The sequence below is a fragment of the Amblyraja radiata genome, chromosome 38 (genome assembly GCF_010909765.2).
Source record: "Amblyraja radiata isolate CabotCenter1 chromosome 38, sAmbRad1.1.pri, whole genome shotgun sequence".
NCBI lineage: Eukaryota > Metazoa > Chordata > Chondrichthyes > Rajiformes > Rajidae > Amblyraja > Amblyraja radiata.
In genome coordinates, this window is record NC_045993.1 from 17,288,636 (window position 1) to 17,352,735 (window position 64,100).

The window sequence follows — 64,100 nt, forward strand, 5'->3', positions numbered from 1 at the left end:
AATCGATCGATTGAGTGGCTCTGAAATCCAGCTTGACGTATTTTTTTAAAGCGATTTTCACCCCACGTGGGGTGGGGTGGGGGGAGCAGCATCAGATGGGACCTGGACTAATCTGGCCTCGAGCAGGATGTCGGAGCCTATCAATCAGCCCCACGTGGGTGGGGGGGGGGTTCGGCGTTGCTCCCAACCTCCCTCTTCCTGGCCCTATCTTCCATTCCCCTCATCCCTCAGCACTCCCTCCTACTCCTCTTCACCCTCCCTCTTCTTTCCCCTCTCCTCACCTTTCCATTCCCCTACTCTCAGTCACTGCCTCCCTCCCTCCATAACTCCTCTACCCTCCCTACCCCTCTCCTCTCCTTCTATCCCCCTGCTCCCCCCACTCCACACCTCCCAGCTATCCCACCCCCCACAATGAAAATTGTGATTTTTTTTTTGTAAATGAATATTATGAAGTCATTGTGAATGAAAACGGAAGAATTTGAAAAAGCGGATTTTATTTAAATGGCAATTTTTTATGTAAATGAGATTCGGGATCCTATTGTGACATCATACGCTGCCAACGGCCAGTGCAAGTGGAAGTGATTTATGGTTTTTGTAAAGTTTAAAATGTGAATAACTTGTAAAATATCCCATCAATCTGAACAAAACTTGCCACAGGACATCACAGGACAATGGTGAGTAAGGTGGGCCAAACATGTAGCTCAATCGTGTACCGTTTTAGCGTAGTTTCGGGATCAAACACTCACACATTTAAACAAACAAGATGGAAGTTTTACTAATATATATAGATGATTGTAAGATGAAATCATGACAGCATCTATCTATATCACTAAAACTCTCATCTTGTTTGTTTGCGAGTGAGTGAGTGCTGGAAACGGCGCCAAAACGGTACACGATAGCGCTACAATTTTTGGCTCACCTTACTCACCATTACTCCTGGGGTGTGCAATAACCACGTTTCGTTCAGATTGTTGTTATATTTTATAAGTTATTGACATTTTAAACTTTATAAAAATCACTTTTGCACTTGCTCTGCCCATCAGCCATGTTACAATGACGTCACAATGGGATCCTGAATCTCATTTACATTAAAAAATCGCGATTTTCAAAATAAAATCCGTTTTAAACAAAATCTTCCATTTTCATTAACAGCTGATATTTTTCATTGTGGGCGGTTGGGATAGGGGGGAGGTTTCATTTTTAAAAAACATCGTGCTTTCCATTGTGGGGGTTGGGTTAGGGGGGAAATTTCATTTGGAAAAAAAAGGCGATTTTCATTATGGGGGATGAGATAGGGGGGAGGTGAAGAGTGGGGGAGCAGGGGGATAGAGGGAGAGGAAGGGGAGAGGAGTTATGGAGGTGAATGAGTGAGTGAGGGTAGGGGAAGGAGGGAGAGGTGAGGGAGAGAGTTGGGGAAGGGAGGAGGAGAGGGGAAAGGAGGGAGGGGGGCGGGGAAGTGCTGGGGATGAGGGGGAATGGAGGAGGATAGGGGTAGGAAGAGGGATGGGGAGGGTTGCCGTAACTTGCGTCATAATGGAGATCTCTGGCACCACAACAGGAACCCCTCAGCCGCACCTGAGCAGTTGGGGGCTATGGGTCAATGGTGGAATATTACTTTGGGGGATGGGCCCAACAGGTTCGACCTGGTCTAGTTGAAAATAAGTGTGATAAATTTGAATAAAAGCAAAGTGATGGGTGTTAAATCAAAAAAATATATACTGCCTTTGTGTGGTGTACTGGCAAACTTGCATGATATTCTTGCTGGAGATCTGAGGTGGGGACAATTCATGTTCAGCACAGCAGTTTATTCCTGACAGATACAATGCCCGCATTGATCTAGTTTGAAATGTGGTTGGATGTGAAGCTTCAGATGCAGAGAAAGTAAAAATTGGCAAGATATGTAGGGTAGGGTTGTAGAGCGCGGGGTAGAGTTTGGTCGGGTTGTAGTAGATAGCTGTGTTGAGTAGGCTTTTGTTGTTAGCAGTGTTGAGGATTGTGCAATAAAGTGACAAAACAGTGAATACAGTGAAAATCCAGAATCATACTTTGAACGCCAGTCTGAGCACGGGGTAGCCGACTTCCAGAATTACATCGCTGGATCTCCGTGGACACGGAACCGGTAGAGGCATGTGTATTCTGGATGGCCCCAGTTCTTATGCACCCGCAGTTCGATGACTTTGTATGCGGGAGCATCTTTATTCTACAAAGCAAAAGAACATGATGACAGATCAGGGAACCTGTGCTTCAATATGAACGTACTGTAGGCAGGAGAGAAGATGGATTATCCACAAACCAGACTTGAAACATCCTGCTGATCATGGATTTCAGGACATTCTATTCAATTACATACAGCATTGATAACAAGCATTTTGTCATGGAAAAGGTAGATGTTTTACAGAGGTATGAGAAGAACATGGATCTCAAATTACAGCAGGAAATACTAGGAGCAACAGCTTTATTCCATGTAGCATTGTGGATGGGGAGAGAACATGCTTACTTACACAGGCTTGCTTTGTGGCAACTGACAAATTGTGAATAAAGTGGCCAAGAAAAATAAACTTCTATCCTGGAAAGATAAAATGCTGGAGAAACTCAGTGGGTCAGGCAGCATCCCTGGACCTGCCTGACCTGCTGAGTTACTCCAGCATTTTGCGTCTTTCTTTGGTAAACCAGCATCTGCAGGTTCTTGTTTCTACAATCTGTAATCTGGTTTCATTATTGGTTTAGCAAATTTGAAACATGTAGATGCTTCAAGTAGATCAGCCACTGATCCAGCTCTCCTCGGTTTTCCCTATCTTTGCACCTGAAAACATGTTTATTCTAGACCAGATTGCATGAATGGTCAATTAAAAAAGGTGTCTCTGCACACCTGCTGCCTGACCCGAGTATTTCTGGCATTGTGTTTCAGTCCTCCATCACCAGATTTGCAATTTTCTATTTTTAACTTGTCATTTGTTCCAGTCAATACGATATTTGCGATAATACGAGCCTGAAGAAGGGTCTCGACCCAAAACGCCTCCCATTCCTTTTCTCCAAAGATGCTGCCTGTCCCACTGAGTTACTCCTGCATTTTGGGTTCATCTTCGGTGCAAAGCATCTACAGTATCAGCATTTCTTTCTTACACAATGCGCTATTTGCAAATCACAAACTCCTGACATACTTGCCAAACATATTTAATCTTTAGCAAAAGACACATGTGAGAGAACTTACTGACAGTCCATCTGATCCCTTGGGTCAGATCTTACAGCCTAGACCCATGAGCATTACTGAAGGGGGCTGCAAATCTGTTCAGTTGAGAAGGGATCAGCTGCAAGCAAGATTGGGGAAAGGGGGTTGGACAGGAATCTACAATTGTAAGTCTTAGCTGATCAGTGGCACAGGACCAAGAATGATTGGGGTTAGATCTTGGGGATCAAGAGGCCAGTACAGGGCTGACCTTAGGTTCCAACCAGTGTTGCATTGTTAAGGTAGAAATAAATTGTGGAGAACAATACATTCAGAATGAAGGAGCTCGGGTAAATTAGCATTAGTAAAACAAAAAAGTAACTAAAGATGATAAATTTCCATGGCTGGACAAACTGCATCTTAATGTTTTGAAGATGGCAATAGCAACAGTGTCATTTTTCAAAATTCCATAAAAGGTGAAGGTAGCAAATTTCAGAAAGGAGGGAGATTAAAAAAATGGAAAGTTACAGATCAATCTGCCTTTGAGTTATGGAAAATAATGCAATCTATTAATACAGAAGTAGTAACATGATGCTTAAAATAAATAGGCTGAGTAGGGTCAAGTTTGATTTTCAATGACAAATGTTTGACAAATACATTCAAGTTTTTTTTTATGGTTTAACTAGCAGGAGTAAGATGGTGTGTATTTAGACTTTCAGAAATTGTCCAACTAAGTCCCATTTATAATTTGGACAAAGGGATGAAAATGTATGGAAGTTTGCTAACCAAAGCAGGGTGGCTGTGTGAGCTGAACAGGATTAGGAGAGGCTTCTTTGGATAATGATAGGTTAAATGAATGAGCAGGGACATGCAGATGAAATATCATGCAGAAAAATGGTTGGAAGAAACATAAAAAAGTATGTTCTTTATCCTGGGTATGATCAACTTGGTTGAACGTCTGTGACAATGCCCCAAAAGAAGAAAGAACGACAACACCCTGCAAAGACCAATGCGGAGACCACATCAGATGCACAATGGGGACAATCACAGTAAATGCTGCAGTTTCCAGAGTTAAAGGGATTTCAAGACACTGCATAAAAACAGCACCGTGCCAGAATTTCAAGCTTTAGTTGCCTTCACTGGAGTTCATCCCCTTTCACTCACTAGTGGCTCCTGGATCATGTGATTGATCTTTGCCACCTTGATCTCCATTAATGGAATGAATCAGCTTGGCATTCTATCAAGCCTTTGCCTAAAGCAAATATGGTTTAAGTGAGAAAAAGGTGGCATGGAGGCGCAGCGATAGAGTTGCTGCCTTACAACTCCGGGTTCCAGAGTTTACATTCTCCCCGGAGGTTTTCTTCGAGATCTTCGGTTTCCTTCCACACCAAATACAGGTTTGTAGGTTAATTGTGTTGTTATAAATGTAAATTGTCCCTCGTGTGGGTCTTGTGAGTCTGGAATTCTCTGCCTCAGGGGACAGTGGAGGGAGGTTCTCTGGAAGCTAGATAGGGCTCTTGAAGATAGGGGATATGGGGAAAAGGCAGGAATGGGATACTGAATGTGTATGATCAGCCATGATCACATTGAATGACGGTGCTGGCTTGAAGGGCCATATGGCCTCCTCCTGCACCTATTGTCTATTGATAGTGTGAGTGTGCGGGGATCGCTGGTTGGTGCGGACTAAGGGCCTGTTTCAGCACTGCATCTCTAAGCTCTTCCTGAGGAGACTGAAGAAGGTCCATCTGTCTCCTCAGATCCTGGTGAACTTCTACCGCTGCACCATCGAGAGCATCCTTACCAACTGCATCACAGTATGGTATGGCAACTGCTCTGTCTCCGACCGGAAGGCATTGCAGAGGGTGGTGAAAATTGCCCAACGCATCACCGGTTCCTCGCTCCCCTCCATTGAGTCTGTCCAAAGCAAGTGTTGTCTGCGGAGGGCGCTCAGCATCGCCAAGGACTGCTCTCACCCCAACCATGGACTGTTTACCCTCCTACCATCCGGGAGGCGCTACAGGTCTCTCCGTTGCCGAACCAGCAGGTCCAGGAACAGCTTCTTCCCGGCGGCTGTCACTCTACTCAACAACGTACCTCGGTGACTGCCAATCACCCCCCCACCCCCCGGACACTTATTATCACTTATTATTATTTATTCAAATCATTTGCTATGTCGCTCTTCCAGGGAGATGCTAAATGCATTTCGTTGTCTCTGTACTGTACACTGACAATGACAATTAAAATTGAATCTGATCTGAAGCTAAACTAAAACATGGGTGAAGTCAGCACCAAAACTCAGAATCTCAGTTCAAACACCAGTGTCAAACTGGTGTCAAACCTGACATCAAACTGTCAAATATTGGCACATGCCAGATTTTGATTAATAGCATTGTAAAAGATAGATAAATATTTGAGGCAAAGGAAAATTAAAGCTTACAGGAAAAGGCCAAGGTTATAGGATTGTTCCAGCAAATAATCAATGATCAATGATCCTTTATGCACTTCCATACCTGCACCTCAAACGTCTGGATGGAATCCCCTTCCTCGTTATACGTGTATTTTCCCAAAAGGACCCCTTCGGCTTGATTTTCATCATCCAAGCCCTGTGAACAAGTAGAAATTAGCAAGCTTTGCACACAGTCACCTACTCTCCAGTCACCCCAACAATTATACAAGCTGGTGAAAGTAGGACTTTCACCCTTGCCTGGAAGAAAGCTTGGTTGAACATATAAAGTAATTTCATTTCAAACATAACTAGTAGTTCCCTAAAAGTCAATTGGAAAAATGTCATCACCTCATTTAGCACATGAAGTGAATCTGTACACAATCAAACAATGAAACGGTGGTAGAATCAGTGTGTCCCACCACAGGGGCCTCATCAGGCACCTCTATACCCCACAGAACTAAAGTGGAAGCAAGTCATCCTCAATCCTGAGAGAATACCAGTGAAGAATTGTTCACTCCCTCTCAGGAAAGCACTTGCCATAAAAATTGTCCCTAGTATGTGTAGGGTGTGTTAACTTTAATCTCATCTATTGGTTGTAAAGTTGCTTAATCACTGTATGAAGCTTTTGTGGTTAACAGTGTTGAGGATTCAAGTTCAAGTTCAAGTGAGTTTATTGTCATGTGTCCCTGTATAGGACAATGAAATTCTTGCTTTGCTTAAGCACACAGAAAATAGTAGGCATTTACTACAAAACAGATAAATGTGTCCATATACCATGATATAAATATATACACACATGAATAAATAAACTGGTAGTGCAAATAACAGAAAGTGGTTGCTAATAATCAGAGTTTTGTCCGAGCCAGGTTTAATAGCCTGATCGCTGAGGGGAAGTAGCTATTCCTGAACCTGGTTGTTGCAGTCTTCAGGCTCCTGTACCTTCTACCTGACGGTAGCAGGGAAATGAGGGTGTGGCCAGGATGGTGTGGGTCTTTGATGATACTGCCAGCCTTTTTGAGGCAGCGACTGCGATAAATCCCCTCGATGGAAGGAAGGTCAGAGCCGATGATGGACTGGGCAGTGTTTACTACTTTTTGTAGTCTTTTCCTCTCCAGGGCGCTCAAATTTCCAAACCAAGCCACGATGCAACCTGTAGAAGTTAGAGAGAGTCTTCCTTGACAATCCGACTCTCCGTAATCTTCTCAGGAAGTAGAGGCGCTGATGAGCTTTTTTGATAATTGCGTTAGTGTTCTCGGACCAGGAAAGATCTTCAGAGATGTGCACCCCCAGGAATTTGAAGTTCTTGACCCTTTCAACCATCGACCCGTTGATATAAATGGGGCTGTGGGTCCCCCTCCTACTCCTTCCAAAGTCCACAATCAGTTCCTTGGTTTTGCTGGTGTTCAGGGCCAGGTTATTGCGCTGGCACCATATGGACAGTTGCTCGATCTCTCTTCTGTACTCTGACTCATCCCCATCAGTGATACGCCCCACAATAGTGGTGTCGTCAGCGAACTTGATGATGGAGTTCGCACTGTGGTTCGCTACGCAGTCATGGGTATAGAGTGAGTACAGCAGGGGGCTGAGCACGCAGCCTTGAGGTGCTCCCGTGCTGATTGTTATTGAGGCTGACACATTTCCACCAATACGAACAGACTGTGGTCTGTGGACGAGGAAGTCAAGGATCCAGTTGCAGAGGGATGCGCAGAGACCCAGTTCTGTGAGTTTGGTAACCAGTTTGGAGGGGATGATTGTGTTAAATGCCGAGCTGTAATCAATGAATAACAGCCTGACATATGAGTTTTTGTTGTCCAAGTGGTCCAGTGCGGAGTGGAGGGCCAGCGAGATCGCATCCACCGTTGATCTGTTGTGGCAGTACGCGAACTGCAGTGGGTCCAGGTTTTTGTCGATGTAGGAGTTGATTTGCTCCATGATCAACCTCTCAAAGCACTTCATCACCACCGGCGTTAGTGCCACTGGTCGATAGTCATTGAGGCAGGTCACCTTACTCTTCTTGGGCACCGGTATAATTGATGCCCTTTTAAAGCAGGTGGGGACCTCAGACCTCAGAAGTGAGAGGTTGAAAATGTTCGTAAAAACTCCCGCCAGTTGGTCCGCACTGAGATTGTGCAATAAAGTGACAAAACTCAGTGAAGACAGTGAAAACCCAGAATCACAGTTCAAATACCAGTATGAGCAACTTGTGTAGCATGGAAGATTGAAGATTATATTAGTGGGCCTTCTATTTGAGGGGTTATTGTTCTGGACTGTGAAATGGAATTTGCTCATTTTTAACAGAACTTGTTAATCCTATTGACGTGGATTGTGAGACCACTCGGGACCCTGAACATGGAATCCAATGTCCAAGAAAGCCTTGCCATGTTCAGCAGCATGCTCCAGACAAACACCAAGGTTCCCAAACACACACTCATATTCTATAGGTTTCACTCACATGAACAGAGAAGTCTTGAGGGGCACTGCTAATTGATCCACCCAGAGAAATTGATCTGGGAATGTGCTCTAGGGTAAAGGCTGTAGGCCAGATCCATTCAGCAAGCTCGATGACAACAAAGCCTTGGGAGCCTTTAAATGGCCAACAGTTCCCAGGATGAACCTCCGGCTGCAAGAGAGAACAAGTACAAAAAAATTAGGAAAGAATCTCAGTTTCATTTAGATATTCAGCGCGGAAACAGGAAATATTAACACTGGTGGCCGATTAGGAAAAGGGGAGATGCAACGAGACCTGGGTGTCATGGTACACCAGTCATTGAAAGTAGGAATGCAGGTGCAGCAGGCAGTGAAGAAAGCAAATGGTATGTTAGCATTCATAGCAAAAGGATTTGAGTATAAGAGCAGGGAGGTTCTACTGCAGTTGTACAGGGTCTTGGTGAGACCACACCTGGAGTATTGCGTACAGTTTTGGTCTCCTAATCTGAGGAAAGGCATTCTTGCCATAGAGGGAGTACAGAGAACGTTCACCAGACTGATTCCTGGGATGGCAGGACTTTCATATGAGGAAAGACTGGATAGACTCGGCTTGCACACGTTGGAATTCAGAAGACTGAGGGGGGATCTTATGGAAACTTACAAAATTCTTGAGGGGTTGAACAGGCTAGATGCAGGAAGATTATTCCAGATGTTGGGGAAGTCCAGAACTAGGGGTCACAGTTTAAGGATAAGAGGGAAGACTTTTCGGACCGAGATGAGGAAATCATTTTTTACACAGAGAGTGGTGAATCTGTGGAATTCTCTGCCACAGAAGGTAGTTGAGGCCAGTTCATTGGCTATATTTAAGAGGGAGTTAGATGTGGCCCTTGTGGCTAAAGGGATCAGGGGGTATGGAGAGAAGGCAGGGATGGGATACTGAGTTGGATGATCAGCCATGATCATATCAAATGGCGGTGCAGGCTCGAAGGGCCGAATGGCCTACTCCTGCACCTATTTTCTATGTTCATCCTACACACACTCGGGACAATTTTGTTTTACATTTACCAAGCCAATTAACCTACAAACCTGTCCGTCTTTGGAGAGTTGGAGGAAAAAACTCACGGGGAGAACATACAAACTCCGTACAGGCAGCACCCAGGGTTGGGATCGAACCGCTGTAAGGCAACAACTCTACTACTGTGCTGCCCACAATTATCCCCTTTGCTTTCAACAGAACACTGATTCTTCCGAAAGGGACAGGAGATGGATTTTTGGACACGATCCACGTGAGGATACGAGGATACTTACACAGTAATGAAAGACATAGAGTGGATGTGGAAAGGATGTTACCACTGGTAGGAGGAGTCTAGGACCAGAGGTCATAGTCTCAGAATTAAAGGGTGCGCTTTTAGAAAGGAGGAGGAACTTCATTGTCACAGAGGGTTGTGGAGGCCAAGTCAGTGGATATTTTTAAGGCAGAGATAGACAAATTCTTGATTAGAACGGGTGTCAAGTGCTATTTTGGTAACAGGGATGGGTTGTTGGGATGGGGGTTACTATGGCAGGAATCTGCAGTATCGACCCCTCAATGTTTTCTGCCAATTTACCTCAACCCTGCACAATGAGAAAACGTGATACAATTTTCCAGCAGAGCCCATTGTGCTTTTGGTTCATGGTGTGTCAATTATGAAGTTAATGCAGAAAAAAGGATTTACTGAGACATTTTTAACACACTGCCCCCAAGACAGATACTCTCACACCATTTACAAAGTACAGGGTATCAAGACAAGTACCTGAACCAGCAGGACCTCTGTCTCGGGCAGTGTGATCAAATGCAACCCAAAATATGCTTTCTCCGATTTCCTCTAAATCTTTCTTTGCTTTAAAATCTCAACCCTCTGGACTCAGGCACCTCTGTAAGCTACAGGCAAATGCTGGCAAATGGGATTAGTTGATGGTTGACGTGGACGTGTTGGGCACAAAGGGCCTGTTTCTGTGCTATATGACTCCATAAGTGGATATAAAAAATCGGAACTCAATTGAAGATTTGACAAACACACTGGCAATCTACATCCAGGTGAGAGGAATGGGGACCATAAAGCGTCGTAGTTTGGTTAAAGCAGATGGAAGGAGCCCACATTTCCTTAAGGAAGGATATTTTTGCTATGGAGGGAACAAAGCAAAAGTGCAGCAGATTAACTGTAGGAATAGCAGGGCTGACGTATGAAGAGCAATCTGGTCAATATTCACTGGAGTTTGGAAGGAATGATCATTTTATAGAACTGGACTGGAAGATTCGAGGTAAGATGTTCCTGATGCTGGGGAGTTTCAGGACCAGGATCACCGTGCGAGGATAAGGTGAGGTCATGTAGAACTCAGATGGGGAGAAATCTCTTCATCCAGAGTGATGAACCAGAGGAATTCTCTATCATGGAATGCAATTGAAATCAGATCGTTGAATATACTCATGAGTTAAATATTGTTCTTGTCGCTAGAGGGACCAAGAGGTATGGGGAGAAAGGTATGGGAAGTCCCCCAACTGGGGACTCAATTTGGATGATCAGCCATGATCATACTGAGGGGTTGAGTGGGCTTGACGGGCCACATTGCTTACTCCTGTTTATAATTTCCATGTTTCTATTCCATATCCCACAACTGTGGTACTGAACAAGCACGCATGGTGGGCCAGTGCATGATTTTTTTCGACATATATATCAATACCTTACATTCTTCTGACAGGGAAGAACTGTTATGCAGACAGAGTATGTTTCACATAAACCTTGATAAAGTAGAAGACACACATTAGTTGTGGTGCCCCCAACAGCAAATCTTGAAGTTGTGGACCTATAGCGTCCCTGTATTTTGCTGCCTCTAGGAGAGTATTCAACTTTCAAGACAGAAGGGAGCAGCAGTACAAGGATTATATACCTGAATGACAGCTCTGGGTGACCGAGATTGGTACCACAGTGGAAAGCCAAACAGACTAAGAAGAGCAGTCTTGGTCTCTAACGTCTCTGTGCAGCGCGTGTGGATCACACTGCCACCTGACAAGAGAAAAAATAATCATTATCATATCACTGAATGGACAAAGTTAATCATGAATCCTTCAAGAAATATGCAGGTTTGCAGAGAACTGCAGAACTCTGGCAGAGGGATTGGAAAGTTTTTGCTTGAGTGCTGACCACTAAGAAGAACTTTCTAATTTGTCCAAGAACTCAACACATCCAGCACAACTGTAGAAATAATTTAATGTTACAATCACAATTGTTTAAGTAAACTTGAAAACTAATTTTCATACAATGTCCAACAGGTTGGAGCACAGAATCCAGCTGAAACTTTAAATACAGCTGAATGGCCACCAGGTGGCAATGGTTGGATAAGTACCCTCCCAAATCTCAACCATTTACTTGCTCTCATCATTTTTCCATTCAATACAACTATAATAAACAAGGATCTATTTTTGCAAAAAAAAAAGTACAATGAGAATGATTTCTGTAACATAAAATGGAAACAAAACTTCTACCAGCTGACCAAGGTATAAAAATATTGTTATTTGTGGGCAGTTAGCTGGGAACATGTGCAACAAATGACTGCTGTCTGCATAGATTATTTTTCTCAATAATATAAAACCATGTAGCATTACATCTGACCTAGTTTAGAGACTATCCAGAAAGGACAATTTATATTGTAGAACATATATTTCTCATATATTGTAGAACATTTATTTACATCACATGAACAGGCTCTTTTGTCCCACTGTGTCTGCACCGACCATGATGTCAACCTAACACATCCATCTGACTGGACATGCTCTGCATCCATCTACTCCCTGTCTGTACATGTATCTGTCCAAATGCCTTTTAAATATTACTATTGTTTCTGCTTCCACCACCTCCCCTGACAGCACACCTACAGCTGTGCAAGAAAAACTTGCCTCACACATCTCCTTTAAACATCCCCCCCTCCCCCCCCCCCCACACCTTAACTCGCGTATTTGACATTTCCACCCTGGGGAAAAGACTGCCGTTCCATCTATATATCTCTCATTATTTTATATACTTCTATCAGGTCTCGTCTCAGCCTCTGACGCTCCAGCAAAAACATTCCGTTTGGCCAACCTCCCCTTATAGCTAATATTCTATTCTAGCATTCTGCCTAATCCAGGCAGCATCCTGGTGATTCTGCAGATGGCTGAAACCTAAAGTAGATCTTCAGCTTTCTACACAATTCCAATTGTCCAATGTTAGCTTGAGAAGAACCAAGCTTCTATCCACCCTTCAAACCATGAGCTTGTCTTCTTTTCTTGCATTTCTACAGTGTTTAAGATTTCATTCGTCTGCCACTAGTTGCATCTTCACCGATCCAGCTGGTGTCGATGTTCATCTCAAATGTCTCCTGGTCTCCAGTCCATCTATTTTGTTCTCACTTTCTCTGCAACTTAAACTTTGCTTCAAGGAATAAAACTGGCTAACCAACAGAAGAGGGGAGCAATTAAATCAGGGCAGCAGTGACGGATCGGTAGACCTCCTGCCTGACAGCACCAGAGACTTGGGTTTGATCCTGACTACGGGTGCTATCTGTACTGAGTTTTTACATTCTCCCTGTGGCTGCATAGGTTTTCTCCGGGTGCTCTGGTTTCCTCCCACACTCTAAAGATGTACAGGTTTGTAGGTTAATTGTAAGTTGTAAAATTGGCCAGAGGGCAGAATAAGACCCATCTTTTCTTCATACGCATTAAATGACTTGGAGTTCCAGATTTGCAGATGATACTGTGAACAGGAGATATTAATGGAATTGGAGGCAAATACAGAATAGGGTTTGAACAGGCTGGTTACAGCTGTAATTCAAATGTGAAATATTTATTTTTGAGAGGAGGAATAAGGCAATGTAAACTGGAGGGCACAATTCTAAAAGGAGTTAAGAAACAACAGTGTCTCCGGAATGGGTGACGTTTCGGGTCGAGACCCTTCATCAGACCTTCACGTCCTTCTTGCACACGTGGGTGATATATGTGCCTAGTTTACTGAAAAAAGGAAGTTTTGGATGTTGTTTAAAAACTCCTGTACCTTATAAATAACGGCTCAGGGTACAAGAGCAAAGAAGTGATGGGAGAACTTTGGAAAACACAGGCTTGGCCACAGCTGGAGCAATGCATCCAGTCCTGGCTGCCTTGCCCTCAGAAAGGCATGAAGCTTCGGAGAGAGTGCACAAGAGATTAACCAATATGTTTGCAGGGATGATGGAGCAGTGGACAGAATGAAGATAGCCAGTGGTGCCCCAGGGCAAGGCCATCCCACCGATGGCTCGGCCTTTAAATGAGTTGTGGCTGGCGCAACATCAAGCAGTTACAAGTTAAATTAACATTCAGCAGTGTGAACCTCAGCAGCTCTGGGGAAACCTGTACTGTGAACATAAATCTGTACTTGCCTATTCAGGACATATTGCCCAGTGTGAAAGAACACCCCATTCCACAGGATCAAGTCAAGCATGACTAAAGTGCCAGCCCACACAACACCCTTTCAGTCTGTTACATTCAGAGTTTTACTTGGCCTGGGCTTTTGTCTGATACTTACCAGCAGATTCCAGTGCATAATCCACCAATCCAACCCTGTCAGCGCTGTACAGTTTCAAGGCTTGCTCCACAATGCTTTTCACTTCCTACCAAAGGAAAAAATAACAATAATCTGGGATAAGAAGGGGGCAGTAGAGTGCAATAGAGTGTAGAGCCCACACACATGCAGAAATCAGACGGTAATGCTCCCTTCAACAGTTCCCACAAAATGATCCCTCTTATCCATTCTCATAATCTGGAATTAGCATAATGGCATTTCAGTCTCAGTCACAGAGGCCGATGTCAGGAAATCCTTCAGAGGGGTGAACCCCCGAAAAGCACCTGGTCCTGATGGTATACCCGGTCGTGTTCTAAAAACCTGTGCGGACCAACTGGCGGGAGTTTTTACGGACATTTTCAACCTCTCACTTCTGAGGTCTGAGGTCCCCACCTGCTTTAAAAGGGCATCAATTGTACCGGTGCCCAAGAAGAGTAAGGTGACATGCCTCAATGACTATCGACCAGTGGCACTAACGCCGGTGGTGATGAAGTGCTTTGAGAGGTTGATCATGGAGCAAATCAACTCCTACATCGACAAAAACCTGGACCCACTGCAGTTCGCGTACCGCCACAACAGATCAACGGTGGATGCGATCTCGCTGGCCCTCCACTCCGCACTGGACCACTTGGACAACAAAAACTCATATGTCAGGCTGTTATTCATTGATTACAGCTCGGCATTTAACACAATCATCCCCTCCAAACTGGTTACCAAACTCGCAGAACTGGGTCTCTGCGCATCCCTCTGCAACTGGATCCTTGACTTCCTCGTCCACAGACCACAGTCTGTTCGTATTGGTGGAAATGTGTCAGCCTCAATAACAATCAGCACGGGAGCACCTCAAGGCTGCGTGCTCAGCCCCCTGCTGTACTCACTCTATACCCATGACTGCGTAGCGAACCACAGTGCGAACTCCATCATCAAGTTCGCTGACGACACCACTATTGTGGGGCGTATCACTGATGGGGATGAGTCAGAGTACAGAAGAGAGATCGAGCAACTGTCCATATGGTGCCAGCGCAATAACCTGGCCCTCAACACCAGCAAAACCAAGGAACTGATTGTGGACTTTGGAAGGAGTAGGAGGGGGACCCACAGCCCCATTTATATCAACGGGTCGATGGTTGAAAGGGTCAAGAGCTTCAAATTCCTGGGCGTGCACATCTCTGAAGATCTTTCCTGGTCCGAGAACACTAATGCAATCATCAAAAAAGCACATCAGCGCCTCTACTTCCTGAGAAGATTACGGAGAGTCGGTTTGTCAAGGAAGACTGTCTCTAACTTCTACAGGTGCACAGTCGAGAGCATGCTGACCGGTTGCATCGTGGCTTGGTTCGGCAACTTGAGCGCCCTGGAAAGGAAAAGACTACAAAAAGTAGTAAACACTGCCCAGTCCATCATCGGCACTGACCTTCCTTCCATCGAGGGGATTTATCGCAGTCGCTGCCTCAAAAAGGCTGGCAGTATCATCAAAGACCCACACCATCCTGGCCACACACTCATCTCCCTGCTACCTTCAGGTAGAAGGTACAGGAGCCTGAAGACTGCAACAACCAGGTTCAGGAATAGTTACTTCCCCTCAGCCATCAGGCTATTAAACCTGGCTCGGACAAAACTCTGACTATTACCAACCACTTTCTGTTATTTGCACTATCAGTTTATTTATTCGTGTGTATATATTTATATCATGGTATATGGACACATTTATCTGTTTTGTAGTAAATGCCTACTATTTTCTGTGTGCTTAAGCAAAGCAAGAATTTCATTGTCCTATACAGGGACACATGACAATAAACTCACTTGAACTTGAACTTGAACAATAAAAGTGAGCAATGGAGAGCCCACGTATACTGCATAGAAGGCAGCAGGATTATGTGATCAGGTCAATAATTATTAAAGTACATTGACAGGGATAGGAGAGGTTTGGAGGGATATGGGGCAAACGCAGGCAGGTGGGACTAGTGTAGCTGGAACATGTTGGCTGGTGTAGATTTATGCAATGTTCTATTCAGTTTGACATTGCCTTACTATCTGTCCTTCACAGAAAGGTTCGTGTAGAAAACTACCTGTGACAAACAAGTGATCAGCATGGAACGAGCTATAGGCACTGTGGGAGAAGGACTTGATGGATCCCATCAGATGGCTCCCCAAGCAGATCGAGGAACTCGGCAACAGTAGTGTGAGGAGCCCTCCCAGTCAAACGCTGCCTGCTCGGTCAGAAAAGCACCCCACTGCACGCTGCCATTGAGCTGGTTGTGGTGTGGACAACATTCACCTCCTTATGCACTGGGTGTTTGACAGGAAGGTCAGAAGAAGAATGCAAGGGCTCTTGTCATGGTTCACCCTGAGCAGTTGTGCATCAGTGATCTATGAGCTGTTCACAGGGACGCACAACAAGATAAATGTCAACTGCTGCTGGAAGATCATTATCTCAGCGGAAGACTCATGTTGGTCTGCACAAAAATTGATCTTCCTGTCGGTAAAGGTGTCGGATAAAATGTTGGTAAATGAATTGCTGCCGACTGGCACATTCCAAGGTGCGAGTGTATGTGGTGTGAGGGACACACTGAAGCTCAGTGCACTCACCGCAGAGGCTGTGGGGGAGTGGCCTTGGTCTAAGGTCTGGCCACCACTAGACACTGAGGGACTCTCAGACACTTCATGGGAGCACTGTTAAGGATGTGGTGTTCATTGACACATTGCAAGCGAAAGTGCTGAATTCATGAAACGTAGAGCAAGACATGCCCCAATTTCATTAACTCTACATATTATGAATAAATTACTGTTCTGAACTACAATAATCTGCTCCAGAGTTAGAGCCACTGGATGCTTGCATGCTTGTACCTTCATAATCCCTGCTCTGACAGCTGCCGTGTGTGCCTCCATAGCCGGACCACGATGAAATGAAGCTTCTGCGAGGATCTTCCTCTCCAAGCCAGCAAGGAGGGCCTCAAGTTCCTTGCGCTTCACCAGCTGTGCTGTCAGTGGTTCCCCTGTGCTGTCTTCTGATGAACCGAAGAGCAGCTTGTGGATAATTGGGAGCAACGTCGTCTCCTTCTAAACACACAAGAGCTGGATAGTCAGTGCTCCTCCTTGTAAACTTTGAAATCAATGCAAAGCAGTATCTTTGTCATCTTAAAAAATGCATTATTTTACAATTGTTGATCCTTTGGCGAGGGAGACAAGGCAAGGGTGTACATTATAGCTGAAAGGATACTGAACCGTGGAGGGGAACAGAAAGATCTTGGAGAGCTTGTTGTGTAGGAAGGAAATGCAGATGCTGGTTTACACTGAAGATAGACACAAAATGCTGGAGTTACTCAGCGGACCAGGCAGCATCTAATGTTCCCTCCTGCTGAGTTACTCCAGCATTTTGTGTCTATCTTTGGAGAGCTTGTTCAAGCGTCTTTGAAGATAGTGGGACAGGCATCTTGGAACTGTTAGCTCAGCCGTACCTGTAACATTGTGTGGATTCTGGTTGCCTCCCTACAGGATTGATGGGAGTGCACTAGAGAAACACAAGAAAGATTTACAACATTGGCAGGACTGCAGAAGAAAGGTTGCAAAGAGAGAGTCGCCAGGAACTGCAGCAGGTAGATTGTTTGAGTGGTTATAATATTATAGAAAAAAAGACAAAATGCTGGAGTAACTCAGCGGGACAGGCAGCATCTCTGGAGAGAAGGAATGGATCATGTTTCGGATTGAGACCCTTTTTCAGACGTCTCGACCTGAAATGTCATCCATTCCTCCCCCCCAGAGATGCTGCCTGTCTCGCTGATGTCTATCTGTGCAGCATCTGCAGTTTCTCCCTATGCATAAGATGATGATATTCTTACTGGCCCATTCAGAGTAAACAAGGTAACCATCTTTCCGACACAAAGTTGGGAATGTAATTCAATTGGCACAAGGGTTTGATGCAATTAGTACAGTGGGCCAAGGGTTCACTGCCTGAATGGCTGTTGGAAGCAGAACTCACATTTACTGGGCACCTGAACCAGCAGAAGAGGCTGTGAGCGAGATTCACCTGGCCTCCCAGCACGTAAAACAGAAGGTGGGAACTATAGGTCAATTGACAGGTACATGGATAGGACAAGTTTGGAGGGATATGGACCAAACGCAGGCAGGTGGGACTAGTGTAGCTGGGACATGTTGGCGGGTGTGGGCGTTGGGCCGAAGGGTCTGTTTCCACACTGTATCACTCTATGATTCTAATTCATCCAGCACTCATAGTTCGCAAGAGGAAATAACTAATCATTTGGTAAGCTGCATCTAATCAAACGGAGCCGACATGGTTTAATAAAAATCATGTGTGGCAAAACTTGACAGGATGTGATAGGGAGTTGACAAGGGAAACCTGTAAATGTAGTGGGAAGGAACTGCAAATGCTGGTTTAAACCAAAGATAGACACAATAAGCTGGAGTAACTTAGCGGGTCAGATAGCATCTCTGGAGAAAAGGAATTTTCTATTTGTTTTCTCCAGAGATGCTGTCTGACCCACTGAGTTACTGCAGCTTTTTGTGTCAATCGCCTGTAAATGCAGTGTGTATTCAGATCTCCAAAAGGCATTTGCCACATATGAGGCTGCTGCTGCAAAAAAATTAAGAGCCCTCTTAATTTAGAGGAAGTGTTCTAACATGGACTGAAAGGCGGCAGTCATATAGAAAAAAAAGGTTAGAATAAATGCGTGAAAACTGCAGATGGAATAAATCTGAAAAACAAAATGCTGGGAGCACTCGGGTCAGGCTGCATCCGTAGCCAGAGAAACAGAATTGGGGAGGCGACAAAAGAAACTTGTAAAGCTGCACAGGTGGGTGGATGACTGATAGTGTAAAACCAGTTGACCATGGGGATAAGCTGCACACAAAGTTATCTGGTCATGGAGTGAATAGAAGCGGTTAGATGATAAAAAAAATAGACAAAAGATCGTAGCAGTTGCAAAATGCAAAGAAGACATGTCTAGGAAGGAACGGCAGATGCTGGTTTAAACTAAAGATAGACAACGGGACAGGCTGCATCTCTGGAGAGAAGGAATGGGTGACATTTCAGGTGGAGACGCTTTTCAGACAAGACATAACTGGCAGGTCAGCATGGACATGCCCTCCACTTTTGGATAGAGATTTTAAAAAACAAGCCAACCCAATTATCACAAATGTGCAACTGATACCAACAGAGGAATCAAGGTACCCAAAATTATCGAATTCAGTTCAAGCCCAGAGGACTGCCATGAGCCCAAATGGAAGGTGAGATGCCATTCCTCAAGATTGCTTTGAGCCTCATTGCAACAGTGCAGGAAGTCGCAGACTGTTCAGTCATTCCCACATCCAAGAGTCAGATTGAGATAACATGAAGCTCAGGAGTGCCCCATGGAGCGAACACAGGTTCTCCACAAAGTAGAAACCCAACGGCAGTTTGGTTTCTCCGTGTAGAGGAGACCACGTCGTGAACACAGGGAAAGGAGCAGATGGGGGAAAGGAGAGACAGTGAGAGAAAGGAAAAAACGCAGTAGAGAGGGAGGGAGTGAGTGGGAGTTGAGTGTGAAAGCAGGGGAGGGAAGAGGGCAAGATACTTTCCGCACTTTCCTCTTCATCTCAATCTCTGATCATCTTCAAGGCAGAAGAAGTGCTAAGCTTTGACCTTTTACAGTTAAATAAAAGACTATTTGGGAAAACTTACATCAATCATACTTTTAACTCTGCTTTCCAGAGCTTGCATGCTGGAGTCCACGTCCTTCTGGCCCGCACGTGCAGCCTGCAGCTCCAGCCGTGTCTGGCTGAGCTGCTCCTCCAGCAGCGCCAGTGCAGTCAGTAGCTGCTTCTGTTCATCTGTCAACCTATAATAATAATAAATATAATTTTATTAGCCAAGTATGTATACATACAAGGAACTTGCCTTGGTGCTTTGCTTGCAAAAACATGATATACAGTGGACAATTAAAAATAAAACATTATGATTCAAACATGTGGAAATAAAGTACCAGAGTAAAAAGAGTCGACAGACTTTTGGCTGTTGAGTAGAGCCACTGCTCATGGAATAATATTGTTTTTATGTCTGGCTGTGGCCCAGACAAAACTTGTCCTATTCAGGACAAAGCAAGCCATCAGAGTGCAGGAGCAGATGTGGCATGGTGGTGCAGCATTAGACCTACGGCCTTACAGTGCCAGAGACCTGGGTTCAATCCTGACTACCGGTGTAAGGGTGATCGTTGGTCTGCATGGACTCGGTGGGCCGAAGGGCCTGTTTCCACGCTGTACCTCTAAACTAAAAATGACGTTGATCTGTTTCACGCAGCAGCCGACGAAGCCCCCCCCAAGGGTCTGCTGCTACTCCACTCCTATCTGGAAACACACAGCATCAGCGTTATACTGCTCACAGCTCAGCCACAGGCAAACCTGCTGCCGTGCCACACCCCAGGGGCATCTGCAGATAATGTGGCCTACAACATCAACACCCAACACCTAAAGGGCCTGTCGCACGTGCCGAATTTTTCAGCGACTGCCGGCATCATTGACGGACGTATCAGGTCACCGAAAAATCTGCGGCGTGACGCAGCGTGATGACGTATGACGCGCGGTGTTTTTTTCAGTGTCGCGACATTTCTTGTCCCCACTGGATTTTGAAATGTTCAAAATCGTTTGGCGACGCCGGCAGTTGCCAAAAAAAACTCCCAAGTGGGACAGGCCCTTAAATTAATTATTTATCTCTATCGTTGTGAGCAGTTGGTGCAGTCTAGAAACTGCCACAGCGCAGCTCTGTACCTTTCCACAGCAGATTCCATTTCCTTCACCTTCTGCAACATCATCTAGGAATAGAAATTTAAAAAAAAGTTTATTTTCAAGTTCGGAGGCTTTTTAATTCTACTCGCAGCTACTTATTTCACAACATACACGTCAAATTTACAAATATGTCACTTTTCCACACTTCATATTTCCTTATAACATAGGCCATTTCAGCCCATCAAATCAATGCCAGCTCTCAGAGAATCCCAGTCCTTCACAAATTTTCCTTGAAACTAGTTCCTCACAAATTCCCATCAATTGCCTGCAGAATCCACCACTCAATTTAAAGCAAACTTCACTGAACTGTAGCAGCTTAACACCCTGAGGATGGGAAATGCAGGGAATTCTCTGCCCAAGTGGCTACGGAGACCAGTCCTTGATACCAGTTCAACACCGAGGTGACTGGCCTTGATATCACGGAATTGAGAGTATGGTTAAATGATGCCGAGATATATGGTCTGACTGAGAGGTAGAGCAGCTGAGTGGCAGCACGGTGGTGCAGCGGTAGAGTTGCTGCCTCACAGCACCAGAGGCCCAGGTTCGATCCCGACTACGGGTGCTATCTATACGGAGTTTGTACGTTCTCCCCGTGACCTGCGTGGATTTTCTCCAGGTGTTCCGGCTACCACCCACACTCAGACGTACAGGTTTGTAGGCTAAATAGCTTAGTAAAATTGTAAATTGTCCTTAGTGTGTGCAGGATAGTGGTAGTGTGTGTGGATCGCTGGTCGCGCAGACTTTCCACGCTGTATCTCTAAAACAAAACAATAAAAAGACTAAAAGCAGCCATTTCAGGCAGAAAGTGAAGGAAAGCTTGCCATGCTTGGACCAGAGGCCTTAGCCTCAGAATAAAAGGACATTCCTTTGGGAAGGAGTTGAGGAGGAATTTCTTTAATCATAGGGTGGTGAATCTGTGGAATTCACTGCCACCGTAGGCTGTGGATCTTGTGAAGGAAGTGATAGATATATTATTGATTAGTATGGGTGTCAGGGGTAATGGGGAGAAGGCAGGGGAATGGGGTTAAGAGGGTAAGGTAGATCAGCCATGATTGAATGGCGGAGTAGACTTGATGGGCTGAATGGCCTAATCCAGCTCGTATCACTTATGAACCACGACTCCCTGTGCCCTCTCTACCCCTTCTCCCGCACCAGCTCCCTCTCCCCGCACCCACCTTGCAATCATCTGGCGACAGCGCCGGCTCCGTCAGCTCCTCATGCATCTGCTGGATGGCGGCGATGTCAGGCTGGAAGCAAACACAAGCAGCGTTACAGTCCCACCAGGGGCACGCACCCAGCCCACCTCTGTCCAACACAGAGTGAGAGCATTTGCAGAGAGAGATTATGAAATGTGTGCAGATTCGTAAATTAATTGGCCGCGGTAAATTGCCTCTTCCATGTCGGCAAGTGGAGAATCAGGGGGAGGGGGGATTGAAGACAATATGGAAAGAATAAAGTTTAGTTTATCGTCACGTGTACTGTGAAAAGCTTTTCAGTTCAGTTCAGTTTTATTTGTCATATGTAGGTTAACACAGGGTCAACGGTACAATGAAATGTGTTAGACAAGACAAAGGGTCACCGCAGCAATGATATTACAAGGATAAAAATAAGAATCACTGCCAGACAGGGATGGGGGAAGAGGCCAAGCTGCCAGCATTTGACACTCACCTCAACCCTTTCCAGCGACTCGAAGGGCAGCATGTTCTGAAGCTCATCCTGGTTCTGAAGGGTTACCTTGCCCAGCAGCTTGATGATGTGGGCTGGTGTCAGCGAGAGAGGGAGGCTTATGGTTTCAGACGACTCACCGACCCAGTCCAGCCAAGCCCGGAAGGCAGCGGTCAACTGATCCAGCTCCTTCTCCATTCTGTGCACTCGCACCTGCAGGCCAGCCTAAGAACAGAGCAAGACGGTCAGCTTGGGCAGTATGGAGGCACAGTGGCAGAGTTGCTGCCTTACAGCGTCAGAGACCCGAGTTTGACCCTAACTATAGGTGCTGCCTGTACGAAGTTTGTACGTTCTCACCGTGACCTGCGTGGGTTTTCTCCGAGATCTTCGGTTTCCTCCCACACTCTAATGTAGATTAATTGGCTTAGTATTAATGTAAAATTGTCCCTAGTGTGTATGGGATGGTGTTAGTGTGCGGGGATCACTGGTCGGTGTGGACCTGGTGGGCCAAAAGGCTTGTTCCCGCGCTGTATTTCTAAACTAAAGTCCATATCAACCCAGAATATAGCCATCACCGCCCTTCAATGAGACCGTGCACCACACATTTATTGTCAAGGCCACGTTCCACAGCATGGAGGGGGACACCTCCAACCTAATGCACGCCAACTGCAGCCAACACAGGCAAACTCTCCATCCTGCAACCCCATCTCAACCCCCAACTCTCCACCCCAATCATTCTGCCCCAACCCACCCAGCAGCCCACCCCTTCTCCTCCACTTATCTCACATCTCTCCTCTATTTTCCCCTCAACTACTTTCTCCCCAGGGTGGAAATGTCAAAGGCCAGAAGGTACAGCTTACGACGAGAGAGATAAAGTATAAAAGGTGATAGATTTTTTAAACCAGGTGGATGCTTGGAACACGCTCTGCCAGGAGATGCGGTGGAGGCAGATACGATAGAGGCATTGGATAGTCGTATGGAGATGCAGGGAATAGCGGAATATGGATCGTGTGCAGTCAAGCAAGATTAGTCATCTTTGCATTATGTTCGACATTGACATTGTGGGCTGAAATGCTATTTCCCTGCTGCTACCTCCTCCCACCCACATATCTGCAGTTCCATCCCACCGACCATTCCCCCACTGGCCATGGGAAAGCTTTGATCAACATTTCTCCAGTGACAGCCTGGTGCTCGGGTTCAAGTCGTTCCAGCAACAACACTTACGGGCTGCAGGAAGGTCAAATCCCACCTCGGGCGTGAGCGTGTGTGTGTGCGCGACACCTCTCGGGTGTGAAATTAGGAGCTGCCTTGTCCCTGGGTGGCAGCTCTGGCCAACACCTCCCAACCACAGCCACAAAGCTGCAAGTCTCACTGCACTTTCTGCCTAGGGATTGTGTGCAGTTTAGTTTCATTTAGAGATACAGCAAGGAAACAGGCCATTTGGCCCACTGGGTCTGCATCGACCAGCGACCCCCAAGCACTAACACTGTCCCACACACACAAGGGATAATTTATACCAAGCCAATTAACCAACAAACCTGTACGTCTTTGGAGTGTGGGTGGAAACCGAAAATCATAGAGAAAACCCACGCGGTCACGGGGAGAACGTACAAACTTCATACTGACAGCACCCATAATCAGGATTGAACCCGTGTCTCCGGGGCTGCAAGCGCTGTAAGGCAGTAACTCAACCGCTATGCCACAGTGCCGTCCTTGATTCCACATTTACTGACCGGAGCAGACATCCATACCATGTGCGGTAACTGTCAAATGACAAAGATTACCCCAGAATGTTTTGGATCTAAATAAGTATGAGTTGGCCCACAGGGATTTTTCTCACGAGGGAGGTGAGCTGGCCACACAGAAGCGGGCAGCTAACAAAGGGTGTGCAAACCCCAGACACGGGCGGGGAGCTCAAAGCTGCACAACACGGCTAGTGTCGAGAAACCAGCTAGCAAGCTGTCAGAATGCATAGGAGGGAACTGCAGATGTTAGTTTAAACAGAAGATAGACACAAAAACTGGAGTAACTCAGCGGGTCAAGTAGCATCTCCAGAGAGAAAGAATAGATGACGTTTCGGGTCGAGAACTTCCAGAAATGTCACCTATTCCTTTTCTCCAGTGAATCTGCCTGACCTGCTGAGTTAGTCCAGCATTTAATGTTTCGCAAGTCTGTGCTGTTGTGCACAGTGGTCAGTTCAGTGGTGTTGGGAGCGTGGACGACTGCTCTATCTCTAAAGTAAACTGCACCTGCAGAAATCAGTTAGGGCAGGCTGGAGTGGGATTCAGAGGTTGAATTCAAGGAGGTGCACCCCCTGCTGTCATCCTTGGGTACTCTTTCTCTCCCAGGGGCGGAAATCGCTATCAAAACATGAGGTACACACAATTCCTTGGTGGCCACGCACATGCGCGCGCACACACACACAGACACACGTGCGCGCACACACACACGCGCGTGCGCACACACACATGCACGCACACACACAAACTCGCGCACACACACGCGCGCGCACACACGTACAAACGCGAGGATTCGGCCATGTGCCCTGTGGACAGTAACATCGGGAGCTGACCTGGTTGGTGACCGACTCCGAACTCCAGCAACAGCAGCTTCGTCCGCCCCGAATTGTGGGGCTTGAATCGGCCCGTTTGCCGGGCCTTTCATCGCCCGGCTTGGTTTAAAATCGGCCGGCGGAGGCTTCAACATTGGGAGCCTCGATCTCGATGCAACAGATTGATTTCAACCCACGCCGGGCGATGAAAGGCCCCGTGAATCGGCTGATTCAGCCCTTAGAAAACTTCTGATACCCGCTTGAATTTTTCAAAAGCTACAATGTGATAAATAACATTTAGACAAATAAAACTGAAGAACCGACCTTGAAGGGGAAAAAAAATACTAAATAACGTGACTGACCTGAATGAGGGACTTACCTGCAAGCCAGCCAGTAAACCCGTTCGAACCGTTTTAATCTTTCCCATCCACCAATACATCCAATTAGTTCAAATGGTAACTGTACCCGCATCAGACAGCTTTAAGAAATTCTCCGTGAATACCTTCAGTAATACTTGAAGGTCAAAACACAATTGGTGACACTTTGTGTTAATATGATGTTACTAGAGACAATTAACAAGCGCTTAACAGTGACACCCCCACTGTCTCGCGGAAAGCGGAGATTTTAATAGAAGTTTTTTTTTCACCGAATTTCAAAATCCGGATTACAAAACATGGGGGGGTCAACACCATGACTATCCTGGAGTCCCAGGGACGGACAGCTAATGGCATGTTGGCCTTCATAACAAGAGGATTTCAGTATACATAGAAACATAGAAAATAGGTGCATGAGGAGGCCATTCGGCCCTTCGAGCCAGCACCGCCATTCATTGTGATCTTTGTGAGTATAGGAGTAAAGAGGCTCTTCTGCAATTGTATAGGGCTCTGGTGAGACCACAATGTGTCCAGTTTTGGTCTCCTAATTTGATAAAATGGCCTCCTCCTCCACCTATTTCTATGTTTCTATGACATGATTGTGCTGATGGCCTCGTGTGATTGTGCACGTTACTGGGTTGCGTGTGGCTGTACCAGAACGTGGGAAAGGGGTGAATGAACTGCGAGGGATCCTGTAGCCAGGACAGCTCCAGGGTAATATGGTCATAAGTGATAGGAGCTGAATTAGGCCATTCAGCCCATCTACTCTGCCATTCAATCATGGCTGATCTATCTCTCCCTCCTAACCCCATTCTTCTGCCTTCTCCCCATAACCCCTGACACCCGGACTGCTCACGGGCAGCCGTGACCTGCGGAGGCGGAGGGCTCCAGGAGGAAGAGCTTGAGTGCACGAGGATGGGACTCACCTGAGGGCTCACCTGAGTGCTTTCCAGCGCGCCCGGATTCTCGGCACGAGACCAGATACCTCTGGATGACATCAAGACGCCAATACCTGCAGAGGCAGAAAGGTTGCACTGAAGCAAGCAACATTCAAGGTACGCAGTCGCCTCAGTCCGCTCACTGCACTCAGTCTGCCTGGACCTACCAGATCTCCCAGTTGCCAAACACTTTAATTCCCTTTCTCATTCCCACACTTAACCTTTCTGTCCTGGGCCTCCTCTATAGTCAGAGTGAGGCCAAATGCAAATTGGAGGACTAACATCTCATATTAAAACCCAGCGGTATGAATATGATTTCTATAAGTTCAAGTAAACCTTGCATTCCCTCTCTCTCCATCCCTCCCCCACCCAAGTTGTACCAGCTTCAAAGTTGTCTTGATGAGTTTGGGGCTGGAACGGTGCTCCGGTGGCTGGGACGGTGTTCTGGCGGCGGTGGCCTGAGTCCGGGGTTCGGCCGCGGGCCAGCGGCTGCGTCAGCAGGACTGGTGGGCGGCAGCTTCGACCACCCCGGGCCGCGGTGTTTGAGCCGCGGGACAGTTGTAACATCGCCCGGGGGGTATCGCCTCAGCGCAGAGGGAGAAGAGGAGGGAAGAGACTGCAGACCTAAGACTTTTGCCTCCATCACAGTGAGGAGATGCTGGGTGGACTCACTGTGGTGGATGTTAATATGTGTTTATTGTTGTTTTTTATTGTATTGTATTGTATGTATGACTGCTTCAATTTCGTTCAGACTTCGGTCTGAATGACAATAAAGGCTATCTAATCTAATCTAATAATTGTCTGTAGACTTTCTCACCCAACAAACAGCTAACAACGGCCTGTTTCTTTTATCAGTTACTTTTTTGCATATCTTTCATTCATTTGTTCTATATCTCTCTACATCACCGTCTATATCTCTCATTTCCCTTTCCCTCGACCCTCAGTCTGAAGAAGGGTCTCGACCCAAAACGTCACCTATTTCTTTTCTCCAAAGATTCTGTCTGACCTGCTGAGTTACTCCAGCATTTTGTGTTTATCTTCGGTGTAAACCAGCACCTGCAGTTCCTTCCCAAACATTAACCTTTGCTTTTTACCACAAATCTAATTTTGGTTCCAATGTACCACTCACCTTTTACCTTTTGACCAGCCTGCCATGTGGGACCTTGCCAAAAACCTTAATGAAAACCATAGTCTCCATGAAACATGCTGCCCTTATCAATTCTTTGTCACCAACTCAAACATTTAAAAATCAGTCAAACAGAGCTTTCCTGCATGAACTCCATCCTGATGACCTCTCCTTAACTCAACTTTTAGACAATAGGCAATAGGTGCAGGAGTAGGCCATTCGACCCAGCACCGCCATTTCATATGACCATTGCTGATCATCCACAATCAGTACCCCGTTCCTGCCTTCTCACCATATACATTGACTCCGCTATCTTTAAGAGCTCTATCTCACTCTCTTGAAAGCATCCAGAGAATTGACATGCACTAGCAAGAATGTCCTTCCTCAAATTTGGAGACCAAAACTCAGATTGATTCAGATTCAACTTTAATTGTCATTGTCAGTGTACAATACAGAGACAATGAAATGCAGTTAGCATCTCCCTGGAAGAGCGACATAGAATATGATTTCAATAAATAAATCTATTTACATGACTGCATGTAAAACTGCACACAATACTCCAGGTGTGGTCTCACTAGGGCTCCGTACAACGGCAGAAGGAACTCAACTCCTCTTGTTATGAAAGCCAACATGCCATTAGCTTTCTCCACTGCCTGCTTTACCTGCATGCTTACTCTCAGTTCTAAAAATCATTCATTTCTAAATTAATTTTATACCAGTTAAAATCTATTGCAATCATTTGTCCTCCACAGGTTAAGCTAACTGGCCTGTAATTTCTTGGGCTCTCCCATGCTCCCATTTTAAACAACCGTATGTTAGTAATCTAATCCTCCAGTATTACTCCTGCAGTGAGGAAGAATTAAAATGTCACGGTTGGAGCATCTATAATTTCTCCCCTGGCTCCGTTCAACATCCTGGGATACATTTCATCCGAGCCTGGTGAGTTACCCATTGACTAAAATGACAGACTCTTGATGCCTCCCCTTATTCTCTGCACGTCCCATACAATATTTCACATTTGTTTACTGTAACAATATTATCCCCCTCGTATGAATAGTTACAACTAATCAAGGTTCACCTCCGGGGAATTGAAATCCAACAACATTGTCCTTGCACATTTAAGTTAGACAAAAGTGCTGGAGAAACTCAGCAGGTGCAGCAGCATCTAAGGAGCAAAGGAAATAGGCAACGTTTCGGGCCGAAACCCTTCTTCAGACTGATGTAGGGTGGGGTGGGGGGGGGGATGGGGAGAAGAAAGGAAAAAGGAAGAGGAGGAACCCGAGGGCTGAGAAGGGGAGGAGACAGCAAGGGCTACCGGAAATTGGTGAATTCAATGTTTATGCCACTAGGGTGCAGACTGCCCAAGCGGAATATGAGGTGCTGTTCCTCCAATTTCTGGTGGTGCTCACTCTGGCCATGGAGGATGCCCAGGATAGAGAGGTCGGGTTCGGAATGGGAGGGGGAGTTGAAGTGCTGAGCCACCGGGAGATCAGGTTGGTTAATGCGGATCGAGCGGAGGTATTCGGCGAAACGATCGCCAAGCCTACGCTTGGTCTCACCGATGTAGATCAGCTGACATCTAGAGCAGCCTTGCACATTTACACTTGTTGGAAATATCCTTATGAACTCTCTATTTATGAATCATCACACCCTATTTGGGGTCAACAGTGCACTCACAAGCCAGCAATTGCCCATTTTGATCTTACATTCGACATTGATGACTTTCTAACATATCATTCCTTCTGAAGATAGTCGCAAATGCTGAAATAAGATCAGCAGGACAGGCAGCATCTCTGGAGAAAAGGAATGGGTGACGTTTTGGAGCAAGACCCTTCTTCGATTCAAACTAGCAGCTGCAGTTTCTGCCTACACATATCATCCCTTTGACAGTTTACAGCGTTTCATTAACTAGTACTGTCATCCCTCAGTCTCCCTTATCCATAATGAGCTGCCCAGAACAAAATCAGAGTGAAAGCAAGTCATCCTCCAACATAGACCAGTACAGCACAGGAACAGGACCTTCGGCCCAATGTCTGTGCCGAACATGATGCCAAGTTAAACTAAGCTCAACCTGCATGTAATCCATTTCCCATCATTCCCTGCATATCCATGTGCCTATCTAAAATCTAAAATATTCTTAAACATCAACTATCGTATCTGCTTCCACCATTATCCCGGGAAGCACGTTCCAGATACCCACCACTCTTAAATAACAACTTTGGGGCCATATCTCCTTTAAACATCGTCACTCTCACCTGAAAGCTACGCCCTCTAGCCATTGACATTTTCCCTTCGATGGAATCCTTGCATCACACTCCTCCATTGGATTTTTCCTCCTTTCTTTCCTCTTCCTCCTAAACACTCACTAACTTCATGCCCTTGTTCCCTGTTCTGCCCATCTTCCCCCCAAATCTTAGCACAAATTTCCTTCCAAACCAAAGCATATCAACCCACCCAAACGGCGTTAGCAAACCCATCGAGGAGATTGGTCCCAGCCTCGAGGTGCCACCTGCCCTCAGAACCAGTGCAAGTGCCCGAGGAATATTCAGCCCTCTCTCCTGCACCATCACTCCCCTACTCATCACCCACACTCCCTTCCCACACCTACACTCACTGTACCAGCTACTGGGAGCAATCTGGAGATTAGCATCTTTGCACGCGTTAGAACAGCAAGATTATCAAATAAAAGCACCCTGATGATAGAATATGAAGACAGGGATGTAACGCTGAGGCTTAATAAGGCACTGGCCAGACCACATTTGGAGTATTGTGAGCGGTTTTGGGCTCCACCTCTGAAGAAGGAAATGCTGGCGTTGGAGAGGGTCCAGAGGATGATCCTAGGAATGAGTGGGTTGACGTGTGATGAGGATTTGTAGGCACTGGGCCTGTACTCACCGGACCTGTACTCGCTGTAGGATGAGGAGGGACTTCATTGAAACTTGCCGTATAGTGAAATGCCTGGATAAAGTGGATGTGGAGTGGAATTTCTTTAGTTAGGGGGTGGTGAATCTGTGGAATTCATTGCCACAGACGGCTGTGGAGGCCAAGTCAATGGGTATTTTAAAGGTGGAGATTGATAAGATTCTTGATTAGTACGGGTGTCAGAGGTTATGGGGAACAGGCAGGAGAATGGGGTTGAGAGGGAAAGATAGATCTGCCATGATTGAATAGTGGAGTAGACTTGATGGGCCAAATGGCCTAATTCTGCTCCTATAATTTATGAACAATATAACACAACCTCAATTCAGCTGCTTGGACCTCACTCTCTAATTCCAATAAGAACCTTGGGCTCCGGATACTCAGTTGACTATAAATTCACCAGTGTTGTTCTGTCAAACAGACTGCTAAATACAGCCCAGGACCCAACCCAATCCTTCCCTCCACCTTTAATCCTTTACTCTCAACATGACTGTTTCTCCTCGTGCTTTGCCTCAACTGCTCGAACCCTCAGTGAAGATTTTCTCTTCATATTGTCCTGCAATGAAGTGAGATGTGAAATGGAGCAGGTCCTTACCCAGTAATGCCAGCAACACCAGCAGCATCCACTTCTTCACGTGAGGGACACACCTGGAGGGGAAACACACACGTCAGCCGGCTATTGAACCCAACCCTGTCTCAAGCGAGATGGACACAAAAAGCTGCCGTAACTCTGTGGGTCAGGCAGCATCTCTGGAGTCTGAAGAAGGGCGTTGTCCTGAAACGTCACCCATTCCTTCTCTCCAGAGACGCTGCCCGACCCGCTGAGTTACTCTAGCTTTTTGCGTCTATCTTCGGTTTAAAACACCATCTCCAGTTCCTTCCCACACACACGTTTCAAGCAAATTGAATGCTCCCATCAAACAGACAGAATCAGGTCAATGCTTATGGTCAAGAGATGGACAGACCCCTCCATGGACCCACGCTGCTGACAGACCTTCACTCCACACATCCAAAGCTCAGAGCCATGGTGACACTGATGTAAAGATTTGTCAACCTAGGGTACAGGATCAGAGGACTGTTCTGTGGTGGATGTATCTGGGGTAGAGTGTGGGTAGGCTATCTTATAGTCTGTGGCTCGAAGGGTCGAATGGCCGAATGGCCTACCCCTGCACCTATTTTTCTATGTTTTTTCTTTGTTTCTAGTGGGTTTATCTGGGGTAGTACAAGTGGGTTGGCCTGTGGTGGGTTTACCTGGGATACAATAAATGGTTTATCATTTTTTAAGTTTAGTTTAAAGACACAGCACAGAAACAGGCCCTTCGGCCTACCGAGTCTGCACCGACCAACGATTCCCGCCCACTAACTCTACCTGCACAGACTAGTCATAGAGTGATACAGTTTGGAAACAGACCCTTCGGCCCAACTTGCCCACACTGACCAACAATGTCCCAGCTATAGTATTCCCACTTGCCTGCGCTTAATCCATATTCCTTCAAACCTGTCCTATCCATGTACCTATCTAACTGCCTTTTAAAATGATGGGATAGTCTCAGCCTCAACTACCTCCTCTGGTAACTTGTTCCATACACCCACCACCTTTTGCGTGAAAAAGTTACCTTTCGGATTCCTATTAAATCTTTTCCCCTTCACCTTGAACATATGTCATCTGGTCCTCGATTCCTCTACTCTGGGCAAGAAACTGTGTATCTACCCGATCTATTCCTCTCATGATTTTGTATACCTCTATAAGATCTCCCCTCATCCTGCTGCGCTCCAGCCTTCTCAACCTCTCCCAATAGCTCACACCCTCTAGTCCTGGCAACTTCCTCGTAAATCTTCTCTGAACCCTTTCAAGCTTGACAATATATTTCCTATAACATGGTGCCCAGAACTGAACACAATATTCTAAATGCGGTCTCACCAATGTCTTGTACAACTGCAACATGACCTCCTAGTTTCCACAATCAATACTCTGACTGATGAAGGCCAATGTGCCAAATCCTTTTTGACCACCTGATCTACCTGCGACTCGACCTTCAAGGAACCATGCACCCGTACTCCTAGATCCCTCTGCTCTACAACACTACCCAGAGGCCTACCATTTACTGTGTAGGTCCTGCCCTTGTTCAATGTCCAAAAATGCAACATCTCACACATCTCTGTATTAAATTCCATCAATCATTCCTCAGCCTACCTGGCCAATCGATCCAGATCCTGCTGCAATCTTTCATAACTATCTTCACTATTTGCAAAACCACTTATTTTTGTATCATCAGCAAACTTGCTAATCTTGCCCTGTATGTTCTCATCCATATCATTGATGTAGATGACAAACAGTAACGGGCCCAGTACCAAACCCTGAGTCACACCACTAGTCACAGACTTCCAGTCCGAGAAGCAACCTTCCACCATCACACTCTGCTTCCTTCCATGAAACCAAGTTGCTATCAATTCAGCTATCTCTCCTTGGATCCCATGCGATCTAACCTTTCAGTGCAGTCTACCATGCAGAACCTGGTCGAACGTCGTACTGAAATCCATGTACACAACATCTACAGCTCTGCCCTCAGCGACCTTTTTGGTCACGTCTTCAAAAAAATCAATCGGATTTGTGAGACACGACCTCCCACATACAAAACCATGCTGACTATCCCCAATCAGCCATTGCCCATCCAACTGCCTGTATAACCTATCCCTCAGAATACTCTCTAGTAACTTTCCAGCTGCAGATGTTAAGCGCACCGGCCTAAAGTTCCCAGCATTTTCCCTGCAGCCCTTCTTGAAATGAGGCACAACATTTGCCACCCTCCAGTCTCCCAGCACCTCTCTTGTATTTAAGGACTACTCATAAATTTCAACCTGGGCTCCCGCAATTTCCCCTCTAGTTTCCCGCAATGTCCTCGGATATATCTGTTCAGGTTCCGGAGATTTGTCTGCCTTCAAACACGACAGTACCTTCAATACTTCCTTGACGGTAACACAGACTGCTCTCAAGACACTTCCATTGACTGCTCCAAGTTCCTCCATCCTACCGTCCTAGCGGAGCTGGTCCTTAGCCTCAACAACTTTTCCATTGACTCCTCCCTTTCCTCCAAATCCAAGGCGTAGCTATGGGCACGCGCATGGGCCCCAGCTATGCCTGCCTCATTATAGACTATGTTGAACAATCTTTGTTCGAGGTGTACCGTGGCCCTATCCCCAAACTCTAACTCCGCTACATTGATGACTGCATTGGTGCTACCTCCTGCACCTATGCAGAACTCACTGACTTCATCCATTTCACCACTAACTTCCATCCGGCACTCAAATTTACCTCAACCATTTCCAACATCTCCCTACCGTTTCTAGACCTCACTATCTCCATCGCAGGTAACAGACTACTGACCGACATCTACTACAAACCCCCATTGCTATCTGGACTACACTTCTTCCCACCCTGCTTCCTGTAAGGACTCTATCGCCTATTCCCAATTCCTCCGTCTAGGCCCCATCTGCACCCGGGATGAGGTGCTCCAAACCAGGGCATCGTAGATATCCTCATTCTTTAGGAAATGGGGGTGCCCCTCTTTGACTATAGATGAGGCTCTCACCAGGGTCTCTTCTATATCCCGTAGCTCTGCTCTCACTCCTCATCCCCCCCACTTGTAACAAGGACAGAGTTCCCCATTGTCCTCCCTTCCACCCTACCAGCCGTCACATATAACAGATAATCCTCCGACATTTTCGCCACCTCCAACGGGATCCCACCACTGGCCACATCTTCCCATCTCCTCTCCTTTCGGCTTTCCACAGAGGCCACTGCCTGGCCAATTCGTCCCTTCCCACCCAAACCACCCCCTCCCCTGGTACTTTCCCTTGCAACTACAGAAAATGCTGCACTTGTCAATTTGCCTTCTCCTTTGACTCCATCCAAGGACGTATGCAGTCTTTCCAGGTGAGGCAGAGGTTCACCTGCACCTCTTCCTTTCTTCTTCCCGCCCCCCCCCCACACCCCCCCCCCCCACTCCCATATCAGTCTGAAGAAGGGTCTCGACCAGAAATGTCACCTATTCCTTCGCTCCATAGATGCTGCCTCACCCGCTGAGTTTCTCCAGCATTTTTGTCTATCTTCCGTCCTACTGTCTTTCACCTCGGTAAATACAGAAGAGAAATATTCATTGAGGACCTTGCCCATTTCCTGTAGGTCCACACAGATGTGACTGCTTTGATTCCTGAGAGGTCCCACTCTCTCCTTTTCTCCCTTATGAATTTATAAAATCTTTGTTGCTACCCGCCAGAACTATCTCCTGGCCCAATTTTGCCCTTCTGATCACCTTTTTCAGTTTACTCTTTAGTTCATGAAACTCCTCCAGTCAACTTGAGTAAGACCTTCAACCTGCTCCAGTCAACTTGAGCGAGACCTTCTCTCATACCCTCAAAGTTGGCCTTACCCCAGTTGTGCATTTTAACACATGGACCCTCTCCGTCCCTATCCATAACTATCTTAACCCTAATCGTCCTGTGGTCACTGGACCCAAAAGGCTCCTCCACACACACTTCAATAACTTGCCCTTCCCAATTTTCCAATACTAGATCCAGCATTGCCCTCTCACTTGTGGGGGCCTCCACACACTGTTTAAGAAAACTCTCCCGAACACTTTTGAGGAATTGCACCCCATTTAAATCCTTCACGCTATGATTTTCCCAGTCTATATTGGGAAAGTTAAAATCCCCTACTACAACAACCTTATTTGACCTGCAGCTGACTGCAATCTCCTGGTACATTTGTTCTTCTAATTCCCGTTGACTATTCGGGGGTCTGTAGTACACCCGCAACAAGGTGATCATCCCTTTCTTGTTCCTCAGCTCCACCCATATAGCTTCACTAGACGAACCGTCCGTAATGTCACCTCTGAACACTGCCTTGACATCCTACTTAACCAACAATGTAACCCCCCTCCTCTTTTTCCCCACGCCTGTCTGTCCTGAAGCTCCTGTACCCCTGGAACATTGATCTGCCAGTCCTGCCCCTCCCTTAACCAGGTTTCAGTCATGGCTACAACATCCCAGTCGCTCGTACCTATCCATGCGCTCAGCTCATCTGCCTTACCCATCAGACCCCTTTATGTGCAGTTTAAACCAACCCTCCTTCCTCGTTCTCTGCCTTTCACCTGCCTATTCTGTCCACTAACCTTCCCCACACCACCCTCCATACCAACTTCTAGCCTCTCACGTGTCTCTGTCCTGTACGAGATCCCCCCCCCCCCCCCCCCCCCCCCCCCCCCCCCGGGCCTAGGGACAATTTACAATTAAACTAAGCCAATCAACCTACAAACCTGTACGTCTTTGCAGTGTGGGAGGAAACCGGAGGTACCGGGAAAAACCCACTCAGGTCATGGGGAAACATACAAACTCTGAACAGACAGCACCCATAGTCAGGATGAAATCTGGGTCTCTGTTGTTGTAAGCGTTGTAAGGCATTGTCGGCTACAGTGAGAATAGGCTGTTCTATGGAGAGTGTACCTGTAACAGTGAGAGTGGGCTGTTCTGTGGTGGGTTTATCGGGGGTTCAGTGTGACTGGGTGTCCTGTGGGAGGGTGTGTTTAGTACAGAGGTGGGGAGGAGATGGAGGAGGCAATGGGGATGGGTGACTTTGCTTCAGTTAACCAGGTGGAGGAAGGGAGTCTGGATCCCAGGAGCACGTACCTGGACAGAGTAAAGACATCGATCAAGGAGATAGCCGTTGTTAACTGGTACCAGGCTGTGCCCAACCACCAGTACACCAGGTGCAGAGCTTTTTCTGAAAGAGTCAGTAACACAACATTAGACAACGTTGGGCCCCGATGCTTCCCATCAGTGGAAGCGGAGAGAGCTCAGACTCTCAAAGGCTCATTTATTGTTACATACACCAATATATGGTGGAGTGAAATTCGAGTTGCCATTGCAGCACACTAATAAGAATACAACTTAACATTATAAAGGAATTTAACATAAAACATAAAAACATCCCCCCACAAGGGTTCCCACTGTGAGGGAAGGCACAAAGTCCAGTCCCCATCCCCTTGTCCACCCATAGTCGGGCCTATTGAGGCCTCCGCAGGCCTACGGCGGCCCGATGTATCAGGCCCTTCTCGCCGGGTGATGGTGCTCCTGCGTCAGGAGAACCCTCTCAGTGGCTTGAGATACCTGGGACGGCCGCTACCTTGCCAGAGCCGCGGCTTCCGAAGCCAACAGGCCGTGCTGGACGGAGCTCCACCACTGGCGATCTCGGCAAAAGATCCCAGGCTCCGTGATGTCAAAGTCAGCGCCGTTCCAACACGGAACCCACTGATACTGTGGAACCACGTGAGGCTGAGAGACCTGTTCCCCTGCAGGGACCACCACAGAAAGTCCATCGCAAGGTGGTGGCAGGAGAACCCAGGGGAGCTATAGGGCACCAGAGAAAAAATAGGTAGCAGGGATATCAACAGGATTACAGCACTGATGGGGGTACTCCAGAGGCCACGACGGGCTGAATGGCCTCCTTTTGTGTCCAGACCAAATAAACGGGAGATTGTCAATGACACTTCCACCGATCGGTGCAGGGATTATCACCTTTCAACACAGAGATCCAGGACGACAGTGAAACTAGTACAACGACTAAGGAGGGGGAGGGACGGAGAGAGAGGGTTACTTGAAGTTAGAGAAATCTAGATGGGCACGTCTGCTGATCCAGGCCCGTACAAAGCTTTTCAAAAAGGGGGGTGGCATGACAGGATTACAACATTTTATGTGAAATAATGTGCATGCAGCGCACATCACAAGCGGGAAGCCGCTCGCGTCCGGGTTCCAGGTCCCGCTTAAAGGCCCTGAAAGCTCTGGGGTTTTAGATGCTCTCTGGTGCATTCTGAGCCTTATTTTGGAGCATTTTTGCACCAAATTTATGTTAGGCCGTTAGGCGTCACCACACACACACCTTTAGTGCATCTATAATGGTCCTCCTGACCTAACAACTTCACATCAAATCAACTTCAACATGAAATAGTGATGTGACTACAACATTTAGTTCAACTTCAATTTCCATCATGAAAATTGAAGTGAAACTAAATGGTACATTTACATTCTATGATCGCTTTCAAACTAATCTATTTTACTGTCATACTGTTATAACAAATTCTAGTTCCATGATGACTCATAAACAAGATCACAAATCACATTTTGAATTCTCAAACATAACGTGATTGTGAATAATTGCGTGCCAATTTTTTTTTTCTCTCAGAATTGTTTTTTTACTCTGGAAAAAAAGGTGGTGCGATCGCACCCAATGCACCCCCCCCCCCCCCCCCCTTCGGACGACCATGTGATCACCACAATGCTGTGTGCGAGCTTGGCCACGATCCACCACGTTACACTACATTTCAAAAGTGTCCTCGGTGCCACACAGCTGGGGAAATCTAAAGGAGATCCTATTCTTTAATCACCCCAGTGTCCCTGGAGCACAAACTAGGCCTCCCTTAGGTGTTACAACATGACTTCAGTCAGGATCGAGTAACCGAGCATTGACAGTCAGTCGTCTCGTGACTCTATGGTCCTCTCGGCAGCTCACCACTCATCTCAGTGAGTGACCCAGTCAGGCTGAAGAAACACACTGGAGGACCGAGCTGGAACCCTCCGCACTGACTGTGGTCCTACTTGCACGAACAACACAGCACTGGGGACCAGGCCTTCTGCAAACCCTGGGAGTTTAAGGAGGGAGCAGCGGGCTGTACCTCACCACTGGGTCCAGTATCAGCAGGGCACTGGTTGACTGGAGCAGAGTTTTGGGGCCATGGACCACAGAAGGGGGAAGATTAGTAATGCATGTACCTGGAGACAGCAGCGAGATCCAGCCCCACAGCTTGGCAAGGGGAGAGAACGATTCAGAGTAAGCCAAACCTGGGGGGTGGGAAAGAACAGCAAGATGTCAACAACGCAAACCTCTCTCTCAAGGTTTACAATGTTCAAAGGGCCACGTGGCCCAATGTTTGTGCTGCTTTTCACAAAAGCACCATGCAACTGATCGGCCCACGACTCAACTGTTAGTGTGCGGGGATCGCTGATCGGTGCAGACTCGGTGGGCCGAAGGGCCTGTTTCCACACTGTATCTCTAAACTAAACTAAAGGAAGGATGTCAAAAGCTTAAGATAGACACAAAGTTCTGGAGTACCTCAGCGGGTCAGGTCAGGCACGGAAATAGCTAGGAAAATATGGAGGGGACAGGAGGGACACAATTCTTAGGCGGCTGCGCACGCAAGCGCACACTCATACACACTCGCGAGGCTTCGGAGGCTCAATCCAGTGCTAAATGCAGCTCAACTCTGCCTGTCTCGCCGGGTTAACCTACAACCCTGCCTGGACTGACGGGACACCAGCGCTGCTTCTCCGCGCTGGCTGTAAACCTGGGCCACATTTCCCGCAAGTCCAGGCAGGACTGTAGGTTAACCCGGCGGGACAGACAAAGTTGAGCTGGGTTTAGCGCTGCTTCTCTGCGCTGGCTGTGGGCCTGGGTGCACCGCTCCCGTCTGACTCCCGACGTCTCTGGCACTCGGGTGGGGACGGGACACGCCGGAGAGCCGGGATCGATCTTGGCTGCGGATGAGGCGCAGGTCTGTGCAGAGTGTTTTGCAAAGATTATAGGGTGGAGCTATAATCTTTGGTGTTTTGGCACGTCTCCCTCCTCCAATCACCGCACTCTATCCTCAATCCCACCCCGCCTCTGACAGACACCTCCCTCCTCCAATGATCGCGCTGAATCATCATCCCACCCCCATTGCCTGCTGACCGACGTCTCTCTCGTCCAATCGGCGCCCTCGATCATCAGTCCCACCCCCACTGTCTCGTGGAAAGCGGAGATTTCAAGGGTTTTAAAATCCGGATTACAAAAAAATGGAGGGGAACGACCACCTCCTCTCAAAACAGAGGGGGGCGTGTGTCCCCTGGCCCCCCCCAGGATTTCCACCCCTGGGGCAGGCAGCATCTCTGTCTGAAAAAGGATGGGTGACTTTTGGGTCGGGACCCTTCTTCAGACTTCAAGCCTAAGAATTGATTTAGTTTCTAGAATTACAGCAAAGAGTAATAGGTGATAAGTGATAGGAGGAGAATTAGGCCATTCAGCCCATCAAGTCTACTCCGACATTCCATCATGGCTGAACTATCTCTCCCTCCTAACCCCATTCTCCTGCGTTCTCCCCGTAACCCCTGTACTAATGAAGAATCTGTCTATCATTTTTTACACAGAGAAAATCATTTTTTACACAGAGAGTGGTGAATCTGTGGAATTCTCTGCCACAGAACGTAGTTGAGGCCAGTTCATTGGCTATATTTAAGAGTGAGTTAGATGTGGCCCTTGTGGCTAAAGGGATCAGGGGGTATGGAGAGAAGGCAGGTACAGGATACTGAGTTGGATGATCAGCCAGGATCATATTGAATGGCGGTACAGGCTCAAAGGGCTGAATGGCCTATTCCTGCACTTATTTTCTATGCTTCTATCTCTGCCTTAAAAATATCCACTGACTTGGCCTCCACAGCCTTCTGTGGCAATGAATGCCACTGATTCACCACCCTCTGACGAAAGAAATGTGCCGGTGCCCTGCTTCCATCGCCCGTGCTGCCAGCCCTGGACACATACCGACGGGCTCCTGACAGTTGCTGCTGCCGCCGAGGTGCAGAGAGCGCTGAGAGTGCTGAGAGCGCTTGGAGGCGTTGCTGATGTAGCTACTCAGACTGTTGACTGAACTGTTAGACGGTGAACGTTTGACGCCAGGCACAGGTCCCGGCCACTTGCTGTTTGACCTTTTCTTGTGCAACCTGAAACGATAAAGGGCAACGATTTAGGACGGAGGCAGAAAGAGAAAGAGAAGCCAAAAAGTAACGATGATAAAGGAAACTGGCCATTGTTAGCCGTTTGCTAAGTGAGAATGAGAAGCTGGTGCGACTTGGGTGGGGGAGGGTTGGAGAGAGTCGCTTGTCAGAGCTGGGAAAGGGGGGGGGAGAAGATTGTTTCACAGGGGGAAGGAATATCATGACTCTCTCCCTCTCCCCCTCCTCAAGGAACTGCAGATGCTGGTTTATTAAAAATAAGTCACAAAGTGCTGGAGTAACTCAGCGGGTCAGGCAGCCCCTGTTCACGTTCCCTCCAACATCCCTCATGAGCCCATCAATCGAATGGCTTCATCAACAACGTATTGGCACGGCAACCCTGTCCTTGACCTATGGAAGATATACCCTACATCCTATCATCCTCCACCTGAGATTCCAAGCAGGAAAGAAGAGGCTGTTTGAACTTTCCTTGAGTTTTTGTCAAGAACTTTTTCCTGTAGGGAAAGATTCAGTTGGGGTTGGGGGGAGGAGGGAATGGGAGGGAGGGGAGGGGGGGGGGGGGGAATTGGGAGTTGGGAGGCAGGGCTGGGGGAGGAGAGGGTAGGGGGGGAGAGTTGGAGTTGTGATACACAGCTCCCTGAGTGAGGTACTAGGGTGGAGGCTGCATCTTTACTGTTAGAAAGGAGCATAGCTTAGAGTGGAGAGAACGAGAGGGAGGGGGTGGGGGAACGAGCCTAGAGAGAGTTAATGAGACTTACTTGATGGGAGTCTCCTTGTAAGAGGGAGCACCGGATTTGACGGAGCTGCCGCTGCTGCTGAAGGTGTCGTTGCGGGGCTGGTAGTAGCCGTTGCCGGCCAGACGGGGACTGCGGCGAGACATCCTCACCGTAGCACCACAACCCCGAGCCTCAGCCCGAGCACGGCACGTCGAGTCTTCCGCACAAACTGAGCAAAGAGAAAGACAGTGTGAGGGGCAGCCCTGCACTGGGTACTGGCACCCTGCTTGCTGGCCCAGAGAGGGAGGGGGGTGGAACACATTGCTGTCATCCTACACACCCTCCCTGCACATGGCAGGGCACATGGTATTGGAGGTAGAGTGCTGACATGGGTAGAAAATTGGTTGGCAGACAGGAATCAAAGAGTAGGGATAATCATAAACTGTGATGTGGAGAGGATGTTTCTAGGACCTCAGGTCATAGCCTCGGAATTAAAAGACGTTCCTTTAGGAAGGAGATAAAGAGGTATTTCTTCAGTGGAACTCATTGCCACAGAAGGTTGTGGAGGCCGTCAATGGATATTTTTAAGGCCGAGATAGGTAGATTATTGATTGGTACGGGTGTCAGGAGTTATGGGGAGGAGATGGGGTTAGGAGAAAGGGATAGATCAGCCATGATTGAATGGCGAAGTAGACTTGATGGGCCGAATGGCCCAATAATTCTCCTATCACTTATGAACTAATGAAACTAGGGTACTGTCCAATTCACCTCCACCCCATTGCACACATTGGACAGTCTCTGGAACTGATGCGCTACAATGCTGAACTATATTCTGCACTCTGTATCTTCCCCTTTGCTCTACCTATTGAACTTGACTTGCCTTGATTGTATTTATGAATATTTTTTATCTGATTTGATTGGATAGCTTACAAAACAAAGCTTTTCACTGTACGCCAGCACATGTAACAAGAATAATGCTAAACCTGAGGTACAGAAAGGATCCAGGTGCCTTGGCCCATCGAGTCCATACTGACCATCAATCTCCCTTTCATACTAGTTCTATGTTCATAAGTTCATATGTTCGAAGAGCAGAATTGCCATTCGGCCCATCATTTACTACACCATTCAATCATGGCTGATCTATCTTTCCCCAGAATCTCCATTCTCCCGCCTTTCCCCATAACCCCAAAGCTACCTCATTTTCACATCCACTCCCTTACACACTAGGGAAAATTTACAGAGGCCAATAAACCTACAAATCCGCACGTCTTTGGGACTAGTTATAACTAGCTGTATCAAGTGTCTATAACACATGGCTGCCTGCGCCCGCTGCCTGAACGGAAGATAGTCACAAGTGCTTGAACAATCACCAATCCTCCTGCCCCTCGCTCTTCCCCCACTGGTCTGCAAACCCATTCCATTTCCATAATTTCTCCAGTTTCTTTGAGAAGTTTCACCGGATCTGCTTCCTTCTCTGTTTCAGAGCAAATCTGACCGAAAACCAAGAAACCCAGAGGCAGCGCTGGTTGTTTCCAATCACTGTAGAGTTTAGGTACAGCACGGAAACAAGCCTTCGACCCACCGAGTCCACACCGACCAGCAATCCCCGCACATTAACTCTACCCTACACACACTAGGGACAATTTTACATTTATACAAAGCCAAATAACCAACAAACCTATATGTCTTTGGAGGTTGGGAGGAAACGGAAGATCTCGGAGAATCCACGCGGTCTCGAGGAGAACGTACAAACTCTGTAACTACAACCTGTAGTCGGGATTGAACCCTGGTCTCTGACGCTGCAAGCGCTGTAAGGCAGCAACTCTACACTGCGCCGCCGTGCCACCCTTTTAAACCTGCACTGTCAACACAATGACTTTGTCGTCCTTACTCACGACTTCTCCTCACTCACTATCCTTTGTGATTTTACACATCTCCACCAACTCCTCCTAGTCACCCCCACCGGCCTGCCCAAATGGTTTGTGTAGGAAGGAACTGCAGATGCTGGTATACACCAAAGATGGACACAAAATGCTGGAGAAACTCAGCGGGACAGACAGCATCTCTGGAGCGAAGGAATAGGTGACGTTTCCAGTTGAGATCTTTCTTCTGACTGATGTCAGGGGAGTGGAAGATATCCTTATCTATACACTTATAGATTTCCTTGTCTATACACTTCCTTATCTATGTACCTCCCACTCCCCTGATATCTGTCTGAAAAAGTGTCTAAACCAGAAATGTCACCCATTCCTTCTCTCCAGAGATGCTGCCTGTCCTGTTGAGTTACTCCAACATTTTGTGTCTATCTAAGACAATACAGGGACCAGACAATCCAACTGGAACCAAGTGGAGCTTTACAGCCCCCACCTGGCTGTGAGCCCATAAACAAGGCTTCCTCAACAGTCTAAAGGGCCTGTCATACTTAAGCATTTTTTTTCGGCGACTGCCGGCATCCGCCATAGTCGCAGCAGGCTGACGAAAATTTTCGACATGTTGAAAATCCAGCGGCGACTAGAGAAAGGTACGACTCTTTGGACGACTATTCACGACCATACAGATGTCACGTGTCGACAGGTCTGGAGCCATGGAAGGGAGAGGCTGTGCTGTGGTCTGGGGGATGGAGAGGACGAGGCTGCGGCCTAGTCCTTGCCCCAAGTCCCGCTCCTCTCTCTCCCCAGGGGTCCGGAGCAGCAGCCCCCTGGACCCCACACCGGCTCGAACCCAGCCCAGGGCCCGGTGCCGTGCTCAGAGCCCAGTCCGTGTCTATGTCCGCTCCCCAGCGCCCAAAGCTCTGGCCTGGCTACAGCCCCGGGGCTCGGCCCACACCAGGCATCTTCACCTTGCCTCTTCTTTCCCTTCTCCTCCCTCAATCACCTCTCCCTCCCTCAGTCCCTCCCTTCCTCCCTCCATAACCCTCTCCCTGCCTGTTCCCCCACTCCTCATCTCTACCCTATCCCACCCCCCCACGATTTTTTATGTAAACGAGGTTCGGATTCCCTGTGTGACGTTATTGTGAATGAAAACGGAAGAATTTTAATGAAACAGATTGTGTTTAGAATTTTATGTAAATGAGATTCGGGATTCCATCGTGATGTCATTGACAGGCAGGGCAAGTGGAAGAGGCTTTAAAAGTAGTTTTTGTAAAGTTTCAAATGTCAAGAACTTGTACAATATTTCTTTAAAGTGTGCAGTTAGTTAATTCAGCGGTGAAGCGCCCCTGGGCTCTGACAGCGCTGCCGTGGGTCGGTGTTTAAGGGGAGGCAGTCAAGGGGGTGAGGCTGGGAGCTGCCCCCATCCGTAGGGCCCCCGGCGCAGAGAGGAGCGGTCACCTGTGCGGGGCCAGGGACCGACACGACAGACAGACAGACAGACAAACTCACCGAGTGATGGTCCCTGCGGGGTCCGAGCGGCAGAAGCTGCCCTGCGGCGCCGGGAACAAGGAGCGGGAGCGTGGCCACTTCAACCACTCCCCTTCTGGTCGCCGCCTGTCCTCGCCGCACCTAGAGTATAGTATAGTATATTAGATGGTGATAGATGAGGGTAAGGTAGGTTAGGGTAGGGAAGGGTAGGGTAAAGAATAGCTGAGCAGAGCTGAGCTGAGCAGAGCAGACACTAGACACGACCTCCTCCAACGCCGTCTGTCTGTGTCTGTTTCTATGTCCCGCCCCCCGGTGTCGCTGCCCATTGTCTGCATCGTTCAAAATGCTACATTCTAGAGTGTTAGTTTGTGTCGCGGTTCCACCCCCCGGGGGTGGGGACAGGAACCGTGACAACTGCGGCACCAACACCCCCACGTTACAACCAGCACCACCCTCACCTCCCCTCCCTGATCCCCACCTCCACACAATAGCCTCACTCTGACTGTAAAAGATGAAATAGCGGCACATTTGGATAGCAGTAGCAGGATCGGTCTGAGTTCTTTGAGGATGTACCTAGGAAAATGGACAAGGGAGAGCCAGTGGATGTAGTGTACCTGGACTTTCAGAAAGCATTTGATAAGGTCCCACATAGGAGATTAGTGGGCAAAATTAGAGTGCATGGTATTGGGAGTAGGGTACTGACATGGATAGAAAATAGGTTGGCAGACAGGAAACAAAGAGTAGGGATAAACAGGTCCCTTTCAGAATGGCAGGCAGTGACTAGTGGGGAACCGCAAGGCTCGGTGCTGGGACCGCAGCTATTTACAATATACATTAATGATTTAGATGAAGGGATTAAAAGTACCATTAGCAAATCTGCAGATGACACAAAGCTGGGTGGCAGTGTGAACTGTGAGGAGGATGCTATGAGAATGCAGGGTGACTTGGACAGGTTGGGTGAGTGGGCAGATGCAGTTTAATGTGGATAAATGTGAGGTTATCCACTTTGGTAGCAAAAACAGAAAGTTATCTAAATGGTGTTGGGAAGGGGAAGGGGAAATACAGCGAGACCTGGGGTCCTTGTTCATCAGTCACTGAAAGTAAGCATGCAGGTACAGCAGGCAGTGAAGAAAGTGAATGGCATGTTGGCCATCATAACAAGAGGTGTTGAGTATAGGAGCAAACAGGTCCTTCTGCAGTTGTACAGAGCCCTAGTGAGACCACACCTGGAGTATTGTGTGCAGTTTTGGTCCCCTAATTTGAGGAAGGACATTCTTGCTATTGAGGGCGTGCAGCGTAGGTTCGCCAGGTTATTTCCAGGGTTAGCGGGACTGCCATATGTTGACAGAATGAAGCGTCTGAGCTTGCATACTCTGGAATTTAGAAGGATGAGAGGGTATCTTATTGAAACAAATAAGATTATTAAGGGTTTGTACACGCTAGAGGCAGGAAACATGTTCCCGATGTTGGGAGAGTCCAGAACCAGGGGCCACAGTTTAAGAATAACGGGTAAGCCATTTAGAACGGAGATGAGGAAAAACTTTATCACACAGAGTTGTGAATCTGTGGAATTCTCTGCCTCAGAAGGCAGTGGTGGCCAATTCTCTGGAGGCTTTCAAGAGAAAATTAGCTAGAGCTCTTATAGATAGCGGAAACAAGGGATATGGGGAGAAGGCAGGAACGGGGTACTGATTGTGGATGATCAGCCATGATCACAGTGAATGGCGGTGCTGGCTCAAATGGCCGAAGGGCCTACTCCTGCACCTATTGTCTATAGACCCCTCATGATCCCGACACAGCAGCACCACCCCCCTCCCACACCCTTACCCCTTTCACCTCCTACACCACCACCACCCTGACTTTCACACCACCAATACCCTGACACCAGCAGCACCACCCTTACCCTGATCTCCACCACCCTGACCTCAACATTACAGCACCACCCCCACACTCACACACCCTCACCACCCTGACCATCACACACCAGCACCACAGCAGCAGCACCACCCTGACCCTGATCCCCACCCCCCTGACCCCCTCACAAAACAGCACCAGCACCACCCCCCGATCCCCACCCTCACACCAGCCCCACCCTGACCCACACAACACCAGCACAACAGCACCACCCCCTCTCCTACACCCTCGCCACCTGACCCTCACACCAGCACCAGCCATACCACCATGCCCCCCATCCCATCCCACTCCCCCATCACCCATCCCCACAAGGCTCCTCCCACCCCTACCCCAACTTCCTGACTCCCATCTACCCTCCCATGCCCACGCCCACCACCCCCACCATATCCACCCCCACTCCCCAACCCCCACACGCCCCGCTCTCGCCCACCCCATCACTCCACAGCCCCATCCCCTCCATCCTCGCGCCACACCCCGTCACTCCCCACCCACCATCCCCCCCGCCACCCCCCACCAACCCGAACGCCCAGCAACCCCCATCAACCTCAATCTCTCCCAACACCTCCACTGACCATCCACCACCACTCCCCTCACCCACTCTCCTCCATCCCCAACACCCCATCCCCCCGCCACCACCCCCATCCCCACATCACACCTTGATACTACCCCCACTCACCACCACCAGCCACACCCCCCCAATCCCCATTGCTACCCGCAACCCTTCAATCACCCCCACCACCCCTACCAACCCACCACCACACCCACACCCACCCCCCAACACCTTTACTCAGTCCGCCTGGACCTACCTGATCTGCCGGTTGCTAAACACTTTAATTCTCCTTCCCATTCCCACTCAGACATAGAAACATAGAAAACCGGTGCAGGAGGAGGCCATTCGGCCCTTCGAGGCAGCACCGCCATTCATTGTGATCATGGCTGATCGTCCCCTATCAATAACCCGTGCGTGCCTTCTCCCCATATCCCTTGACTCCACTAGCCACTAGAGCTCTATCTAACTCTTTCTTAAATCCATCCAGTGACTTGGCCTCCACTGCCCTATGTGGCAGGGAATTCCATAAATTCACAACTCTCTGGGTGAAAACATAATAATCTGCCCCCTTGTTTTTGCCGCCAAAGTGGATAACCTCACATTTATCTATATTATACTGCATCTGCCACGCATCTGCCCACTCACTCAACCTGTCCAGGTCACCCTGCAACCTCCTAACATCCTCTTCACAGTTCACACTGCCACCCAGCTTTGTGTCATCCGTAAACTTGCTAGTGTTGCTCCTAATTCCCTCTTCCAAATCATTAATATATATGGTAAACAGTTGCGGCCCCAACACCGAGCCTTGCGGCACTCCACTCGCCACTGCCTGCCATTCTGAAAAGGACCCGTTCACTCCTACTCTTTGCTTCCAGTCTGCCAACCAATTTTCTATCCATGTCAACACCCTACCCCCAATACCATGTGCTCTAATTTTAGTCACCAGTCTCCCGTGCAGGACCTTATCAAAGGCTTTCTGAAAGTCTAGATGCAGTACATCCACTGGCACCCCTTCATCCATTTTACTTGTCACATCCTCAAAAAATTCCAGATTAGTCAAGCATCATTTCCCTTTCATAAATCCATGTTGACTGGGACTAATCTTTTTACTGCTATCCAAATGCCCCATTATTACCTCTTTAATAATTGACTCCAGCATCTTTCCCACCACCGAAGTCAGGCTAACTGGTCTGTAATTCCAAGTTTTCTCTCTCGCTCCTTTCTTGAAAAGTGGGATAACATTAGCTATCCTCCAATCCACAGGAACTGATCCTGAATCTATTGAACATTGGAAAATGATCACCAATGCGTCCACTATTTCAGGAGCCACCTCACTGAGGACCCTGGGAGCAGACCATCAGGTCCAGGGGATTTATCATCCTTCAGTCCCATTAGCCTACCCAATACTATTTCTCGCCTAATGAAAATTTCTTTCAGTTCCTCTACCCCCTTAGAGCCTCTGTCCTCCAGTACATCTGGGAGATTGTGTCTTCCTTAGTACAGTCTTTGGGACGTGGGAGGAAACCAGAGCACCTGAAGGAAACCCACACAGTCACAGGGAGAACGCGCAAAGTCCATGCAGACAGCATCAGAGGTCAGGAACGAACTTGGTTCTCTGGCGCTGTGCGGTAGTAGCTCTGGCTCTGTGTCTAGGTGCCTCCTCTGTGTACATACTAACATTATTATTCCATCCAAAAACATCACCACACAATTACCATCTGCTGTGGCAATGCCTCTGTTACCACTGGTCTGTGAAATGATGCATGGCCGTGTAAGTCGTAATGACAACATTGGCATTTAACCATCAAAGAGGCTGCAACATGGGAGAAAAATATTCAAATTGGTCTGGGCGGTTAACAAAGCATTTAATGAAGCACACAGCCGGGAAGTTACATCTATAAGGCATTATATGAAGCCTGGCTTGAGTCCTGTGTCCAGTTCCAGAAATACAGGTACAGAAGGATTGTGAGGTTTGGAGAGGGCTCAGAGGGATTTACAGGAGCTCTCGAGAGATGAGGAATTATGTGTAGCAGACACAAAGTGCTGGAGTAACTCAGCGGGACAAGCAACATCCCTGGAGAGAAGGAATGGGTGACGTTTCGGGTCGAGACCCTTCTTGGGTGTATGTGGGTGGGAAAGGGAAACCAAGGATGTTTCCTTAGAGCTGAGGGGCAAGAGGAGCAGTAACAGCACTGTGGTGCAGCTTGTGGAGCCACCTTTCGCAGCTCCTCTGACCCCGGTTCAATCCTGACCTCGGGTGCTGCCTATGTGGAGTTTGCACGCGCTCCTTCTGAATGTGTGAGTTTCCTTTGGACGCACCAGGGAAGCAGTCCCAGCTGTGAAGGGTGTGATTGCGATAACCAGAAGGTATTGATTAAAGGTGGTTGGATGAAGAAATGAAGACAAACATTGGAAGTACATTTTACATGAAGGGGCGAGCACTTGAAATAGCAGACAAAATGTGTAGGAAGGAACTGCAGATGTTAGTTTAAACCGAAGATAGACATATAAAGCTGGAGTAGCAGTGGGACAGGCAGCATGTCTGGAGAGAAGGAATGGACGTTTCAGGTCGAGAGTTCTTCAGACTGAAAGTCTCGGGAAAGGGAAATGAGAGATATAGTTGGTGATGTAGAGAGAGATATAGAACAATGAATGAAAGATATGCAAAAATAGTAACGATGATAAAGGAAACAGGCCATTGTTAGCTGTTTGCTGGGTGCAAACGAGAAGCTGGTGCGACTTGGGTGGGGGAGGGATGGAGAGAGAGGGAATACTGGGGTTACTTGAAGTTAGAGAAATCAATATACTTTGCTGTAAGATGCCCAAGCAAAATATGAGATGCTGTTCCTCCAATTTGCGTTTAGCTTCACGCTGACAATGGAGGAGACCGAGGACAGAAAGGTCTTCTGGAATTTTTTGAGGATGTGACAATTAAAATGGATGTTGGGGCCACAACTGTTTACCATATATATTAATGATTTGGAAGAGGGAATTAGGAGCAGCACTAGCAAGTTTGCGGATGACACAAAGCTGGGTAGCAGTGTGAACTGTGAAGAAGATGTTAGGAGGTTGCAGGGTGACCTGGACAGGTTGAGTGAGTGGGCAGATGTGTGGCAGATGCAGTATAATATAGATAAATGTGAGGTTATCCACTTTGGTGGCAAAAACAAGGGGGCAGATTATTATCTCAATGGGGTTAGGTTAGGTAAGGGGGAGGTGCAGCAAGACCTGGGTGTCCTTGTACACCGGTCACTGAAAGTTGGCTTACAGGTACAGCAGGCAGTGAAGAAAGCTAATGGAATGTTGGCCTTCATAACAAAAGGATTTCAGTATAGGAGTAAAGAGGTTCTTCTGCAGTTGTATAGGGCCCTGGTGAGACCACATCTGGAGTATTGTGTACAGTTTGGTCTCCTAATTTGAGGAAGGACATCCTTGTGATTGAGGCAGAGCAGCATAGGTTCACGAGATTGATCCGTGGGATGGCGGGACTGTCATATGAGGAAAGATTGAAAAACTAAGCTTGTATTCACTGGAGTTTAGAAGGATGAGGTGGGATCTTATAGAAACATATAAAATTATAAAAGGACTGGACAAGCTTGATGCAGGAAAAATGTTCCCAATGTTGGGCGAGTCCAGAACCAGGGGCCACAGTCTTAGAATAAAGGGGAGGTCATTTAAGACTGAGGTGAGAAAAAACTTTTTCACCCAGGGAGTTGTGAATTTATGGGATTCCCTGCCACAGAGGTGGGAGGTGGGTGCCCCCTCCCATTGGTACGGAACATTTGCATTTTTCAGCTTGAAATTTGTCTTTCGGCTTGGCTTCAAAACCCGGTAAAGATCCAGTATATGCAAAGAGCTTCCGCCCAATCTCCCTGCTATGCCACCCATACAAGCTGTTTGAGCGCATGGTCCTCAACAGGCTTGCCCCAGTCGCTGAACCAGCCATCATCCCTCAACAAGCTGGATTCCGACCTGGCAAATCCACAACAAGTCAACTTCTGAATCTCACACAGCACATTGAAGACGGGTTCCAGAAAGGATTGGTGACAGGAGCCGTCTTTGTTGATCTGTCTGCCGCGTATGACACTGTGAACCACCGCCTCCTCCTAAAAAAGATCTTGGAGAATACCAAAGACCTGGCACTCACGGACCTCATCGGAGCCCTCCTGAAAGATAGGCGCTTCTATGTTGTCCTTAACAACAAGCAAAGTCGCTGGCAACGACAACGGAATGGCTTGCCTCAAGGTAGTGTGCTGGCTCCACTACTATATAACATCTACACCAATGACCAGCCAATGGACCAGAACACTGAGCGGTTCATCTACGCCGACGACCTCTGTGTAACATCCCAAGAGAGTACGTTTGAAGCTGTAGAAGCGAATCTCACCTCAGCCCTAGATGAGCTACACCTCTACTACGAGCGCAACCACCTACACGCAAACCCTGCGAAGACCCAAGCCTGCTCGTTCCATCTCAGGAACCGGGAAGCAAACAGACCCCTTAACATCACATGGTCTGGAACACCTCTTGAGCACTGCACCAACCCTGTCTACCTCGGTGTAACACTGGATCGCACTCTCTCCTATAAGGAACACGTCAAAAACACCAAATTGAAAGTTAACTCCCGAAATAACATCCTCCGGAAGCTGACCAACTCCAAATGGGGAGCCACAGCACACACATTAAGATCTACTGCTCTGGCCCTGTGCTACTCCTCTGCGGAGTATGCGTGTCCTGTTTGGGAGAGATCATCCCATGCCAAGAAACTAGACCCAGCGTTGAATAACACCTGCCGCTCAATCACTGGCTGCTTGAATCCACCAACATAAACAACCTGCACCTCCTCGCTGGCATTGCCCCTGCTGATGTGAGACGGGAAGTCGCCAGCCGAGTAGAGATGACCAAGGCCACCAGTGATGAACGCCACCTCCTCTACGGACGTGTACCCCCGGCCCAATGGCTGAAGTCCAGGAGAAGCTTTCTCTGCCATGTCCAGCCCCTAATAGCATCACGGGAAGAAACCAGACTTCAACAATGGACAAAAAGGCTTGAGGACGACCCCCCTCCTACTGACATGGGTATCCCTCCTTCTGAAGCCCTCCCTCCGGGCTCAGAAGCACCATGGGTCCAGTGGAAGACGCTCAACCGCCTGAGAACAGGAACAGGGCGATCAAAAGCTGCCATGGCCAGATGGGGCTATGAAACTGGCCAAACCACCTGTGAATGTGGAGAAGAGGACCATACAATGCAGCACTGCCTTGTCTGCCCCCTACTACCCAACCAGTGCAGCCCAAAGGATCTTGCAGTGTTCAATAAAAACGCAAAGGACTGTGTAAAGGAATGGCAAACTGTCATATAACCAACCAGCTTCAAAGACACGAAAAGAAGAAGAAGAAGAAGCTTGAAATTGTGCAATATGGTGCATACTGTAGCGAGTCTTATAACACACTTGAATGCAATATATATGCTTTAAATTGGATTGGAGCGTTTTTGAAAGGGGGGAGGCTGTGCGATCACTGTTCACTGGCCTTGGGGGTACCCGGTGATGGAGTGGAGCAACCGAGTGAGGAGAGGGTGTGGAAGAAGGGTGTCCCCCCTCCCAGGGTAGGAACTTTTTGAAATTTGATGTATTAAAACCATGTTTTAGTGCACTGTAGAAGTATGATTTCAATGTTTTTTGTATGAAGTATTTTTAAGAGGTAACTTTTTAAGGGGTAACTTTATCCACCCAAAGGGTGATGGGTGTATGGAACAAGCTGCCAGAGGAGGTAGTTGAGGCAGGGACCATCCCACCATTTAAGAAATAGTTAGACTGATACATGGATAGGACAGGTTTGGAGGTATGGACCAAAAGCAGGTAGCGTAGCTGGGACATGTTGGCGGGTGTGGACAAGTTGCGCCGAAGGGCCTGTTTTCACACTGTATCACTCTATGACTACATTATACCTCCACCATGCATGAATGCTTCAAAATCAAGTGATCGAGTTTTATTGTCATATACTCAAGCATAGAAACATAGAAAATAGGCGCAGGAATAGGCCATTCGGCCCTTCGAGCCAGCACTGCCATTCAATATGATCATGGCTATTCATCTAAAATCAGTACCTCTTTCCTGTTTTTTCCCCATATCCCTTGATGTTGTTAACCCCAAGAACTAAATGTAACTCTCTCTTGAAAACATCCAGTGAATTGGCCTGTACTGCCTTCTGTGACAGAGAATTCCACAGATTCACAACTCTCTACGTGAAGAAAGTTTGTCCTCATCTCAGTCCTAACTGCCCCCCCCCCTTTATTCTTAAACTGTGACCCATGGTTCTGAACGCCCCCAACATCGGGAACATTTTTCCTGCAGTTACAGTAAGTGAAAATCTAGCAGGCAAGCAGGATGCTTTCTCCAACCACCCCCATTTGAAGTCCACTACCTTCCACCGTTTCTACCCAGTGCTTGGTACTTACTTCCAGCAGCCACTGGTTGTCCTCCAGGATGCACCGAGCCGCAGCCTGATCCATGCCGGTCACCTGGGCAAATTCGACGCAGAGACTCTCTCTCTCTCCCCCCTCTCTTCCGCTCTCTCCTCTCAACCCCCCTCTCTTCCGCTCTCTCCTCTCAACCCCCCTCTCTCTCTCCCCCTCTATCTCTCCCCTCCCCTATCTTTCCCCTCTCTCTCTCTCCTCTCTCCCTCTCTGTCTCTCCTCTCACCCCCTCTCTCTCCCCTGTCTCCCCCTCTCACTCTCTCCCCCCCTCTTTCTCTCCCCCCTCTCTCTCCTCTTTCCCCCCTCTCCCTCCCACCTTACTCTTCCCCCTCTCTCTTGTCCCCTCTCTCCTCCCTCTCCCTCTCTCTGTCCTCTCTTTCCCCTAACTCTCTCTCTCCCCCTCTCTCTTTCTTCTCTCTCTCCCCCTATTCTCTCTTCCCCCTCTCTCTCATCTCTCCCCCTCGCTTCCCCCCAACCTCTTTCTCCCTCCCTCTCTATCTCCCTCTCCACACACTCTCCCCTCTCTCTTTCCCCTCTCTGTCTCTCCTCTCACCTCTCTCTCTTCACCCCTCTCTACTCCTCTCTTCCCCATTTCTCCCTCCTACCTCACTCTTCCCCTTGCCCTCTCTCCCCTCTCTTTCTCCTCTCTCTATCTCTTTTTCTTTGCCCCCCTATCTCTCTCTTTTCCCCGTTTCTCTCTTTCCCCCTCTCCCCCTCTTTCTCCTCTCTTTTACCACCCCTCTCTCTTCCCCTTCTCTCTCCCATTCTCTCCTACCCTCTCCACCCCCTCTCTCACTTCCCTCTTTCTTACCTGTCACCCCTCTCCCACTTCCCCCCCTCTCCCACCTCACTCTCCCCTCTCTCCCCCCCCTCCCTCTTCTCTCTCTCCATTCACTCCCCCTGTCTCTCCCCTCTCTCTCCTCTCACCCCCCTCTCTCTCTCCCCACTGTCTCCCTGTCTCCTTCCCCTCTCTCTCTCTCTCTCCACCTCCCTTTGAGAGTCTGTCCCTTCGGCACAGAGACTCTTGCGGCAGCGGCAGCGGCGCAACGCTTCCGACGCCCGGGACTTGCACTGTCCGGAATGCTCCATGGCCAGAGCTGCAGCGAGTGACACGCCGGCCCCGGCAAACACTCGTCCGTCCCGGCTCCCCGCATCTGTTCCGGCCGCTGGTTCTGCTTCCATCCCTCCCGCAGCCTCTGCTCTCCAACACCCGCGGACCATGCAGTTTATCCGAGTTTTGACATTTTCGTTGATCACAAAATTTCTCACCACTGAGCGTGAGAAATTTCTGATCAGCGTGAGGGCGTGAGAGTTTGCTTGGGGCGTGAGTCTCACGCTCAAAGCGTGAGAGTTGGCAGCCCTGACGTGGGTTTTCTCTGGGTGCTCCAGTTTCCTCCCACACTCCAAAGACGTGAATGTTTGTAAATTAATTGTCTTTGGTAAAAATTGTCAATTGTCCCTAGTGTGTTTGATAGTGCAAGTGTACGGGGTGGCACGGACATGGTGGGCCGAAGGGTCTGTTTCTGCTCTGTATCTCTAAAATTAAAAGCTAAACACATTAAAAAGACTGGGAGGTAGACACAAAATGCTGGAGTAACTCAGCGGGACAGGCAGCATCTCTGGACAGAAGGAATGGGCGATGTTTCAGGTCGAAACCCTTCTTCAGACATCTTCAGACGGGTTTCGACCCAAAACGTCACCCATTCTTTCTCTCCAGAGATGCTGCCTGTCCCGCAGAGTTACTCCAGCATTTCGTGTCCATCTTCGATTTAAACCATCATCTGTAGTTCTTTCCTGCACATGTTACGTCTTTGGCCAGGACCTTGCACGGCACAGTTCTGATGAAGTTCATTATGGGTGATGTGCACACCAGCCAGAGTGAGCAGCCAGTGGCAAGGAAACTAATGCAAGGTTGTAATTATTCCTGTCCAGGTGAGTAATGAGTAGCCTTCCTTCACATGTGCAGTATGTAGGTGGATCGGAAAGTGACCAGTGTGTGCAGCTAATCCAGCTCTGGTGGACGTTGATATGGAGACACAAGGAACTGCAGATGCTGGTCTACAATAAAATGACATTCATTTGTCTGGTCTAATTGAGCTTCAATTAACAGAATGATATAATTAGCACTCAGGCTGTGTTCCTGGGAATGAGGGTGCCAAGAGCAGTTCTAGAAGGGACCTGTACACCTTTATTTCAGTAGCGATGTTGTAATGCAATGTTATCTACCCATGAGGGCCTCATTGAGATTAAATATATTGTGCATTAAACAATAAACATACAATTAATGTAATTTTATTGCTAAATGCAATATAAAATGGTATAAAGGAACTCACTGGAAGAGGCTGCACCTGAGGAGTAGGGTCAGGCTGTGACCCTTCGAGGGTTAATGTCCTGCTCACCTCTTCTGCACACGGAGCATTTTGTCTGCAGTCAAGCACAACTCCCTTCACCGAGGTGCTGCACTCAGAAAAATCGCTCCATTCCCTCCTCGACCACTGTGTTGCCGTCCATCAAAACCGCTGCAGTAAGGTTTGCTCTTCAGTTTCAGAGTGTCGTCGGCCTCTGTGTAGACACGGTGTAACTCCATCCCTTGTAGTTCCCCATTCAGTGGGTGGCCCCTGTGGGACTGATGTATCTCTGCCAGATTGCCAGCGCCACCTTCACCCACTCCTGCTTGGGTGGCAAACTGGACAATGTCACTGGTAGCCACCTGCTCTCCCTCTGCAAAGCCCACATTGCCACGTATCTACAGCCAGAACCTCCACCAATAACATCAACAGAGGTGCAGCTGAGGCTCACCCTCGATGTACTGATGTCGTCAATAGCTTTCCTGATGTTGTACGACCTCCAGAATTCCCTTATCGATTGTCCACCTTTGACCAACTGTTAATTTGGAGGAGGGTTGAAGATGGTAAACTTCGAAAGAAAAGTAGAAATGAGAGAAGAGCTCAGCCAGTCGAACAGCATCTCTGAAAAGATAAACCAGTCAATGCTTTGGGTCAGGGGCCCTTCATCGAAACTGGGGGAAGAATGAGGGGAGTGAGTTCCAAAGCAGAGCTGGGGAGAGGAGTGAGGTGCAAGGTACATTCCTACTGGGGACAAATGGGATTGGGGAAGAAGAGCAAAAATGTCAGCATGGTGGGCCAAAATGTGTTTCCGTGCTGTATGATTCTTTTTTTTTTTTTTTTTTTTAATATTTTTATTAGAAGTACAATAAAGTACAGTAATACACATCACATATATCTAATTGCATTTGTTGTACCACTTCATTTTTTGAGCTTTAAGAAAGATAGAAATAAAGGAAGTAAGGAAAGTGAAAAAGAGTCGTGAAGCTGCAGGAAAGTGTTGGGAAAAGAAAGCCCCTTAGAAAAGAAGTTAGAGAAGGAAGTAAAGAAAGGAAATAGACTCTAGAAAAGAAAGAAAAAACAAAAAGAGAAATAATCGCTCTATTATAACACAAAACTCGGCAAAAAGGGATATACCAACCGTATTTTTTTACCCCCGTTACCAAATCCTGGCACCATTTATTTTTTTAATTACTATTGCACCTTATGCTTGTAGTAGTTCCATAAATGCAGACCACGTCTTTTGGAAGTGGTCTGCTTTGCCTGTTAGGAGGAGTCTCATCTCTTCCAGGTGTAATGTTTCGAACATGTTTGAAATCCACATTTTTATTGTTGGTACAGGAGCATTTTTCCAGAATTTGAGTATAAGCTTTTTTCCCAATATTAGCCCATAATTAAGTAGGTTCTTTTGAAACACGTTTAGTTCGGGGCTACCTTCCGTTATTCCAAAAATAATCCATTCTGCTTTTGGTACAAGTTTTATTTTAAATAATTTTGTGAAGATTTCAAATATTTAGTTCCAGAATTTTTAGATTTTTATACAAAAAACAAAAGAGTGCGCTATGGTAGCTTCTTGAGTGACATTTATCACAAATGGGTGAGACGTTAGGGAAAAGTTTATTTATTTTGGTTTTTGAATAGTATAGTCTATGTAATGTTTTGAATTGAATTAGAATATGTTGTACATTGATCGAGCATTATGATTTATGTGCTGTATGATTCTATAACAAAAGACCACATGGAAATTGTAAACCACAAATAAGGAGCAGGAAGACTGATTTCAAGCATTTGAATGAAAACGGTGGAGAAAGGGACACAAGCATAAAAATGGGATAAGAGAGCAGTTTCCCTGAAATTGGAAAATACAATGGTCATTCCAAAGAGCTGAAAAGTGCCAAAACAAATAAGACTTTGTTCTTCTAGTTTACTTTGGATCTGACTTTGGAAGTGGTGGAAGCTGCAGACACGCATGTTTAGCCTTTGTAGTAGCCTTTGGAAATCAATTGCTTAGCAGTAACAAAGGTTTCCATCTTGAAATGAATATATTGTACAAAGGTATTCAAAGTAGTCAAATCGATCACCATCTTTCTTGTTTTTTATAAAGATGTTGGACACGAATTCCTGTGATTCGTGTTGGGTTTTCTCAATTACTCCTTTTTTATATAGCTGCTGTAATTCAGCATGTGCTTTAGATTTTTCTATGCCTGTGAGCATGAACATTCGGTTCGGTACATGCTGAACTGGAGGGTTATGTTTTTGTATAAATTCTATGGTATAACCCTGGATACTGCTTAGAATATAAGTGTCGGTAGTTAACTTATTCCATGCATCCAAATAATATCGTAATCTCCCACCAACTTCCATGCTCCCTTTAATTCTTAAGGAACCAGACCCACCTACCTCCATGGTTACCAGTGGTAGGTGTGTTACTTCTTCGGCATCCTCCGTGGACGTTGAGGCGCCGTTGTCTGGGTCTGTAGTTGGGTTGGTGTTGAGGGCTTGCGCATTTTCCAGGAAGGTCGGTCTGGGCCATGGCCTAAAAAAGACCGATGTTGGGTGTTCCTGGTTTGCGCTTTCTCCAGTTTGTCTTGGCCGACTGGTGGGTGCGTAGGGTTGATGTTTTTGGCCGTAGTAGCTTTTGGATGCTGCTTTTATGAGCCCCAGGGTTTTCGCCTCTTCGTCAAGTTCTTTGACTTGTTTTGATAAATCCCCTCCAAACAGTAGTATTGATGGTTTGGAGGTTCCAGGTTTGCAGAGGCCTGCAAATTTGGGGTCTAAAGCCGGTTGGATAGCACTTTTCCTAATATTGTTTAACTCGTATTGTGAGTTGCAGAGTAAAGCCAGTGCATCTTGGTGGTCTTGGGTCATGTTTTGCTCATTCAATGTGCGGGCAAAAGCCATAATTCCTGCTGTTAGGACTTTTACGACTTTCTGTATTTTTAAGTCCCTGGTTCTAATTGATGCCCCGACATGTTTCCAGATGCACTGGTTGACACTGGGAACATTTAGCGACTTACAGTTCCCTGGTGGTAAGTGTCGTGCTGTGGTGTCCGATAATGCCTGTCCCTGTAGTTGGTTAAAAGACATGTAGTCAATGCTTGCCGCTATTTTCGGCTCCAGGTTTAGGCCAGTTTGGTAGGGTTGGATAAACTGGGACACCATATCCAACATGTTTTCTTTCACCCCAGGCATACTAGGGGTATGTTGATCACTCCCCTCTTCAGGGTCAGCCCAGAATTGACCCTCCGTGCTCCCCTCTGATGAGGGAGAAACACTGTGCAGCCTCACAAGAGGTACTGCTGTGGGGCTTACTAACTGCCCACTGTGGCTAGCCTCCATCTCCCATGCCACTTTGGAGTATTTCCTCCAGCAGCCGCTCCAACTGGCTCTTATGCTCTCGGGCACAGGCCACTCGCGGCTGTTCCTGATCCTGCAGCCGCTCCAACCAGCTCCAATGCTCACGGGCACTGGCCGCTCACGGCTGTTCCTGATCCTACAGCCGCTCCAACCGGCTCCAATGCTCACGGGCACTGGCCGTCGCGACTGCTCTTGTTCCCCGCTCCCAGCCGCTCCAACCGGCTCCAATGCGCACGGGCACTGGCCGCTCGCGGCTGCTTCTGAAGCCGCTCCAACCGGCCCCAATGCTCACGGGCACTGGCTGTCGCGGCTGCTCTTGTTCCCCGCTCCCAGCCGCTCCAACCGGCTCCAATGCGCACGGGCACTGGCCGCTCGCGGCTATTCAGAGTCAGACTCATCGGAGTCAACGACTCTGTTAGTTTTTTGCTTCGCTCTACTGCCCGGCCGTGGCCGGTGCGGGAGCGAAGTCGGGCACAGCTGTTCCCATTTCGGGAGATTGGCGTGCCGTTGGCTGCTGCTGCCGGCTGCCCGCAACTCCGCGGTTCTCCCCCGCCAGCTTTTTCGCAGCCTTCGTGGATCTGGTCCATGTCTCCACCTGTAAGGTAAGTGGAAGGAACGCAGAGTCTCCTTACCTGCTGTTCCCGGCTTTCAAATTCTGCCGCTAAGGGGAACGTCGTTTCCCCTGCTGTGACTCGTTGCAATGCGTGTAGCGATATGACACGTATGTGTCCTGGCGGGGTTCTTCACGTAGCCACTCACGTGACACCGAAGTAAAATTCTTACTGAAGCTTAGATCCTTCACCAACCCTTTGAATGGTCATGGCTGAAACTGAATCTGGGCCAACCTTCACCTGATGCTCACCTGCCTCATCACTTCAAACTTTCATGGATGGATGAATGAATGAATGTAATTTTTAGGTTAAATTATGCCTTTTTAATCCTGGATCTTGTTGAATCGGTTAATAGAGTTAGTGGTCACAATGACACATCAGACGGCGTGCGGTGACCTGAGAGCATCCACCATCCCGGCCCTGTGGCCACAATCCCACTCGGGCTGCTTCTGCCTCAGTGTGAAGCGTCCAGCACCTGGACCCACCTGTCACTGCCGCTGGATCCCATTGGGCGAGCAGCAATGGCGCTGGGCCCGCGTTGCCCGGGCCAACGCGATCCAAGATGGCTGCCCCCAGTAGGCGGGCTCGGGTAGGGCCTGGGAGTGGAGGGTAGTTCGATGATCTGCTTTTTTTAGGTGCGTTTTAACGATTTTATTCTCTTCTGGCATGTCATAAAAAACGTTGCCCCATGGAGAGGAGGGCTTCGGCGATTCAGTGTTGTGTGGGAAAGCGCTAATCGTGGCATGTCAATGGGTGTGAATCAACCGGCCTGTGTGAGTCTCTGGAAGGAAGGAATGCACCTTTTCTGCATCGTATCGGGAGGACAAATCTAATCAGACCAGCATTTAATGGCCTCGTTTGAGGCAATGGAACCATCTTCAACTAAGATAGACACAAAATATTGGAATAACTCAGCGGGTACACTGTGGGCTGGCCTTGATTCATTCCTTTCAAACCATTCATTTGTCCTTTGTACCTCCTCATACATCCAGTTTCCCTCTCCCCTGACTCTCAGACTGAAGAAGGGTCTCAACCTTAAACGTCATCTATTCATTTTCTCAGGAGATGCTGCCTGACCCTCTGAGTTACTCCAGCATTTTGTTTCTATATGTTCAGTGTAAACCAGCATCTGCAGTTCTGTCCTACACAACCATCTTCCACTGTTGATGCAAGGGGTGCTGACAGTAAATGAATGGTGCTGTTATATATTTGCAGGACAGGATGGTATGTGATGTGGAGGAGATGATGCAGCCTTGGTGATGGCTGTCGTGCATTTTGGACATGGCACACAGTGCAGTCACTCAGCACTGGTCGTGAATGGAATGAATGTTTGAGGTGAGGATTGGATGCCAGTGAGCTGCATTATCGAGGATGATATCCAGCTTCACGAGCTGTAATTGGAGATTATCCTCTCATGCATGCACAGAGATGGTGGAACTGTTTTAGTGTAGGAGGCAAGTCATTTGCTACAGAATACAAATGGATGGGAAAGGTCTGGAGGGATATGAGCCAAATGTGGGCAACTGGGACTAACGTAGATGCACCATCTCGGTTGGCATAGGCAAGTTGGACCGAAGGGCCACTTTCTGTGCTGTGTGAACTCTAGGCAGGCATAGGAAGTCCCTGCCGAACCCCAATTCCCTCTGCACCTGGTACCCAAAGATGGGGAGCATGGGGTCATGTGCAGCCACATTTGAGGAGCAATGTCTTAAAATACTCAAAGGTTGTAATCTTAACAATGGCAAAGTTTTGAAATCTGTGATTGCTCTGTCGCACAGTCTATCCCAAGTCTTCAATATAAAGAGGAAAGAGCCTTGCATTGAGCGATCCCTCACTGACAGAATGGACTGTCGTGGTATGTTCAGATGAGGGTGCAGAAGTTGAGAGTGTACAGGAGCAGCCAATATAAGAAATAGCTCAGTATTGTGTGGAAAGGCAAAGGGAACATTTCTAATATAAGCCTCAGATTGTTTGACACCTACTGTAGTATGAATGTTACTGGTCACCTCTCAGCCCATACTTGAATGATCTAGGTCTTGCTACATTCCTTGAAAATTAAACTATGTCACCTTCCAACTTGATGAAGAATTCCATTGTGTTATAATCAGCCTTTTCAGTTCTTCCAGGAACATGAGGGGTTACGAAGAAAACTGAGAGATGCAAAAGTGTGAAAGGAGTTGAGTGAGAAACTACTCTGGTGGAGGGGTCAAGTACAAGGGGGAGTAGAATGAAACTGATCCCTAAAAAACCCCAAAGTGACTTGGAGATAATTTATTTACACAGTGAGTGTTTAGAACTTGTTCTAGTGACAACCTTGGGTTTGAAGCCAAATGAGCGTAACTTGGCGTAGGTGCTGTCGTAGGTTGTCATTGGTTGTTGACAGGTGACGTCGGTTGTTGCCGGTGCTGACTTCGGTGAATTTCAATGTCGTAATCGCCGGCAGTCGTCTAAAAAATCGCTTAAGTGGGACAGGCCCATTAGTCCAGTCGCCGGTTTTTCGGCAACTTGCTACGACTATGACAGTCGCCGAAAAAAATCACCTAAATGGGACAGGCCCAGAAAGAGCAGCATATTCTACAGACTCCCTCTGTACAGACTCCCTATACCCCTACTCGAGCGCTCAGGTCTTCTGAAGCTGGCCTGTTAGCCTCTCAGTGCCACAGCATTAAAAACAATTGGTGAAGCAGCCTTTTTCAATGACGCCCCCAAGCTGTGGAATACTTGACCCAGGGCTATGAGAGTCGCCCACACAATTGACATTTTTAAATGGCAGCTAAAAATCTTCTAATCTGACTTTACTCTGTATTTGACCTCGGTGTTTCAGTTTTTTGTCCTTTTACATTCTCAATTTTATATTATAAATCTATATTACTAAAAGTCTGATCTTGATCACTTCCTGTTGTTCTGTATATTGATTTTAGAAAAAACGCTGCCACTTACGACAGTGATTTTTTTGCCATCTTACTCGGAGTCCCCCTCCGCTGATCAGGTGCCGAGGGTTTTTCCCATCGACGAAAAATAAAAGAGTTATTAGTGTTTAAAAAATGTTGAGATTCTCTCTCCTGTCAATCACGCCATGAAGGCCATGCCCCTTCTGGTGGGAGGGACTATAAAACCCAGAAGTGTGGGCGTGGCTCAGTCTCTGCAAGATGGAGGACAGAGTGGTCACGACTCGCTGTCTTTAGTGGCCTTGCACCCAGCTTGAAATGGAATTTCAACGAATAGCCATGAGTCAACTGCCAGCCCACCAGCCGTGAGTGAGTGAGCTGCCAGCACAACAGGCTTGAGTGACTAAGCCGCCAGCCCAAGAATCCATTCGGCCCACAATGTCCATACTGGCCCTCCGGGAACCAGTCGCTTCAGCCCACTACACCCATACTAGCGCTCCAGAACGCCCCCCCCCCCCCCCCACTGTTCACCAATATTGGAATTGGTGGAGAGGGGGAATATTGCGTTGGGGGACCAGGCCTCCTGTTGGATCCCACTTAGTCTAGTAGTTATATAAATCTGTGCTTTTTATGTTATTAACTGCCTGTCCTTACTGTTTTAAATTGTATTTTTGTTTAGACCTGGGTTTTTGTGCAGCCTAACCAATTTTTTACAAAGTTGTTGACAGACCTCCATGCTATGGAAAGATATGAAATGCCGGAGTAACTCAGTGGCTCAGCATCCCTGGAAAACATTAGTACGGGAGTCAGGGGTTATGGGGAGAAGGCAGGAGAATGAGATTGAGAGGGAAAGATAGGTCAGCCATGATTGAATGGCGGAGTAGACTTGATGGGGCCTAATTCTACACCTAGAACTTATGAACGTGCCAAACATGGATGGGTGACATTTTGGGTTGGGACCCATCTTCAGACCGATTGCAGGGGTGGAGGGAAAGAAAGCTGAAGAGTGGAGGGGCAAGAGCCAGTTCTACAGTATGCCATGTGTAAATGAAACTAGCATTCCATCTGCTTTCCTCACCACCTGATCTACATGTCCTGCCACCTTCAGGGCCACCAAGGTACACGAGTTCCTCAGTACTCCTCTGGACCCTTCCATGTGAGGTATGTGTCCTACCCTGATTAGACTACACAATATCCATTGCTCCATACCTCGACGTTTAGAGAGACAGCGCGGAAACAGGCTCTTCGGCCCACCGAGTCCGCACCGACCAGCGATTCCCCGCACATGAACACTATCCTACATACACTAGGGAACACATCACCGGGGACTTTACCACCCGTTTCAAATTGCCAGCGAACGGCCACATGAAAAGTCAGATTACCAGAAAAAAGTCCGGAAAGCTCGGCGGTAAATTTGCGGCGCCGCCCCCGCCATTTGTCCATTGAAAGTTCAGAAAACATTCTCAATACTTTCAATTGACAATTTCACTCCAGGAAGACAGTTTCGGTCTCCAGAGCAGAGAGTGAAACTGACATTGACTCCTAGTAACAGAATATCAAGATAAAAACATTGATTATTTTGCTTTAGAAGCCTAATTTGTTGTTGTTTTGAACAAGCGCCTTTCAGCAGCGGAGTCGTGCATCTGTCTCGCACGGATGGATCCAGGGATTTGGCGAGCAGCAAGGTAGGATAACCCGGGAAGAAGCGCAGGTAGACAGCAGCGCCACACACCCGCAATCCATCCCGACTTCAGGTGCTGTCTGTACGGAGTTTGCACATTCGGAATCAAGGGATATGGGGAGAAGGCAGGCACGGGTTATTGATTGTGGATGATCAACCATGAACGCATTGAATGACGATGCTGGCTCGAAGGGCCAAATGGCCTCGTCCTGCACCTATTTTCTATGTTTCTATTCTCCCTGTGACATGCGCGGGTTTCCCCCGGGATTGGCTTCTGTAGGATAGTGTTAATGTGCGGTGCGAACTCAGTGGGCTGAAGAGCCTGTTTCCGCGCTGTATCTCTGGTGGTGTGCGTTTTCACACTTCTATATTACCTGATGGGAGAAGGGAG

At 47.7% G+C, this 64,100-nt stretch overlaps 1 protein-coding gene and 1 long non-coding RNA gene across 2 annotated transcripts; one reads left to right on the forward strand and one right to left on the reverse strand.

Annotated features, from left to right (window-relative positions):
• Positions 1–8,040: 8,040 nt before the first annotated feature.
• Positions 8,041–40,772, reverse strand: LOC116966827 (SUN domain-containing protein 2-like). Its single transcript, XM_033013167.1, has 9 exons — positions 40,573–40,772; positions 39,624–39,802; positions 37,823–37,891; positions 35,684–35,777; positions 30,594–30,646; positions 25,954–26,027; positions 13,613–13,697; positions 10,968–11,083; positions 8,041–8,232 (listed from the first exon to the last, which is right to left on the reverse strand). Exons 1-9 carry the CDS (start codon positions 40,692–40,694, stop codon positions 8,041–8,043), a joined length of 984 nt encoding a protein of 327 aa, XP_032869058.1. The 5' UTR covers positions 40,695–40,772.
• Positions 40,773–44,165: 3,393 nt separating this feature from the next.
• LOC116966993 lies at positions 44,166–60,393 on the forward strand. Its single transcript, XR_004410109.1, has 3 exons — positions 44,166–44,257; positions 49,449–49,451; positions 60,383–60,393. It is a non-coding gene; the product is annotated as an uncharacterized LOC116966993 (long non-coding RNA).
• The last annotated feature ends 3,707 nt before the right edge of the window (positions 60,394–64,100 follow it).

Coding starts and splice junctions, on each gene's coding strand:
- LOC116966827 (XM_033013167.1), bottom strand. CDS start 40,694: ATGTCTCGCCGCAGTCCCCGTCTGGCCGGCAACGGCTACTACCAGCCC. Junction 13,698..25,953: donor GCGCGCTGGAAAGCACTCAG/GTGAGCCCTCAG, acceptor TTCCTTTGGTAG/GAAGTGAAAAGCATTGTGGA. Junction 11,084..13,612: donor TTATGCACTGGAATCTGCTG/GTAAGTATCAGA, acceptor TTCTCTTGTCAG/GTGGCAGTGTGATCCACACG.